This window comes from Haliotis rufescens, unplaced genomic scaffold (genome assembly GCF_023055435.1).
Source record: "Haliotis rufescens isolate VD_foot unplaced genomic scaffold, xgHalRufe1.0.p SCAF_15, whole genome shotgun sequence".
Classification (NCBI taxonomy): domain Eukaryota; kingdom Metazoa; phylum Mollusca; class Gastropoda; order Lepetellida; family Haliotidae; genus Haliotis; species Haliotis rufescens.
In genome coordinates, this window is record NW_025963835.1 from 14822905 (window position 1) to 14894993 (window position 72089).

The 72089-nt window shown below is 43.7% G+C and overlaps 2 protein-coding genes across 2 annotated transcripts; both read right to left on the minus strand.

Annotated features, from left to right (window-relative positions):
• Positions 1–15528: 15528 nt before the first annotated feature.
• Positions 15529–41831, minus strand: LOC124128299 (protein ABHD15-like). The gene is made up of 2 exons (XM_046491686.2): positions 41466–41831; positions 15529–17338 (listed from the first exon to the last, which is right to left on the minus strand). Exon 2 carries the CDS (start codon positions 17268–17270, stop codon positions 16086–16088), a length of 1185 nt encoding a protein of 394 aa, XP_046347642.1. The 5' UTR covers positions 17271–17338; positions 41466–41831; the 3' UTR covers positions 15529–16085.
• A 3747-nt stretch (positions 41832–45578) lies between these two features.
• On the minus strand, positions 45579–55742 carry LOC125380022 (mucin-2-like). Its single transcript, XM_048395994.1, has 2 exons — positions 54917–55742; positions 45579–46042 (listed from the first exon to the last, which is right to left on the minus strand). Exons 1-2 carry the CDS (start codon positions 55740–55742, stop codon positions 45579–45581), a joined length of 1290 nt encoding a protein of 429 aa, XP_048251951.1.
• Between the last annotated feature and the right edge of the window lie 16347 nt (positions 55743–72089).

A 72089-nucleotide genomic window follows, 5' to 3' on the forward strand; every position in this document is an offset into this window, starting at 1 on the left:
TAAGACAGCCAGGGTACGTTGTTACACTAAGACAGCCAGGGTATGTTGCTACACTAAGACAGCCAGGCCATGGTGTTACACTAAGACAGCCAGGGTATGTTGCTACACTAAGACAGCCAGGATATGTTGCTACACTAAGACAGCCAGGGTATGTTGCTACACTAAGACAGCCAGGGTATGTTGCTACACTAAGACAGCCAGGGTATGTTGCTACACTAAGACAGCCAGGGTATGTTGCTACACTAAGACAGCCAGGGTATGTTGCTACACTAAGACAGCCAGGGTATGTTGCTACACTAAGACAGCCAGGGTATGTTGCTACACTAAGACAGCCAGGATATGTTGCTACACTAAAATAGCCAGGGTATGTTGCTACACTAAGACAGCCAGGGTATGTTGCTACACTAAGACAGCCAGGGTATGTTGCTACACTAAGACAGCCAGGGTATGTTGCTACACTAAGACAGCCAGGGTATGTTGCTACACTAAGACAGCCAGGATATGTTGCTACACTAAAATAGCCAGGGTATGTTGCTACACTAAGACAGCCAGGGTATGTTGCTACACTAAGACAGCCAGGGTATGTTGCTACACTAAAACAGCCAGGGTATGTTGTTACACTAAGACAGCCAGGGTATGTTGCTACACTAAGACAGCCAGGGTATGTTGTTACACTAAGACAGCCAGGGTATGTTGCTACACTAAGACGGCCAGGGTATGTTGCTACACTAAGACAGCCAGGGTATGTTGCTACACTAAGACAGCCAGGCCATGTTGCTACTCTAAGACAGCCAGGGTATGTTGTTACACTAAGACAGCCAGGGTATGTTGCTACACTAAGACAGCCAGGCCATGGTGTTACACTAAGACGGCCAGGGTATGTTGCTACACTAAGACAGCCAGGGTATGTTGCTACACTAAGACAGCCAGGCCATGGTGTTACACTAAGACAGCCAGGCCATGGTGTTACACTAAGACAGCCAGGGTATGTTGCTACACTAAGACAGCCAGGGTATGTTGCTACACTAAGACAGCCAGGGTATGTTGCTACACTAAGACAGCCAGGCCATGGTGTTACACTAAGACAGCCAGGGTATGTTGCTACACTAAGACAGCCAGGGTATGTTGTTACACTAAGACAGCCAGGGTATGTTGCTACACTAAGACAGCCAGGGTATGTTGCTACACTAAGACAGCCAGGCCATGGTGTTACACTAAGACAGCCAGGGTATGTTGCTACACTAAGACAGCCAGGGTATGTTGCTACACTAAGACAGCCAGGGTATGTTGTTACACTAAGACAGCCAGGGTATGTTGTTACACTAAGACAGCCAGGGTATGTTGCTACACTAAGACAGCCAGGGTATGTTGCTACACTAAGACAGCCAGGATATGTTGCTACACTAAGACAGCCAGGCCATGGTGTTACACTAAGACAGCCAGGGTATGTTGTTACACTAAGACAGCCAGGGTATGTTGTTACACTAAAATAGCCAGGGTATGTTGTTACACTAAGACAGCCAGGCCATGGTGTTACACTCAGACAGCCAGGGTATGTTGCTACACTAAGACAGCCAGGGTATGTTGCTACACTAAGACAGCCAGGGTATGTTGTTACACTAAGACAGCCAGGCCATGGTGTTACACTAAGACAGCCAGGGTATGTTGCTACACTAAGACAGCCAGGGTATGTTGCTACACTAAGACAGCCAGGCCATGGTGTTACACTAAGACAGCCAGGGTATGTTGCTACACTAAGACAGCCAGGGTATGTTGCTACACTAAGACAGCCAGGGTATGTTGCTACACTAAGACAGCCAGGGTATGTTGCTACACTAAGACAGCCAGGGTATGTTGCTACACTAAGACAGCCAGGGTATGTTGCTACACTAAGACAGCCAGGGTATGTTGCTACACTAAGACAGCCAGGGTATGTTGTTACACTAAGACAGCCAGGGTATGTTGCTACACTAAGACAGCCAGGGTATGTTGCTACACTAAGACAGCCAGGGTATGTTGCTACACTAAGACAGCCAGGGTATGTTGCTACACTAAGACAGCCAGGCCATGGTGTTACACTAAGACAGCCAGGGTATGTTGCTACACTAAGACAGCCAGGGTATGTTGCTACACTAAGACAGCCAGGGTATGTTGCTACACTAAGACAGCCAGGGTATGTTGTTACACTAAGACAGCCAGGGTATGTTGCTACACTAAGACAGCCAGGGTATGTTGCTACACTAAGACAGCCAGGCCATGGTGTTACACTAAGACAGCCAGGGTATGTTGCTACACTAAGACAGCCAGGGTATGTTGCTACACTAAGACAGCCAGGCCATGGTGTTACACTAAGACAGCCAGGGTATGTTGCTACACTAAGACAGCCAGGGTATGTTGCTACACTAAGACAGCCAGGGTATGTTGCTACACTAAAACAGCCAGGCCATGGTGTTACACTAAGACAGCCAGGGTATGTTGCTACACTAAGACAGCCAGGGTATGTTGCTACACTAAGACAGCCAGGGTATGTTGTTACACTAAGACAGCCAGGGTATGTTGCTACACTAAGACAGCCAGGGTATGTTGCTACACTAAGACAGCCAGGCCATGGTGTTACACTAAGACAGCCAGGGTATGTTGCTACACTAAAACAGCCAGGCCATGGTGTTACACTAAGACAGCCAGGGTATGTTGCTACACTAAGACAGCCAGGGTATGTTGCTACACTAAGACAGCCAGGGTATGTTGCTACACTAAGACAGCCAGGGTATGTTGCTACACTAAAACAGCCAGGCCATGGTGTTACACTAAGACAGCCAGGGTATGTTGTTACACTAAGACAGCCAGGCCATGCTGTTACACTAAGACAGCCAGGGTATGTTGCTACACTAAGACAGCCAGGGTATGTTGTTACACTAAGACAGCCAGGGTATGTTGCTACACTAAGACAGCCAGGCCATGGTGTTACACTAAGACAGCCAGGGTATGTTGTTACACTAAGACAGCCAGGGTATGTTGTTACACTCAGACAGCCAGGGTATGTTGCTACACTAAGACAGCCAGGCCATGGTGTTACACTAAGACAGCCAGGGTATGTTGCTACACTAAGACAGCCAGGGTATGTTGCTACACTAAGACAGCCAGGGTATGTTGCTACACTAAGACAGCCAGGGTATGTTGCTACACTAAGACAGCCAGGGTATGTTGTTACACTAAGACAGCCAGGGTATGTTGTTACACTAAGACAGCCAGGGTATGTTGCTACACTAAGACAGCCAGGCCATGGTGTTACACTAAGACAGCCAGGGTATGTTGTTACACTCAGACAGCCAGGGTATGTTGCTACACTAAGACAGCCAGGCCATGGTGTTACACTAAGACAGCCAGGGTATGTTGCTACACTAAGACAGCCAGGGTATGTTGCTACACTAAGACAGCCAGGGTATGTTGCTACACTAAGACAGCCAGGGTATGTTGCTACACTAAGACAGCCAGGGTATGTTGCTACACTAAGACAGCCAGGGTATGTTGTTACACTAAAACAGCCAGGGTATGTTGTTACACTAAGACAGCCAGGGTATGTTGCTACACTAAGACAGCCAGGGTATGTTGCTACACTAAGACAGCCAGGGTATGTTGTTACACTAAAACAGCCAGGCCATGTTGTTACACTAAGACAGCCAGGGTATGTTGCTACACTAAGACAGCCAGGGTATGTTGTTACACTAAGACAGCCAGGGTATGTTGCTACACTAAGACAGCCAGGGTATGTTGTTACACTAAGACAGCCAGGGTATGTTGCTACACTAAAACAGCCAGGCCATGGTGTTACACTAAGACAGCCAGGGTATGTTGCTACACTAAGACAGCCAGGGTATGTTGCTACACTAAGACAGCCAGGGTATGTTGCTACACTAAGACAGCCAGGGTATGTTGCTTCACTAAGACAGCCAGGCCATGTTGTTACACTAAGACAGCCAGGGTATGTTGCTACACTAAGACAGCCAGGCCATGTTGTTACACTAAGACAGCCAGGGTATGTTATTACACTAAAACAGCCAGGCCATGTTGTTACACTAAGACGGCCAGGGTATGTTGCTACACTAAGACAGCCAGGCCATGTTGTTACACTAAGACAGCCAGGGTATGTTGCTACACTAAGACAACCAGGGTATGTAGCTACACTAAGACAGCCAGGGTATGTTGCTACACTAAGACAGCCAGGGTATGTTGCTACACTAAGACAGCCAGGGTATGTTGCTACACTAAGACAACCAGGGTATGTAGCTACACTAAGACAGCCAGGGTATGTTGCTACACTAAGACAGCCAGGGTATGTAGCTACACTAAGACAGCCAGGGTATGTTGCTACACTAAGACAGCCAGGGTATGTTATTACACTAAGACAGCCAGGCCATGGTGTTACACTAAGACGGCCAGGGTATGTTGCTACACTAAGACAGCCAGGCCATGTTGTTACACTAAGACAGCCAGGGTATGTTGCTACACTAAGACAACCAGGGTATGTAGCTACACTAAGACAGCCAGGGTATGTTGCTACACTAAGACAGCCAGGGTATGTTGCTACACTAAGACAGCCAGGGTATGTTGCTACACTAAGACAGCCAGGGTATGTTGCTACACTAAGACAGCCAGGGTATGTTGCTACACTAAAATAGCCAGGGTATGTTGCTACACTAAGACAGCCAGGCCATGGTGCTACACTAAGACAGCCAGGCCATGTTGTTACACTAAGACAGCCAGGGTATGTTGCTACACTAAGACAGCCAGGGTATGTTGCTACACTAAGACAGCCAGGGTATGTTGCTACACTAAGACAGCCAGGGTATGTTGTTACACTAAGACAGCCAGGGTATGTTGTTACACTAAGACAGCCAGGCCATGGTGTTACACTAAGACAGCCAGGGTATGTTGCTACACTAAGACAGCCAGGGTATGTTGCTACACTAAGACAGCCAGGCCATGTTGTTACACTAAGACAGCCAGGGTATGTTGCTACACTAAGACAGCCAGGGTATGTTGCTACACTAAGACAGCCAGGGTATGTTGCTACACTAAGACAGCCAGGCCATGTTGTTACACTAAGACAGCCAGGGTATGTTGCTACACTAAGACAGCCAGGCCATGGTGCTACACTAAGACAGCCAGGCCATGTTGTTACACTAAGACAGCCAGGGTATGTTGTTACACTAAGACAGCCAGGGTATGTTGTTACACTAAGACAGCCAGGGTATGTTGCTACACTAAGACAGCCAGGGTATGTTGCTACACTAAGACAGCCAGGCCATGGTGCTACACTAAGACAGCCAGGGTATGTTGCTACACTAAGACAGCCAGGGTATGTTGCTACACTAAGACAGCCAGGGTATGTTGCTACACTAAAACAGCCAGGCCATGGTGTTACACTAAGACAGCCAGGGTATGTTGCTACACTAAGACAGCCAGGGTATGTTGCTACACTAAGACAGCCAGGCCATGGTGTTACACTAAGACAGCCAGGCCATGTTGTTACACTAAGACAGCCAGGGTATGTTGCTACACTAAGACAGCCAGGGTATGTTGCTACACTAAGACAGCCAGGGTATGTTGCTACACTAAGACAGCCAGGGTATGTTGCTACACTAAGACAGCCAGGGTATGTTGCTACACTAAGACAGCCAGGGTATGTTGCTACACTAAGACAGCCAGGGTATGTTGCTACACTAAAATAGCCAGGGTATGTTGCTACACTAAGACAGCCAGGCCATGGTGTTACACTAAGACAGCCAGGGTATGTTGCTACACTAAGACAGCCAGGCCATGGTGCTACACTAAGACAGCCAGGCCATGTTGTTACACTCAGACAGCCAGGGTATGTTGCTACACTAAGACAGCCAGGCCATGTTGTTACACTAAGACAGCCAGGGTATGTTGCTACACTAAGACAGCCAGGGTATGTTGCTACACTAAGACAGCCAGGGTATGTTGCTACACTAAGACAGCCAGGGTATGTTGCTACACTAAGACAGCCAGGGTATGTTGCTACACTAAGACAGCCAGGCCATGTTGTTACACTAAGACAGCCAGGGTATGTTGCTACACTAAGACAGCCAGGGTATGTTGCTACACTAAGACAGCCAGGCCATGGTGTTACACTAAGACAGCCAGGGTATGTTGCTACACTAAGACAGCCAGGGTATGTTGCTACACTAAGACAGCCAGGGTATGTTGCTACACTAAGACAGCCAGGCCATGTTGTTACACTAAGACAGCCAGGCCTTCTTTGAGTAAGATGCTACACCAAGACAGCAAGGCCTTCTTTGAGTAAGATGCTACACTAAGACAGCCAGGGTTAGTTGCTACACTAAGACAGCCAGGTTATCACTATCGATTGGTTGATGCGTGTCATCGTATCCCAATTGCGTACAACTGGATTCTCAGGTCAAGACTCGATTACACAGAACACCATCATTTTGTTGGAATATTGCTGAGTGTGACGTTCCAACAACATACAACTTACAACATTCCATTTACGTTGATAGCAGATTTCATAACATACCATACAAGTTTGCGCGGTTAAAGCGTTTGGTCATCACGCCGAAAGCACGCTTTCGATTCCTCCCATGGGTACGATTTGTGAGTCCATGTTTAATGTCCCCACCACCGTGGTATAGCTGGAATAGTGCTTGAAGCGCTAAACATTTGTTTAAAACAATACTCACAAAGAATGCAGTGATCGCAGGGTCCATTCGTCACCATTCGCCCCTTTCCGTAGCCTGCAAGAAGACTCGTCCCCCTATCGATGAATGTTCTGTGCGAAAATACGACAAACCAACCAGAAAGCGCGTATGACTTCAAGTTCTTCGACAAAGAATCCATCAGGAATAATTTTTGATTTTACATATGTCTTGCATCTAAAGATATACTCAAGATACAGTTAAACGTGTTCAATCATACTTTATAATACCGCATGTCCCGATGTGCTTTAAATTGCATCTGAAATATTTATAATGAATGGGGAATATACGTGAATCACTACGCAACGAGTTGACAATTCTTTTATCTATGCGCGTTTGCACGTTGCGCGTTGGCCACGACAGGGGCACGAGTCGCTTTTCGGCTTGTCCCGGAATAACACGAGTAGGTCACGAATGTAAAGGGTCCGGTGACTATAAGTGACCGATATGTTGAAGCGCCAGTAAAAGAACAGGATGTCCTCAGCTCAGGCAGGGTGCGGTGCCCACTTCGAGCAAGCAGTCCGGTAATGGCAGAAGGGGGGGAGCTCGAACAATCAGTCCTGGGCTGTAGAACGATGATAACCCCGGAGCCTACTATAATATCACCGATGATAATCTTGGAGCCTACTATAATATCACCGATGATAATCCTGGAGCCTTCTATAATATCACCGATGATAACCTTAGAGCCTACTATAATATCACCGATGATAACCTTGGAGCCTACTATAATATCACCGATGATAAGCTTGGAGCCTACTATAATATCACCGATGATAACCTTGGAGCCTACTATAATATCACCGATGATAACCTTGGAGCCTACTATAATATCACCGATGATAACCTTGGAGCCTACTATAATATCACCGATGATAACCCTGGAGCCTACTATAATATCACCGATGATAACCCTGGAGCCTACTATAATATCACCGATGATAACCTTGGAGCCTACTATAATATCACCGATGATAACCCTGGAACCTACTATAATATCACCGATGATAACCCTGGAGCCTACAATAATATCCCCGATGATAACCTTGGGGCCTACTATAATATCACCGATGATAATCTTAGAGCCTACTAGAATATCACCGATGATAACCTTGGAGCCTACTATAATATCACCTATGGTAACCTTGGAGCCTACTATAATATCACCGATGATAACCTTGGAGCCTACTATAATATCACCGATGATAACCCTGGAGCCTACTATAATATCACCGATGATAACCTTAGAGCCTACTATAATATCACCGATGATAACATTGGAGCCTACTATAATATCACCGATGATAACCTTGGAGCCTACTATAATATCAGCGATGATAACATTGGAGCCTACTATAATATCACCGATGATAACCTTGGAGCCTACTATAATATCACCGATGATAACCTTGGAGCCTACTATAATATCACCGATTATAACATTGGGGCCTACTATAATATCCCCGATGATAACCCTGGAGCCTACTATAATATCACCGATGATAACCTTGGAGCCTACTATAATATCACCGATGATAACCTTGGAGCCTACTAGAATATCACCGATGATAACCTTGGAGCCTACTATAATATCACCGATGATAACCCTGGAGCCTACTATAATATCACCGATGATAACCTTGGAGCCAACTATAATATCACCGATGATAACCTTGGAGCCTACTATAATATCACCGATGATAACCTTGGAGCCTACTATAATATCACCGATGATAACATTGGAGCCTACTATAATATCACCGATGATAACCTTGGAGCCTACTATAATATCACCGATGATAACCTTGGAGCCTACTATAATATCACCGATGATAACCCTGGAGCCTACTATAATATCACCGATGATAACCTTGGAGCCTACTATAATATCACGAATGATAACCTTGGAGCCTACTATAATATCACCGATGATAACCTTGGAGCCTACTATAATATCACCGATGATAACATTGGAGCCTACTATAAGTTTCTTCGAGAAAAATGTTTGAGTTTATTTTGTTTTTTCTTTGGTTGTTAAGGATGTAGCAGCAAAAGTAGTAGCAACAGTAGTAGTTGTAGCAGTAGTAGCTGCAACACAAGTCGTATCAGATGTAGCTGTAGAGGTAGTCCAGATTGCCCAAAGTCTTGTCCTGGGCTCCATTTGAATTTGTAGATATATATGTTTAAATAAGATAACCTTATTTCTGGGAATAAGTGTCAGTCTACAGCATTAGGAGTACATGTATTTGCTGGATCGGAGCATGAAACCATTGACTACGCGCGCGGCCACGTCACTGAGCCTGACCACTCGGTTTGTTTGTTTGTTTGTTTGTTGTTTAACGCCAGACTCAATAGTCCAGCTATATGACGGTGGTCTGTAAATTATCGAGTCTGGACCAGACAATCCAGTGATTGACATCATAGGCACAGATCCACGCAATTGGGATCGATGGCATGCATCAACCAAGTCAGCGAGCCTGACCACCCGATCCCGTTAGTCGCGTCTTACGACACGCATAGTCGCCTTTTACAAGATGCATTGCTGAAGACCTATTCTACCTCGGATCTTCACGGGTCCCGGACCACTCGATCCCATGTAATCGGTTGACAACTGGATGTACTGTGGATCAACTCACACCCAGATCCCACACAGAAGTAGGCATCTAGTATTGTAGTCACAGCATTCACAACATGTAGTCTTCACAGTCATGGCGCATCTTATCCCCTCTAGGACCGCCTCCATGTTCCAGTGGAAGAGCGTCCGCCCGGAGAGCGGAAGGTCAGGGGCCGCGTCATACCAAACGACGTTAAAAGATGGTACTTAATTGTTACCCTGCCTGACGCTCGGCATTAAGGGGCTAAAACAAGGACTGGTCGGCTCGGAGTCAGTATACTGTGTCTGAGTGGGATATTCATGTTAAAATGCGGCATGGTATCCCAGTGGGCTAGCAAAATAATATCGGACTACCACACACACACATGCATGCACGTCGTTATATTAGTGCAATAATCTTGAACGCGACGTTGAACATAATTTCATCTTGGATCTCTATAGTCTATCATGTCCATTAACGACGACATTAACACCTAACTGCCCGCCGCCGCCGCCGCCGCCGCCGCCGCCGCCGCCGCCGATGACCTTGATGTAAGAACCAAGGTGACTCCAGTACTTACATCGCCGTGTCCATTATAACATGGCGGCCAGTAACCCGTGAATATCCAGGGTAGAATAGGTCTTCAGCAACCCATGTTAAAAGGCGACTATGCTTGTCGTAGGAGGCGAATAACGGGATCGGGTGGTCAGGCTCGCTGACTTGGTTGATGCATGTCATCGTATCCCAATTGCGTTGATTGATGCTCATGATGTCAATCACGGGATTGTCTGGTCCAGACTTGATTATTTACATACCGCCGTCATGTAGCTGGAATATTGCTGAGTGCGGCGTTAAGCAACAACAAAAAAACAACAACATAAAAAGGTGGCAGTCAGTAGCGGGCTTGCGCCGGTCAGAAGATGGATATCAAACCCATTTGTATGTTTGCGATGAGACCGTCCTGACCACAGCCAGGCACCAGATAACCCGTATATCACCACCATCAATTACACCCCACTTAACAGTGGTCAGGCAACGACGTTGCAGTGATTATCACCTGGCCCGCCCACCGAACAGGTGTATACTAGCCCCACAAATGATGTATGTAGTCACCCTCGTGGACCCTCTAATCCTGGGCTGATTGCCATAATACGTCAGCCGGTGGAATTACCCCCATTAAACATCCACGTGGAGCATCATGCGGGGCTATTTGATAGCCTAGTTCTGAAACCAGCATCTGCAAAGTCAGCCTCTCGTAGCCAGTTTAATATATACCAATTGCATTATATCTGTATTGACGGACTGAATAATCGATTATCCGTGTACCGTAATATGATAATACACGCTCATCCAGTGTGTTATATGAAATGACTTACCATGTTTTGTATAAATGAGACAATGTATTGAAAAGACATACATGTATTCATTTCATTAAACAGTTTTAATGAGTTTTATACCAAATGGGCAATGTATCATGGTTTATTCGAATAAAAACACATACTAATTACTAAGATGCTGAGACGAGAGTATCTATCTGACGAAGATGTCAGGCCAAGACTATTTATCATAGATGCTAGGACAGGAGTATGTATGATAGATGCTAGGACAGGAGTATGTATGATAGATGCTAGGACAGGAGTATGTGTGATAGATGCTAGGACAAGAGTATGTATGATAGATGCTAGGACAAGAGTATGTATGATAGATGCTAGGACAGGAGTATGTATGATAGATGCTAGGACAAGAGTATGTATGATAGATGCTAGGACAGGAGTATGTATCATAGATGCTAGGACAGGAGTATGTATCATAGATGCTAGGACACTACCATGTATCGAAGATGTTGGGAAACGAGTTATATCGAAGATGCTGAGACAAGAGTATCTATCTAACGAAGATGTTAGGCCAAGACTATTTATCATAGATGCTAGGACAAGAGTATGTATGATAGATGCTAGGACACTATTATGTATCGAAGATGTTTGGAAACGAGTTATATCGAAGATGCTGAGACGAGAGTATCTGTCTAACGAAGATGTTAGGCCAAGACTATTTATCATAGATGCTAGGACAAGAGTATGTATGATAGATGCTAGGACAGGAGTATGTATCATAGACGCTAGGAAAGGGGTATGTATCATAGATGCTAGGACAGGAGTGTCTGTTAAATACGTTAGGACAAGAGTGGGTTCTACCAGTCCCAGTCTTCTATTTAATGCCCTAATGTTCTCCCCCGACTCTGTTCGACTGTGAAGGCGTACGCCATGCGTGGAATGCAGGGTGTTCGCGGGGTTAGGAATCTATACATTGTATGGCGGGCTAAAGGGTATTTACGTAGCACAGGTCGTATTCACAAGGCATGACATGTTTTCTACCGATGTATTGATGGCGCATATTGATATCTCCTAACGATGAATGTCCCGCATACATTATCAGGCGTAAGTATGCCCTCGTGAGCAGCAGCTGGCGCTTTCTATGCAGGGATGGAAAAACGTTCTGTGGCAATGGTATATTGTGACTGGTGCTCCGGTAATTGTTGGTTCTCGTGGTTAAGACTCCAACACGGCTGTATTGTTGGGGAGTCAAACAGCGAACTTTTCACGGCGGTATTGTTGGGGAGTCAAATAGCGAACTTTTCACAGCGGTATTGTTGAGGAGTCAAACAGCGAACTATTCATGGCTGTATTTTTTGGGAGTCAAACAGAACTTTTCACAGCTGTATTGTTGGGGAGGCAAACAGAACTTTTCACGGCTGTATTGTTTGGGAGTCAAACAGAACTTTTCACGGCTGTATTGTTTGGGAGTCAAACAGAAATTTTCACGGCTGTATTGTTTGGGAGTCAAACAACTTTTCACGGCTGTATTGTTTGGGAGTCAAACAGAACTTTTCACGGCTGTATTGTTTGGGAGTCAAACAGAACTTTTCACGGCTGTATTGTTTGGGAGTCAAACAGAACTTTTCACGGCTGTATTGTTTGGGAGTCAAACATAACTTTTCACGGCTGTATTGTTTGGGAGTCAAACAGAACTTCTACGGCTGTATTGTTTGGGAGTCAAACAGAACTTTTCACGGCTGTATAGTTGGGGAGTCAAACAACTTTTCACGGCTGTATTGTTTGGGAGTCAAACAGAACTTTTCACGGCTGTATTGTTTGGGAGTCAAACAGAACTTTTCACGGCTGTATTGTTTGGGAGTCTCTCAGTCCCATAGTCCCAGTCCCAGTCCCGAGTTAGACCAAGGCGAAACCGCATTATCAGCGGTTCATATCAAGCTCCTCACAGCGATAGTACGTTCCCGGAGCTCTCTATGTTACCGAAGGTGTCACGCGCTGGGAAGGAGCTTGTGGTTCATATTGGGAAAGGGAGGTCACTCTAATTTCAAACGGGAGCTATCTCCGTTGTTTTCGTATTTGCGAGTAATGGAGTCACCCACGCTGTACGTTGTTGGTCCAGCTATTAAATGCCCAGCTTATCCCTAAGGTAAAACGTATTCTTAATTAAATGTTTGAATGCATTATATATTTATGTTTCCATCCGTACATCTTCTAAGATTGGTTTAGTGCTGATAACCATTTTCTAAAATGTGGGCCAACATCTTTCCCGTCATCTATGGTGTTCGAAACAAGTGGGCCCACATTTGTATTTCGCCTAGCTTCGTTAGGTTGTTTCGTTAGTTCTGATAATCAATTCCTAAATGTGGGCAGACGTTCTTCCGTCATGTTGATTGCAACAGGAGGGACCACATTTATTAATCGCGAAATTCTACTTAAATATTGATAATCATTTTCTCAAATGTGGGCCAACATTGTTCCCGTCATATATGGCGATCGAAACACGTGGGCTCACATTTGTATATTGCCTAGTGGGTTGACGTTCTTCCGTCATAGTGATTGCAACAGGAGGGACCACATTCAAAAATCGCTAAGCTTCATTAGCTTGGCCTACTTATAACCATTTTCTAAAATGTGGGCCATTTAACATTGTTCCCGTCTTATAGTGATCGAAACAGGTGGGCCCACATTTGTAAATCGCTGGGTTTCATTGGGTTGACGAAGTCATTGAGGCTAGTGGGCTCACATTTGCCATTACTTTGCATGGGTATGTGACATTATATATTATTCACATTTTGTAATATTGATGGGAAAAAATCATTTCGTGTGACGTTAATTCCACGAAAGGCACAAACATCTTTGAAGTTTGAATAACGTCATCATAGCTGACCACACTAGTTTTACAAAAATAGTTTCAAAGCAAGAAACTTAAATCTACTTCAAATTAAATTTACAGAGGCAATACCACTTATTCTACCTTTTCCAGTATAACACATCGATCTAATCATAAGTGTTGGTGGCGATATAAGCCTGAAAATATGTCTACACTTGAATTGACCTCGGACATGATACAAGCCTCAAACGTTTCCGAGATCTTGTTCCATAAAAGGAATAACTCATGAATATTAATAACCCCACGACCTAGTTTGGCGATGTTCGTAGAAGTGAGTTCTGCAGTATTGCCATCGCATTTGTACATTTTAATCCAATTATAAGTCATAATACTTATTTTAAATAGACAAAATAGCAGTTCGTAATGCGGGTTTGTTTACGTAGTACATATTCTCAACAACAAGTGCGTTTAGTTACGAATGTGGGCCCACCTCGAACTTTCGATTAGGCAAACGGAGTTAGCTCCCTTCTCGAACCGATAATGCGGTTCCGCCGACCGAGTTAGACCAAGGTAGACTGAGTTAGACCAAGGTAGACCGAGTTAGATATGTTGTACTCATGATACACGACTCAAAGTCTTCTGTATTATGGCATGATGTTTATTATGCATACATCAGTGAATACGACCAATGAACATGACATGAATCGTCTCGAAATGCAACATATTATAAATATTATACGTACAAACAACAAAATTAGATATTTTGTTGTTCCAACAGAATGTTCAGAATACCCGGCTTGAAGATAATCCACATGGTATTCGCCCTCAACAATATTAGTTTTTGTATCGTATCACTGTTTGATATTTCTTTGAAGTTGACGGATGACAAAGTAGGCACGATTATTACGATAAATTTTAATATAGAAGTTCTCATCCATTAAGTGTGCCCACTTCGTGTCGTCTCAACAATAAATTACCCTTGATATATTAATGTAGACTCCAGTAACGCTAGTACACTACTGTCCTCGACTATTATACTAGAGCGAGGGACAAGAAATAGATTTTATGGGCACTGTGGCTTTCGATCAACTGACAGTTTAAAGTACTGAAAACCCACTAATGTTTATTGCTACTTATATCTGTGAAGAACGCTGAGTAAGTTACCGCCTGACGTACTATAACCCGTTAGCACTTACCCATCTGACGCCAGCTGTAACCTGCTTGCTCTAGTCTCACTATGGCAGCACTGCCCAGCCTCTTCGGGTATATTCGTGAGCATTATTTTATATTTAAAACAGTAGGGTCTATCCAGTCATTAAAGATCGACGTTGGTTTACAAAATATATTGATCCGGTGCACTCACTGGCAGTATTCCCGTGAAGTTCCCGTGTTGGAATTGGTCTTTAGCAATCCATGCTTGTCGTAAAGTAGAGTAAAGAGGCGACTAACGGGATCGGGTGGTCAGACTGGCTGACTTGGTTGATGCATGTCATCGTATCCCAATTGTGTAGATCGATGCCCAGGATGTCAATCGCTGGATTGTCTGGTCCAGACTCGATTAATTAAAGACCGCCGTCATATAGCTGGAATATTGCTGAGTGCGGCGTTAAACAAACAAACAAACAAACAAACAAACAAACAGTATTGCACAACACCAGCGTGGTGAAACCATACGTATGCATTCATGCCATCCTCCATTATCCGGTAGTCTATATCCATTCTATAAAGATAAATACTCTGGACCTTTTAGCCACCACAGTTTCGAATAGCACGACGCTGAAAGTAGAATCAAATTATTCTCACGAGCAACATATTCTGTGCTTGTAATGAGTGAGTGAGTGAGTTGGGTTTAACGCCGCTTTTAACATTATTCCAGTTATATCACGGCGTGTCAGCTTAATGTGGGAGGAAAGCCCGAAGTGATGCAGGTCTAAGACGTTTACCACTTCGGTGAAACCCACGAGCACGGGTATGGTGCTGACAAACCTAGAAACATAATTGGGGCGAACCGAGATTCGAACCCACAATCATAGGTTTCTGGCGTGCCCAAGGGACGCACATCTGCACAGCGAATCGCGGCGCCTTAGACGACTGGGCCACCCGTGCCCCCTCTGTGCTTGTAATTGGTGCAGTGGAGTGAGTGCGTATGGTTTTCCGTCGTCTTTAGCAATGTTTCGGCAATATCACGGCGGGGGACACCAAACGTGTGATTGATGCATTGTACCTATATTGGGGAATTAAACCCCGGTCTTCGGCGTGATAGCTAATGCTTTAACCACTAGGCTACCCGATTCTTATTAAGGAACCGAAACACAGCAACTGTTAAAAATTCAGATAATCTTCCCAAAAACTTGTTGATATTTGTGTGTCTGTTGATTAACGCCGCACTCAGTAATATTCCAGCTAAATGTCGGCGGTCTGTAAATAATCCAGTGATTGACATCATGAGCATCGATCTTCGCCATTGGGATACGACGAGAGTCACCTGAACCCGTTAGTCGCCTCTTCCGACAAGCATGGGTTGCTGAAGAACAGGTCTAACCCGGATCTTCACAGCCGTTGTTGATATTTTACTTCTTGGGAATATAGCTTATATGGTTGAGCGAACGGCACAGCGGCTGTTCATGGCGTAGCCCTTCGTGGTAAACTCAAACACTGCCTCTATGTAATCCAGGCACAAGTTATCTGCCCATGATTTGGGGGGAAATCCTTCTAAAAAGCCACAATGTCCCCCTTTCTCTGTTGCCACTAGTAAAAAGTTGGGATAATATTTGAAGAGATCATAAGGAATATCACTTTTGGCATAGAAAGGATCGTCTAAACTATTGATACATAGCACTGGCACCGATATGTCGTCCACGTCTCGGATTGGGTTGTTCCTCTCCCAGAACTCTTCCATACTATCGTAGCCATATATTCGGCAGTAAACATCCTCCTCGTATTTGTGAAACGTCCACGCCTTCAGAGCCTGTTTCACGTCGACCGTACCCGACAAGGCCCGGGCGTGGCGGCACAGGATGGCCTTGAGGAACAGGAGAAACAGGTAGTCATACACACTTCTCATAGACAAGGAGAAACGTTCACACGCGTCGTAACAGGGGGAGACACATGCGCCGACAGATATGAGAGCCGAGGAACCGAACTCGCCTAAATAGGAAATCAACAGCCCACACCCTGTACCGTAACCTACAGCTGCTAACTTAGACCGCGGGAATTTCAACCTGATGTATTTTACGACTTGCCGTAAATCGGAAGGGTCGCCGGAACTTTGTAGTTTGGCTGTTGTTAGAACACTTCCGCCGTGTCCCCTGCGGTTAAACACCACCGCTTTAAATCCCCGTTGTGTGGCGTCGTAACACAATGACGAAACACCAAGGGCACTTCCTGTTATAGAGGGAATGATAAGCAAAATAGTCCTTTTTCTTTTGATCTTTGGTTGAACACTCACAACCCAATCAAGGGCAACAACTCCCTTGTCTCTCATTTGCAAGTACTCCCTGTCGAAATTCACATCAAACGTAGGGCATATTGCTGCAAGAATCGATTGCACGTGACGATTGCGTATCCAAAACGAGGGCGAAAATACCCGCTCTCGCAGGCGACATTTGCTGAGTAGGTGTCGCGTCAGTGTTGATTCCCTGTAGTGGAGCTTTGGGTGGTAGGCACGTGACCGGAAGAAGCCATGTATACGGACGGCGAGACTGAGCAGTAGGGAGCCAATGACTGCCATCAGAAACGGGACGGCGATGATGGCGTATAAGGATAACATCATCATCAGAGGAAAGGATCGTCTGTCTGGTCCCACGCTGCCATCTTTCTTCCAAAGTCTACATGTCGACCTTTCTGGAAAAACAAAAAAAGAAATAAAGCAGTTATATTGAAATATATTTAAACTCTGACAAGACCCACGTCAAAGCCAGATAACAACCAGTCTCGATTATCCGACGAAACAGATTCAGACGTAAAAGGCAAAATAGGGTGCCGTTCCACAAAGCATTCTTAGTGCTAAGTGAGCGTAACTCTCATACTTTAACATAATCTTTAGAGTGTCAGCCCTACGATCGCTTTGTGGAATGAAGCCCAGGATACCAACAATACAACAGACAATAGATGTCTGAGGACCTGGAGCTCACCTCACAGTACATATTGTTAATTTCATACGTTGATTAATCAAAGGGATTGTTCCCGGCTGTCGTTGAGCAGTTATATGATCTAGAACATGATGTGTATGACGAGCTGCATTGGATCTAGACTTGTTTCCGGACACCTTTGCGCAGCATATCATAAGTTTAACCTCTAAGGGAAAAAATGAGATCTGAAAATAACGGGAACCACGGCCTGTGAGTCAATGGATGGGTGGACACTGGTCATCTACTGGACAGTTCCATGTCTCTTCCTACAACAGTCCAGCAAGAGCACAGTGACGTCAGTGGTCATATATCGGGGACCCATAAGGCATTGCGAGTGCATGGTCGGCTCCACGATATAATATTAGCGATACGTTAAGTATGTATGAACGAATGACAGTAATGGTCGTGTTGTGAAATGGGTCGGTTAACAGTTATCCAAGCCACAAGCATCGAACGTTTCGAGTTTCATAATGAACTACAATGTACAAACAACATTAATGCTTTTCACATTTGTGTTCTCAGGATATTACTATGCAACTTATTTTTGAGAGAGTGAGTGAGTGACTATGGTTTTACACCGCTTTTGGTAATAGTCGAGCAATATCACCGTGGTGGACACCAGAAATGGGCTTCAGACAAAGTACTCATGTGGGGAATCGAACCCGGGTATTCGGCGTGACGAGAGGACGCTTTAACCATTAGGCTACCCCAATGCCCCTTTTATATAACCGTATACAATATATAGCATATGATGGGTGTATCTCTCGGCAGGATAAATCCTACGAATTTTGATCATTGACGGATGATTCTGCCAAAAAAAATAGGCCAGATCTTTTTAGTGTTGACAAACAAACATGACGTCGCACTTGTTTCAAATCGTTCGCAGAAGAATATTGGTAGTCATGCCATGTGTCTGTTATCATTATCCAAATATTAGTCTAAGGTCTAAAAACCAAGGTCAGTTTCAGTTGAAACTGTATTGCCCGTTGTCACTGTATCACAAACTAATCACTGGCCTTGTGACGTAATATATTACTGCGCACATTACAGAAACACTATAAAGATTAGGTACCGTTTTTGAGAGGTGAGAATATTATTTTCGAAGATAGAATTTATGAATGACAGTATTTGATAAAGACATCACGCGGATGTGTTCAGGGTTGGTAAATATCCCGTATTAGTGATAATCGTTGTATTGAGGGAACCTTCACAGCCATCTGAACACACACTCGTGTGATAACCTCCATACCATGTGAGGTGAGGTGAAATGGGGTTTAACATTTTATTGCACTTTTATGCACGTATGTGTGTGTGTGGCTGCTTGTACTAGTCCGGGCTGATGCCTATTTATAGTGCTAGCCCACTGAGATACCATGCCGCAGTTTAACAAGAATACCCCACTCAGACACAGTATACTGACTCCGAGCCAACCAGTCCTTGTTTTAGCTTAATGCCCAGTGCCAGACAGGGTAAGAACAAGTACCATCTTTTAACGTGTTTGGATATGACGCGGCCGGGGATAGAATCACGGACCTTCCGCTCTCCGGGCGGACGCTCTACCACAAGACCACGGAGGCGGTCTCTGTACCAGGTTATATATAAGTGGGACATAAATATTTCAACTCGCACGTCCGATAAATGTGCGCAACACGGAGTTCCCGATGTTAAGTTTTAAACCTTCATCTAACTTGGCTATTTACTAGTCTACGACCCTCAGCACGTTGCATACGCAGCAACCAGACCCGACGGGTAATGGATACGCATCTAATATCCGTCGGTCAGTGCGGATGTATATACTGGGAGGGTCCTTATCCGCTGTATCGGAAATCTCTACTGAGCGTAATGTCATCCATAGCGCATATAAAAAATGAGATTTTTTCCCGCATGTAGTAGATGGTGTATACACGGAGAAGGGGTTCTAGAGGAGAGCTCGTTATCTGGACTGTCAACACACTTACGTTTAAGTGCCTGATTATTGGGTTGGTTCTGACAAGTAAGTTTATGACTTTCTGTTCTTATGACGTCATAACAGATACTTAGTGTCCAGCTGATGTGACAAAGCAGCTGTTGTGCGGAACACAGCTTTATGAAAGACCAGCACGAGATGTTGATTAAATAGATGTCCCAGGGACATATTAAGTCAGAATCGATTTAGCTGTGAGTGTGATTTCCTCAGTGACAAGACATCAAGGTTGTTGACGAGAAAGTTTTTCATCACTGAACATGACAATTACATTAAGGAACAGTGCCGTCGTCGCGATGTGCGAACAGATAGGGTTGGGTAGCCATGCTCAGATCATACACTCCGGTGTTGATTATAGTCTGAAGCAAATCTTTGTTAATCACGAATGAGTATGTTGTCATATACAGTTAATGTGTTACATGATTACTGCAGCATGATATATTCTAAATGTTCAGGATGTAACTGTTTACATTCATCTTGATGTACACAGGGCTAATAAAGAGGAGTCACGTGCTCAGGGACAATGGCCAAATGAGCTTCAGCAATATGTCCACATGACTTTCATCAACATGGCCAGATGAGGTTCATAGGACAATCAGGGCGGCCGGGGAGCCTAGTGGTTAAAGCGTTCGCTCGTCACGCCGAAAACCCGGGTTCGATTTCCGACATGGCTACAATGTGTGAAGCCCATTTCTGGTCTCCCCCGTCGTGATATTGCTGGAATAATACTAAAAGCGATGTAAAACCATACTCACTCACTCATTTGAAAATCTTCAGCAACATAACCAGAAGAGGTTCATAGCACAATGTCAACCATACGAGCAAATGGTGTTAATAGTACAATTTCAGCAACACGACCACATGAGGTCACTAGGACAATGCTAGAAACATGTCGAAATGAGGTTCAACGGACAATATTTAGCAACACGCCCAGGTGGGATTCACAGAACGATGTCAGCAACATGACTAAATGAGGTTCACAGGACAGGAGAACCGCACTAATAGCAGCCCTGGCAGAATCGCCGTCCACGGAGAAACTTAATAACATAACTCACTGGCAGCAGGTGTTCAAAACAGCCTTAAATGCCTCGTGGGTATTCCAGCTCCGTGCATAATTACCCATACGTGTCGCGGAATGGACTTCAAGTGGTTACAGCGTGTGCCTGACTGGATAGGACAGTTGGTCAGACCGACCAGTGGTTGGACACAGTCGGGTACGATGGATCGCATTCGGATAAGACATTAATAACATCCCAACCTTCATTAAGCGCGATGGTCTGTGGACCCATATTCCCAAGGGCATGGTATAAGTTGTATCACGTACTCCCAGTGATATCCGTGCTCAAGGTTGTCAATCGCTTCTTCGGCTGGCCGTGATGTTTCTTTGTTTGCTTATTGTCTGACGCCACATTTAGTAATACTAAATGAAGGCGGTCTGTAAATAATCGAGCCTGGGGCAGACATTTCAGTTACTGATATTGTGAGCAACAATCCACGCCATCAGGGCTCTATGATATACCATCAACCAAGTCACCGAGCCTAACCAACCGATCCATTCAGTCGCCTGTAACGACCAGCATAGGTTGGGGACCAATTCTAACCCGGAATCCCTCCGAATAACCGGCGATGTAGCTGTAATAGTGCTGCCTGCGGCGTAAAACAGTAATATGCATTCAGAGTACATTGGGAAGACCCTCTGCCCACCTGTATTAAACAGTATTTCAGTTTATCAACTTGATGATGGAGGAAGTGATCAAGTCTCAAACGTTTACCACTTTGATGAAACCCATAAGTAGTGGTAGGGTGTTTACAAACAAACACACCAGCCTGGTTCTCTGGGTATGCTGCGCTGGCGCTACACCGTGGGCCTTGGGATTTTTATCGAGGCTGGATAATTTTCAGCTACCGCTACAAACCTAGATATCTTTTGCAATGAAAACTATGAGCCTTGATTTTTTTTTTATACGCAAACACCTTGCAACAATGAAATATTTATGGCAGGCAATTCCTTTTGTTCAACAATTAAATTTTCAAGAGTTTTCGGGGCACTGGATTTTTTCCCCGATAAAATCCCAGCCCCCCCCCCCCCCCCCAATCCCAGCTACAGGCTGACAAACACACCAGGCACATATTGAACTCGGCTCTTTAAAACAACGTCAACTGTCAAGCAGACAGAGTTTGTTTCATACGGCGCAGGGAAATTGAAACAAATATGGTTTATTGGCAATAAAAACGACTGACGTGCAGGATAGACGAGACGCACTGGTGCCCGATAAACACTTCCTTTGTTATCCTAATGAAGATTAACCAACTACCTCAGAGGAATGCTGGTGGAAAAAACAAGACGAGGATGAATTCCGCAACCATAAATGTGTGCTGCAAACTCGAGTACATTAATATACATTACAAGTTTTAGTTCCCAACCAGTCCACTGAGTTCAGCAACAGGCTTAACGCTGACATACACAATACCCTTGACGACTATGAACACCTGTCTGGGAGAACACGATACTCTGCCTTTCTAGCTCGCGAGAGAATGTATCTTTAGGAGAACGTAATGGAAATCCCGGTATAGCGTATTCCGTGTGCTAATGTACAAGACACACTTTCTACTTCATAGATAAGTAATATAAAGTAAGAGTAATTTGAGCCCGTGGAGGCTGTCCCTAGACGATCTGCTTGCTACTGCCCCGGTAAGTGTGGTGCAGCGAAATGGGTAGACTAAAGTTCAGTCTCTGTAAACATTATTTGGATAGAAACAAACAACTCCATTTAAATTGAAAAGGAGCCATATTGGGATGGGAAACCTGTGGACAATCTAGACTTGCTTCATTTAGTCAATAGCATTATAGTAAGGGCTGGGAGGGAGGAAAATAATATGATTCAGGGACTGCGAGACGGACTAGGAAGGGGGTGGGATATGATGGATTCCAGTCCGCCTCGACCCAAATAGTTGTGCGCTGACGCTCTCGTCATGAGTGTGTATCATCGTCATCGCAATTTGGGCTTGAAACAAATACACTGTCGTTGAAAGGTCATGAATGTTCAAACTATAAACATTCCTGAGAGTTATCTTCTTTTTTCACCAACACGGTCATATTACTGCAGAAACCGTAGGCTGCATATTACGTGCGTGTTTGTAACAGCAGCTGGTACGAGGGTTCTAATAAGTACTGTTCCTCGCCATCAGCTCCATGTCGCATCCCTTACTTCTACACAGACTCCCTCAGTGGTCTAGTTGATGGCGCGGCTGTCCAGAGAGCGGACGGTCAGGGGCTGGATCCCCTGGCCGCGTCACACCAAACACTGAGTGTGTTTCAGTTATATCAGGGTTGGTCAGCTTTGGATGTGAAGGAACCATGAATTGACGCGTATCAAGACCTTGACCGCTTGGTCAAAACTGGGACGAACTGGAATTCGATCCGACGACCCGTGAAACACATCTCCATGAACTTATAATTGGAAACAAATGATTATATTTTCTATTTTTTCTCTCACTGTGTGAATGTGTAGTGTTGTCGTGTAGAGCGCCCGGAGGCTGTCATTGTGTTAACACCAAGAAAAGATGGTACTTGTTGTTTCCCTGTCTGGCGCTCGGCATTAAAAGGATAAAACAAAGACTGGTCGGCTCGAAGTTAAACTGCAGCATATGGTATCTCAGCGGACAAGAACTATGACACCGGTATCACTCCGGACTAGTACAAGCACATACACATATGCACACACACGTACGCACGCATGCACACACGCACGCACGTCACAATATAAGTGCAATTATCTTTCACCCCACCTCGTTCCGCAGACATTGGCTTTGTACATGCACTGCAATGACAGGGGCCCTCATCTACATTTAGCCATTATCTTTGTGGAATCTCATTTAATATTTTTTATCTTTTTATTAATTTTATTATTTTAATATCCCAAATGATGCGATAAGTCAACGATGAGGAAGAGACGAGGTGCAGAGTCAAGGCGATGCCTGTCGAAGAAAATAATCCAGTTTTATCCCCCTCCAAACAAAGGTGAATTTCACCCTGTAGTTCAGAGATAATCCCGCTTAATCTATATTGTGACGTTTAAGATTTGGTGTGGTCATCGTTTCTGACATTTGAGGATTAACCTGTCTTCTCCCTTAACAGCAATGCTCTTTCGCTTTCAACTGATGCTTGTCGTAAGAGGCGACTAACTGGGTCGGGTGGTCAGGCTCGCTGACTTGGTTGATGCATGCCATCGTATCCCAATTGCGTGGATCGATGCTCATTATGTCAATCACTGGATTGTGGGAGACAGTTTGCCATGACTTGGATTTCAGTTATGGTGTGGAGAAGACAAATTGCAACCGTCAGAAGAACGAAGAATCGGGCTTAAAATCTTTTCTTTGCTATCAGGAATTCTCAATTGGACAACCCCCCCCCCCCCCCCCCCCCCCCCCCCCGCGAGCACACTACACGCTAAGCGCCATAACACCATGAGCCGAGGACTACAACAAACACGGGTAAACATGAAAAGACGGCTTTGGAAAAATCGCATTTCAGCCTAAATTAGATCCAAGGAAATTCAAATGTCAAATCTTGTTAATCATTTGCGAAACGTGATAAGTTAGAAACTTGAAGAAACATGTGGCGGCAATATAGCCATTAAGAAGCAGGTTTGGCGAACCCATAGAAAACGTCTTTGTTAGGATATAAAAACAGTACGCCTCAAATACGTCATTACTGTGCGCTGTCAGACGGTGGCTTATGACCATGGGCGGATACATTCAATGGACTCAAGGTCCCTTTCTCAGCCACGGCAACACATTCATACAACATGCAACTTAATAAAAAATGCCGTTTCAACAAAACAGAGCATATGCATGAAAACAAACCAAGGCTTGGTACCGCCTGTAAAGAAACAGCCTGACTGGACATATGGCTGCGACGCAGGGCGAGTTGTATTGCTCGGTCAAGGAAACTAAGTGGACATTTTCACGGAATCGACATTAAAGGGCCCGGGGTCAGTATATGTGACGAGTGACTGAACACTCCACAGCAAGAACGAATCCAGCTTTGCCGTAACGGCCCTCATGGGGCCGCCCTCATGGGGCCGCCCTCATGGCTTATTATCCCTGCAGTGTTTTATTGTACGTTAAACAACGACCACGAGTCATTTATTTCTTAAACACGTCACAGCTGTGTAATGACGTGTATACGTCACAGCTGTGTGATGACGTTTATTACCCAGACAGTTACAAATAACCGAGCTAATAAAAGTGGTGACCCTTGAAGACCCGGGGTAGAATAGGTCTTCAGCAACCAATGCTTGCCGTTAAAGGCGACTGTGCTTGTCGCCTCTTACGACAAGCACAGTCGATTTAACGGCAAGTCTAACGGGATCGGGTGGTCAGGCTCCCTGACTTGGTTGACGCATGCCATCCATCCCAATTGCGTGGATCGATGCTTATGATATTAATCACTGGATTGTCTGGTCCAGACTCGATTATTTACAGACCGCCGTCATATAGCTGGAATATTGCTGCGTTAAACATCAAACAAATCAACCAATAATAAAAATCAGTGCACATATCACTTTTCGTCACCCGGACTACATTGTTAACGTCATTGAAATCTTATTGTGACGTAAGGTCGGAATGACGTCAAACTAAAAGACGCCACAGCTGAAGATCGTTGACGTGTGAAGTGTGGGATTGGTGTAATATAGAATTATCAACTCAGTTAGAAAATCTCCAACTAGAAGCTGCCAGAATAGTTACTGGGCTCCCAAAATATACTTCGCACACACATCTGTATTATGAAACAGGATGGGAAACGTTAATAGAACGAAGGAGGAAACGTAAGCTTTGTTGGTTCTACAAAATACAAAGTAATATCGCCCCAACTTATCTTAAAGACATTGTACCAACCACTGTAGGTGCAATTGTATCATATAATTTAAGAAATTCAGACAATAATGAGATTACATATACTAGATTAAAACACTCAACGTGTTCTTTTATTCCATCAACTTTAAGGTTATGGAACAATATTCCTGCAGCAGGTAGAAATTGTACATCTACATCCCAGTTCAAGACATACATACAAAAAGAGCTAGTCATTGCACCTCCACCTTTTTCCTATGGTGTTAGAAAGTTGAATATTTATCATACTCGATTAAGATACATGAAAAGCCAGTTAAATTATGATTTATACAGAATAGAGATAAAATGTGATCCAATATTTCAATGTGGTAATCCATGTGAAAACGCATATCATTATTTATTAAAGTGTCCATTGTACGTCCACCTAAGAAAAACTATGTTAATATTAAACCATGGCTCCTTTGTGTTTGACCGTGGTCTAACTAACTGAATTGTTAGTTAAATACCTGTTCGCAATAATGACGGAACTTCTTTTTTTTGGCTATCATTTGTCTTGATGATAGAACAATTTCATGAAAAATGTTTGTAGCCAGCGGGATTCGAACCCGCGACGTCCGCACGGAAGGTTAACGAATGTAGTCTTCTGCCACGGCGACATTGAAATTAATAACTAAATGTTTAGTTACATCAGTAGCAATTGCTTATCCATTTATGAACTGCGAAATGTGTATTAGGCAATATTTATACAGTATGTTACTCTATGCATTCTTGTATTTGTACAGTACTTGTGATTTTGAAGCTTTTCGTTTAACGAAACGAACAGACAGAAAAGAAATTACTATTATCTTGATCAGGGCTATATTTGCTCATAATACGCCCATCAACATGGGCAAGTAATATTTAGTTGATAAATGTGCTCGAGTTGGTCCAAAACGAATGGTATACTTGCCCCGGGACATGCATTTCATAACCCGCATCGGCAAAGTGCGAGGTGCACGTGCGAAAGGCTCGGGGGACATATTTCACGTGCTTCCCGCAGGGCCGACTAACACAGTGTTCTCACAGTTGAGCATAGAGTTCCTGAATATCTTTCAAAATACCTTTAACAAAACAATGTTTTTTAAGCATTTTAGGTGCTATTAATGTTGGACATGGTTTAAATAAATTAGATCCCTCAAAGCCGGGATCAAACTTTTAAAATTTGACAGTTAGACCCTGCGGGCTGCGCCCCTAGGGATCTAACTGTCAAATTTTAAAAGTTAGATCCCTGCTTCGAGGGATCTAATTTATTCTTAATTCTGGACATTTTACAGAACGCCGTGAACACAAATGTTAAATTAGATTGAAGTTTGATGTTAAACGGAAATGAATGTTTGTCCATTATCGAAAATCAACATATCTTTAAAGCAGTTCAAATGTTTATAAGTCATACAAAGTGATTTGGGTAACACTTTAATGTACATTTACTAGTCTCTCTTTTGTTCATTTCTTTTGTTATATATACACTCATCTTCTTTTCTGTTTTCCCTGTATATGATTTACTGTACAAGCTTTGTAAATACCATGGAGAGGGAGTCCTAAGTTGGATAACTTGTTCCAAATCCATTTCAATCTGAATAAAATATGTTTAAATCAAATCGATCGTTGACGACATTCGACAATTGTGGTTTTCTTAGTCAGCGGTCGTGATCATTATTCAAAAGGGGATCTCAAAACAATTAAGAAATATTGGTCAATAAAGGAATTATTACACTCGCATGTGCGTCACGCTGATTTTACGAGAACCATGTAAAAATTCACGTATCACCCTTGCTCTCGCTCCGGAAATACAAGAATTCGGACTTTTCGTACGGTTGCGGTTTCGTACGGTGACGGCGGTTTCGTAATGACGTATCCGCCAGTTGAGTAATGACGTACAGTTCATAGAGTGGCCGAACAGCTGTTGCAGGCGCCAGCCAACAATATATGAACTACTGTGCTTGTCTGCTCTGTAAATCAAGGTATGACACTAAGCCTCAAACATAAAACACCCCAGTAACAGTTACACATACCGATTCCAATCACACATTCACGACGGGCGCGTGTCCTTGCAACATATGGCAACCGTAGAACGATAACTATCATGGATGCAAACACTTATATTGTCATGATGGTGCCGTCACTCTTGTCACAGGTGTCCTGCAGGAACAGCATGCAAGAACGTGACAACGATTTCTGTTACACATTACATAGCACATGTTGCATTGTTTGAACATGCGATCCTGGTGCTGTGAAATCAGCGGCAACTGTCTACACAGGAAGAAACTACCGATGTAGATAGGATCTGCTTTCAACATGTGTTGTTCAATATCCCCAGTCTGACACATGTGACACTGACGCACTTGTTAAGGCCGCGTGTCTATTTCACGGTAGACAGACCGACTGAAATGTACATTTCACAGCTGATTCATAATAACTTAACAGCTTACAACCGTACATTGAATACACAACCGTACCTATGATGAATGTTAGCGTAAGGATGATGTGCGGTTACTAGTTAGAGTACTGAGTTCGTACACAAATAGTCCTGTGCTGAGGAATTTACATTTTTTATATTATTTTTTACTATATGCCTTGGCAAGTCTAGATCAAACTAAACCAAATCTAAAGGTGACTATGCTTGTCGTAAGAGGCAACTAACGGGATCGGGTGGTCAGACTCGCTGACTTAGTTGTATCCCAATTGCATGGACCGATGCTCATAATGTCAATCACTGGATTGTCTAGCCCAGACTCGATTATTTACAGATCGACGTCATATAGTTGAGTATTGATGACTGCCGCATTAAACAACAAACAAACAAACAAACAAACAAACAAAGGTTTTCTGGATTCCACACGAACACCACAAAGAAATTTTAAAGAACAAAATTAAAATATTTCAAAGAAATGTTTTTATAGACTTAGTGTTAGTCTATTATACAAGTATTGATCACATATAGGCATTAAACCAGCTAGGATTTGGCTAACTTTCTGTCCATGTAATTTGTTTTACACAATAGTTTTGTCTCCTTACTCTTTTTCTAATGTTGATTTAACAGAGGGTATTTCACATTAGATGCTGATTTCAGATAGGTTGACATGTCTTTTTTATAATCCAGAGAGATATTCCGGAGTTGTGGTACAGGAGCCACGGCATACAGGGTTCATTGTTTGCCATCTGTAAACACCATTACATCTACAGTGTCAGAGCATGTGACGCACACGGTACGCAGAGATATAGGAGGTATGACTGACTACGTAAGTATTGAATTTAGCTGGACTGGCTGATCTTCAGGCTGATAGACGAGCATCGCCTTGTGACGCAACAAGACATGACTCATTTGCTGCGTTTATCAGGCGAACATATAATTGGCTTTAGGTCAGTTTTTAACAAGAGATGTCTGGAAGGTTTGATTTGTGGTGCAGTTATTATTCGTAAACTGATGGAAATTGTTTTTGTATTTCACGTTTGAGACATGCTGACTGGTCACGTTCGTATAAATATCGAACAGGCAATACTTGAAAGCACCAGTAGTGTTAAGCGATGTTGATGCCAGACACCCAAAGGTGCACTGTCCGACACGCTCATCAGCTATAGACTACTTACACCACACTCCAGTCAAGACTCAATCTTACACCACGTGTTTTAGGATCATTAGGTTAGAGAAATCAATTCAGACTACAGCTGATTGCTTTTGTCCGGCTAGGTTTACGTAACAAATACACAAGATAATCTTACTCTCTGCAAAACACACAATGCCTTGCAGAAGGGGAAATATTATTGAAATTGAAAATCATCAAGCCTAGTGACGTTTTATCGCATCTTTCACATTTTCATTGATCAAGTTTGTTATATCCTGTTTGCCCAGCTGAAGCATACGCGTATGCGCCCTTACTAAAAAAAATACGGTAAAAGACATACGCCTCCTTACGTTTTTGTTTGTTGTTGGTCTACAAAAGGGACTGCGTCATGAAACTATTGCTAGTGTTTGTCACTCGTGGTTTTCGCAGTACTCACTTTCCCGCAAAACCTTCCAGACTCACAGTATTCAAAGTGATATCGATACCGACCATCGCACTTAAACCTCCCCCAGCCTCGAGACAAAATAGAGCCAAAAGACTCAGTAGCTCACCTGACGTTTTCTGGAATATTATATTAAATCAGAAAGGTCTTTCAAAGGCAAAAAAGCAAAAAGAAAACACAGAACAGAAGTACTCTTGGTACCTTCATTAATTACATAACGGTACATACTGGCCTATAACTACAGAACGGTACGTTAAAGCCTTTAATTACATAACGGTACGTACTTGCCTTTAATTACATAACGGTACGTACTTGCCTTTAATTACATAACGGTCCGTACTGGCCTTTAATTACATAACGGTACGTACTTGCCTTTCATTACATAACGGTACGTACTTGCCTTTCATTACATAACGGTACGTACTTGCCTTTAATTACATAACGGTACGTACTTGCCTTTAATTACATAACGGTACGTACTTGCCTTTAATTACATAACGGTACGTACTTGCCTTTAATTACATAACGGTACGTACTGGCCTTTAATTACATAACGGTACGTACTTGCCTTTAATTACATAACGGTACGTACTGGCCTTTAATTACATAACGGTACGTACTTGCCTTTCATTACATAACGGTACGTACTGGCCTTTAATTACATAACGGTACATACATAACTGGCCTCGACAATCAGGGCTACCGTGGACATATTTGCAACCACAGACGAACATAAAGGCCAGGGTTAAAGTTGTGACAATTTACAACACACACGGCAATATATAGTGTGTTATCGTTGAGTCATAAAACATAACTGTTTATCAAACTTAATAAGGACACATGAAAAATGGCAGAGCAATTGGAACAGTCCTTTCCAAAATGGCTGCCCTGGTAGGCAATTCATAATCGGATCGGTTTTCTTTGAGCAGTTTTTTAGAGTCATCATTACTAGGATGATGTAGTTTCATCTTCATATGTTTTTTAGTTTGAGTGAAGATATCGAAAATGCAATAACGCCAGGAAAATGGAAACAGGAGGAGGTGAAGGTCAATCAAACCGGTCTGAAACCCGCCATCGATTAGTACTTTTGGTTTCGAAAAAGAAATCTACCAATTCAATAACCTCGCACCTCTGGTTTTAGAAGATACAATTTCCTGCCGTTGTTGCGTTTTCCTGAGGGGCATCGCTAAAAACTCACACTCACAACACAAGTAACCATAGCAACCAAACAGAAGAGTGGTATCACTGATGTGACTGATGACATGACGATCAATTTAAGCAATATCTGTCAATGACATTGTCCAGAAAAGAATCACATTCTATATGATGACATCAGTCTCTTGTCCCGTGATCTATTTCGACTGACGGATCACACAGGCTATTGAATGTGGCAGGTATATGGATTTGAAGGATTAATCCTTGCACGGACTTAACGAAGGATGACAGGACATGGGAGGAAGGGAGGCGTGTGAGTAAGCTGGGTTTAACGCAGCTTCTCAGTTACAGTAGGAAAGCCCCAGGTGATTCGGGTATTCGACGTTTACCAGTTTGTTAAAACCCACGAGCACGGAAGCATAACCATGGCCAAGTGTGATTCGAACTCAGATTCATAGGTTTCTGGTACACCTAAGGGAGGCAACTCTGAACAGCGAACTGCAGTACCTTAGACGAATGGGCCATCCGAGCACGGGCATTATGGCCAAAGTTAGATTCGAACCCAGATTCATAGGTTTGTGGTTCACCTAAGGGAGGCAACTCTGAACAGCGAACTGCAGTACCTGAGACGACTGGGCCATCCGAGCACAGGAATCATGGCCAAAGTTAGATTCGAACCCAGATTCATAGGTTTCTGGAACACCTAAGGGAGGAAACTCTGCAGTACCAAGACGGCTGGGCCATTCGTGCGAGAAAACGACGTCGTGTAATGACGATATATCAGCTGTCATCCACCGAGCAGGGACGCAATCCTAAACGATGATGTAGCCAGGACTTCATAGGAAATACAATCAAGATACTTGACAGTTAAGATCTCTTCCATGTCCTAGAGGTGAGGTGAGGTGAAATGGGGTTTAACGTGGCGTCCAAGATTATTGCACTTATATAGCGACGTGCGTGCACGTGAATGTGAATGTGTGTGTGCACGTGGATGTGAATGTGTGTGTGGGTGGCTGCTTGTACTAGTCCGGACTGATGCCGATTTATAGTGCTATAGATCTTCACGGGTTACTGGCCGCCATGTTATAATGGACACGGCGATGTAAGTACTGGAGTCACCTTGGTTCTTACATCAAGGTCATCGGCGGCGGCGGCGGCGGCGGCGGAGGGCAGTTAGGTGTTAATGTCGTCATTAATGGACATGAAAGACTATAGAGATCCAAGGTGAAATAGTGTTCAACGTCGCGTTTAAGATTATTGCACTTATATAACGACGTGCATGCATGTGTGTGTGTGGTAGTCTTAGTGTGTATTTTGCTGGCCCACTGAGATACCATGCCGCAGTTTAACATGAATACCCCACTCAGACACAGTATACTGACTCCGAGCCGACCAGTCCTTGTTTTAGCCCCTTAATGCCGAGCGCCAGACAGGGTAACAACAAGTGCCATCTTAAACGTCCCCAGCAACACTCACAAAGGGACAATACCAAGGTTGGTTTAGATACACAGAATCAGTGCTACTAAATATCCCTTGGTATCTAGTGAGACAACAACAAAGCCATAGCTTAAGTATTCATATGTATCACAGGTCCTAACCGTTAAATTCTCCTTTTCGGTTGTCACACCAGTTTAGACTTTCCCCCCAGTGGTATCGATGGCAAAGCCCCCTTGATCGTAGTTGAGGTCTCCTGACGCTTTCAATATCTTCTTTACATGGTGTTTAGTATGTGCGACACCCTTTCTGTAACTTTGTCCGTGCGTCTTGAAGACCCTACATTGTCCACATGCGTGTGTTGCCCTGGGTGACCAAGTGGCTTGACTTTCTAGCTTGACTCAGTCCATGCAGAGGTCTGTGCTATATTACAATATGAACGTGGCCAGGATACAATAACACGAATTTAGCACCAAGTCGGACCAACGGATAGAATATGACCAGCAATAGACTGACATGTTCTTTGTGAAATATGTTTCTGGCGCGCCCAAGGGACGCAACTCTGCACTGAGAATCGCGGCGCCTTATATGACTGGGCCATCCGTGCGCCCTCGGATAAATGAAAACTTGCTGTAAACTTAGATAAGACAAATATTGTAATTTTTAGAAAAGGAGGACCTACTGCGCTGAGAGAAAAGTGGACACATGAAGGTGAATATATGAATACTGGGAATATGAATACCTTGGGATATTATTCACAAGTACATAAAGCTTTCTTACAATTGCAGTCTGTTGTGTTTAAACTTAGTTTTGTTACACCTCACATTTTCTTTAAACTGTTTGATTGTCAAATACAGCCGATCTTATTGTATGGCGGAGAATATTGGGCTGTCGAGAGTTTTATTCAATCGAAAAGGTTCACCTGTTCGCCTGTAAAAGATTTCTGAATGTGGGCATTTCCACTCCCAGTAATATGATTAATGGTGAATGTGGGAGGTTCCCACTTTATATAACATCTTATACTCGAAACCCACGAGCACGGGTATGGTGGTGACAAACCTAGAAACATAATCGGGGCGAACCGGGATTCGAACCCACAATCATAGGTTTCTGGCGTGCCCAAGGGACGCAACTCTGCACAGCGAATCGCGGCGCCTTAGACGACTGGGCCACCCGTGCCCCCTCAGGAAGTTCAAGATACGACACATATCGTAATGAAACAGTCCGTTTTAAGGGACTGTTTATGCCTAGAATTGTTACGGGGATTTAACTCGGGGATCTCCACGCCTTCAAAAACAGACAGAGAGGTTCTCAGGCGAAATGCAGGAATGTTTATTATATATGACGTCAAAAGGCAACAACATACATTCAACAGTATCTCAGTATTCTATTTCATAGTTAAGACATCATGATGAGCAATTAACTAGTAAAGCATTAAGATATGAAATCAATAGTTAAGAAATGATAATGAGTTACATAAAAGTGGACTCATTAAGACACCATGTTATAAACGCCATGGTCTCTCACAACATTGTGCGCAGTGAATGTCAATCATGTTCATAGCGTACATCATTCATAAATTCAGTTAAAATATGGACATAAGGATGATCTTATAATACTCTTCTTGTACAATGAGTTCATCATTATAGTATAGTAAAATACTTTCACTTAATAATTCATTCCGGATATTCTTAAACTTAATTACCTCAGAATTGAATTTAATTGATAAATAAGTAAAGTACATTACTGGTACCTTGTTGAAAATATAACAATGATTATAAGTTGTTGTAACCAGGGTAACTGCGGTACAGATACCTGGGGCTTAAGCCGGGCGTCACGGTACGAGCACCACGTGAACAATGGCTGACGGCCGAACGTGCGTCGAACCGTAGCCTTTACTATATCGAGGTAACTGCCGATACTTACTTCACGATAATGATGATTAATCCTTTTAACACTAATCAAAAACTTCTGACGTTTACCAATTATAAGTAAATAACTTAGAAACAGTTTATAAAAGAAATGCTGGATATTGTATTGTAACTCTTATCTACGAGACTGCCACTGAATTGCCTGTATCTTTATAGACTATTCTACGATATGAAACACAAAATCTGCCGGCGCTTCACGATAGTGCGGATGCACTTATGTGATAAATAGTTAAAAGACATTGCCGAATCTGTGCGTATTTAGCTACGGAAACAGTGTAACTTTTCGTGTATTGTGTTCTAGACATATACGGTCACAGACTGGTTATCTTTAAGTACATACTTTAGCTGCCGATGCTATGCTACTCATTATATTGAAACATGAGATGTTTCCCGTGAAAATACAAACAATGAGACGAACAACATGACCAAAAATATAAATGCAGATAGTAGAACACGTTGACCACCAAGTCACTTGATACAGAAACGTTATACACGTTGAACATAATGTGTAATAAGCATCCACAACTTCCATAACTAAAATGGCTTAATATGTTAGATTGATACTTAAACGACTAGAATACTAACGCTAGTATTTTATCCGGGACGCTCTATTATTCTCTATTATTCAGTATAGTATTAAACTGCATGAAATTAACATATAGCAGCCAAATCGTAGATTTCGAACAATAATTTTTGATTAACTGTAACATAAGTTCATTGTACCAGCAGAGTAACAAAGCTTAGACAGCCCACTTAAATTACCTTTAACATACAAGAAGGATCTAAAATTTGGTATCTACCATCATGAACCATAAAAATGTAGGCAGCGAAAGGATGATTGAACATTTTCTGGAGTTTACGGGCAGTAAAGAAAGAGACTTGAAGCGTGTTCGGACCGAGAGAGACGTTTTGGTTGTACCCGGATTCTCCACCAATTGAAACGAGACTTGAAGCGTGTTCGGGACGAGAGAGACGTTTTGGTTATACCCGGATTCTCCACCAATTGAAACAGTCCGTTTTAAGGGACCGTGTATGCCTAGAATTGTTACGAGGAATTAAGTCCGGGATCTCCACGCCTTCAAAAACAGACAGAGAGGTTCTCAGGCGAGATGCAGGAATTACTCAAAGCCAAGATACCCCTGCATTTATACCCGAGATCTCCAGGCCACGTTTGAAAGCATGTCACTTCCCATCTGTCCAGTTTGGAATTGATAACAATGGTTTCCCACATGGTGGTCAAATTATGCAAGTTTTGATGTGCTGACTTGCTTAGTTAATTGTTTATTGGCTGATCAGCTGTGTCCGAATCTGGTCAGCCGGGTCTAGAATTTCAATAGTGCTAGTTGACTAGCATCTGCCAGCTCGTTTGAATGGTTACGACATCTTGCATCTCCAAGCGTTACGTATTATGATACACGACCTGGAAACTATGTAGCGTTTACTGGCTTGGGAATGTGAAACTTAAAGTAGTAGAATATATATATTTGATTTTGATAAAACTTGAAGAAAAATATAATGATTTTCGCACTGTTATATTAACATTAAGTCTCTCCTTGAACCAGGGTCGTATCTTTCAAATAAAGGATTCAACACCTACACAACACACGCATTAGACTTGGTCTGCGTGATCTGAAAGTGAATAGAGGAAGATATGTAAATATTGAAAAGTCACTAAGAATTTGACCCGTCTGTAACCTTAGTGTTGAAGACAAATATCAATTTATGTTTATTTGCCCTGTATATAACACAATAAGAATGGAATATCTACCCGCCTGGCAATTTTCATGCATATCTACTAACAACTTTATATGTCTGCTGTCAAACAATACCTATAGCGTCCAACTACAAGTATCTTTATCCTTTCATCACGCATTTATGTTATGTCAGTTGTTGTCTTGATACTCCGTATACTACAATATATAACTGTGTATGTAACTCACTTGTAAATGGGCTAATGGTCTTTCATACAATCAATAACTTACGAATTGAATTGAATTATATGTATATTGGAGCAATATATAGTGGCACAATACATTTGTTTATGTGTAAATTCCTCTTTATGCATGTTTGATATGTTGTATAGAGGTGAGATGAAAATAAAATAGGAGTCTCTAACAGCTGTGCCAGGCGTCGTGTTTAAAAAAAACCCAGAGCACTTTGTAATTTATGAATGATATTAGACCGTGACTCAGAGTCGCACTGTATCATATTATATATTACTCACATGATAGACTCAATCCATTTCATCTCGGTAATTAGATTTTCAATGCAAGCTGTCCTGGATAATATCTCACTGATAGTACAACGTCATTGTATTCGTCCCCGTGGATTGTCCATTCAATCGGACGCAAGGAACTGGTATATTTCATCTGAGACAACGGAGTGCTTCACTTTACTAGGCCAGAACAGAGAGGATCACTTCACGGACTTGTCTATTCCCCTACTGCTGTAATCTGCAGTTGTCGAGGAGTCGACCAACGTTTTTGTCATAAGCTACGGAAGGGCCTGAAGCATCAAACGTTTATTACATCTCCAAGTAGAATTAATATGTTAACCAAGAAATCTGTTCGTAAAAGAATTTAGTGTGACACCAAAAAATGGTATAAATCAACAATTGTAATACAAAATGATTTAGGTTTATAAATCAATACAATTTACTGCGCAACAATTACAATGACGTACACAATAGAGTTGTAGTACAATATTCAATGGCTGTATAAAATGTGAGCGCAGTGGAAATGACAATGCCAAGAATAATAATCACCTCGACGCAAGCTTTCGAGATAGGCCACTGAACACCAGGGTGAAAAGTGATCTTCACACGGAAGCTGGTCTTGATGTAATGTCAGATGAAATGTGAGATGAGACAGGGACGCGCCCGCTCCACCTATATAGTCTAACAAGCTTCCAGTACTTTCTACACGGTGCTAGACCAGTCAGTGTCACTTGAACATCACAGAATATTCTAGAATATTACAATAACGCTTGACAACCATCCATGCTATTCCGGAAATTTACAGATAATTCGAGCATCTAAATATAATAACTTTCTCACAACTGCTTACATTAAATAATACTACATTCCTGACAACAAATCATTGTCTAAATACAATGCTATGACCTTTTACTGAATCTCAACAGAAACAATGTTATACAGTTACAATCATTGTTTAACAATAAATATGTTTAACTGCCATATAACACTGTATTTCACTCTGTGATCATATGACGACCTATTTGGTGAATATATATAATATTAACCTATTTTTGACAAGGGAATATTGGTCTTATCTATCTCACACACACCTATCTCATCTGGAATGTTTAGGATATCAAATTACATTGATCTGTCAATCGATGCCAGCGGTTGATCTAGTTATGCTGACGTCCGTGTCACAGAGACGTCACTAATAACACATCACCCACAGAGACACTGACACAGCCACAGATACACACAGACACACACACACGCACGCACGCACAAACATATACACACACACTGACAAAGCCACAGATACACACACACACACTCACACACACACGTCGCTATATAAGAACACATCGCCTATTTCTTCTGATCCAAAATGTTTACTCAATGTATTTTTAAGCCGTTACCATGTCACAGAAACAAGACGCCGGAGACTCATAGTGTTGCTTGGGGGAACATCTCGTGACAGTCAAACCATTAGCTATCCGTTGTGTGTTACATCATGTAAGAGCTGTACAGGACACCGATCTATCTAATTATGAAGTAAACGTATACAGGACACCTCCCTATCTGGTTAATAAGTAAAAGGTAACAGGACACCGCCCTATCTGGTTAATAAGTAAAAGGTTACAGGACACCGCCCTATCTGGTTAATAAGTAAAAGGTTACAGGACACCGCCCTATCTAGTTATTAAGTAAAAGGTTACAGGACACCGCTCTATCTAGTTATGAAGTAAAAGGTTATAGGACACCACCCTACCTAGTTATTAGATAAAAGGTTACAGGACACCGCCCTGTCTAGTTATTAGATAAAAGGTACAGCACACCGCCCTATTTAGTAATTATATAAAAGGTTACAGGACACCGCCCTGTCTAATTATTAGATAAAAGGTACAGGACACCGCCCTGTCTAGTTATTAGGTAAAAGGTTACAGGACACTGCCCTGTCTAATTATTAGATAAAAGGTACAGGACACCGCCCTATCTAGTTATTAGATAAAAGTTACAGGACACTACCCTATCTAGTTATTAGATCAAAGGTCACCGGACACCGCCCTATCTAGTTATGAAGTAAAAGGTTACAGGACACTGCCCTATCTAGTTATTAGATCAAAGGTACAGGACACCGCCCTATATAGTTATTAGGTAAAAGGTTACAGGACACCGTCCTATCTAGTTATTAGGTAAAAGGTTACAGGACACTGCCCTATCTAGTTATTAGATCAAAGGTACAGGACACCGCCCTATATAGTTATTAGGTAAAAGGTTACAGGACACCGTCCTATCTAGTTATTAGGTAAAAGGTTACAGGACACTGCCCTATCTAGTTATTAGATAAAAGGTTACAGGACACCGCCCTATCTAGTTATTAGGTAAAAGGTTACAGGACACTGCCTTATCTAGTTATTAGATCAAAGGTACAGGACACCGCCCTATCTAGTTATGAAGTAAAAGGTTACAGGACACTGCCCTATCTAGTTATTAGATCAAAGGTACAGGACACCGCCCTATCTAGTTATTAGGTAAAAGGTTACAGGACACTGCCCTATCTAGTTATAAGATCAAAGGTACAGGACACCGCCCTATCTAGTAATTAGGTAAAAGGTTACAGGACACCGCCCTATCTAGTTATTAGATCAAAGGTACAGGACACCGCCCTATCTAGTTATTAGGTAAAAGGTTACAGGACACTGCCCTATCTAGTTAATAAGTAAAAGGTTACAGGACACCGCCCTATCTAGTTATTAGATAAAAGGTACAGGACACCGCCCTGTCTAGTTATTAGGTAAAAGGTTACAGGACACCGCCCTGTCTAGTTATTAGATAAAAGATACAGGACACCGCCCTATCTAGTTATTAGGTAAAAGGTACAGGACACCGCCCTATCTAGTTATTAGATCAATGGTACAGGACACCGCCCTATCTAGTTATTAGATAAAAGGTCACAGGACACCGCCCTATCTAGTTAATAAGTAAAATGTTACAGGACACCGCCCTATCTAGTTATTAGATAAAAGGTTACAGGACATTGCCCTATCTAGTTAATAAGTAAAAGCTTACAGGACACCGCCTATCTAGTTATTAGATAAAAGGTTACAGGACACCGCCCTGTCTAGTTATTAGATAAAAGGTTACAGGACACTACCCTATCTAGTTATTAGATAAAAGGTTACAGGACACGTTACGTTATATTCAGTTATATTAGAGCTATACAGGAGACCGTTATATTCAGTTATATTAGAGCTATACAGGAGACTGTTATATTCAGTTATATTAGAGCTATACAGGAGACTGTTAAATTCAGTTATATAAGGGCTATACAGGAGACCGTTTTATTTAGTTATATTAGAGCTATACAGGAGACCGTTATATTCAGTTATATTAGAGCTATACAGGAGACTGATATATTCAGTTATATTAGAGCTATACAGGAGACCGTTATATTCAGTTATATTAGAGCTGTACAGGAGACTGTTATATTCAGTTATATTAGAGTTATACAGGAGACTGTTATATTCAGTTATATTAGAGCTATACAGGAGACTGTTAAATTCAGTTATATTAGAGCTATACATGAGACCGTTATATTCAGTTATATTAGAGCTATACAGGAGACCGTTATATTCAGTTATATTAGAGCTATACAAGAGACAGTTATATTCAGTTATATTAGAGCTATACAGGAGACTGTTACATTCAGTTATATTAGAGCTATACAGGAGACCGTTATATTCAGTTATATTAGAGCTATACAGGAGACCGTTATATTCAGTTATATTAAAGCTATACAGGAGACTGTTATATTCAGTTATATTAGAGCTATACAGGAGACCGTTATATTCAGTTATATTAGAGCTATACAGGAGACCGTTATATTCAGTAATATTAGAGCTATACAGGAGACTGTTATATTCAGTTATATTAGAGCTATACAGGAGACCGTTATATTCAGTAATATTAGAGCTATACAGGAGACTGTTATATTCAGTTATATCAGAGCTATACAGGAGACCGTTATATTCAGTAATATTAGAGCTATACAGGAGACCGTTATATTCAGTTATATCAGAGCTATACAGGAGACCTATTAGAGCTGTACAGAAGCCGGTCATATCGAGATGTATCTCACGAACCCAGATCAATTGATTGTTCGTAGCGCACTAGCCGTACCTGCATGCGACGGTTGAGTTTTCAACTAAATACATTAACGTAACACTAGACTGAAGGTAAGCTGCTGCAGTGATCACCGAGCAGCTTCACGCCATCATCACCATATTGTCACACGTACCACGCTTCTCTGACACCTGGACCAAATATACTACCAGAATATCCCACTCCACCCCACCCTCAACAAAATACCACCGTGTATTCGTCACGCTCCCTACCCCTGTGACATGGGCAGCACGCGAAAGTGAAGCATGACCCCCCCCCCCCTCCCCCCACCCCCACCCCCACCCCCCTCTCAGCTCCGGTTTCATTGCTGTTGGGAACGACTCGATCAACTCGACCCGCAAAAGCCCCATCTCTTCTCGGTAATCGTATCCGTCAAGTCGTGTAATCACGGCGTGCATATAAGCCACAAACAAACAAACTACTACACATTTCCTTCACGCCAAACCCCCAAAACTGGATTCATGTCTTCCGTTACCATCATTCCCGCATCTCCGTATGTCAGTATATAGCGAGTGTACTTAAACGTCACATCACAAAGCACTGCAGCAACCATGTATACGCGGATCCGAAGGTACCACCGTCGGCGATGTATATGCTACCCGACTGTCGTTACCGTCAACACACAGTCCTGACCACCTGCATCCACTACCCTATAGACAGGGGTATGTGGGGGAAGGAGGGGTGGGGGGAGAAGGGGTGGGGGAGGAGGGGTGTGCGGTGTCGGTTATTCTCTCAACGTAAACACGATTAAAATAAGGGTTTGCACCTAAACATCGAGTTGAGAGAGGAATCTGACCCGGTTATACATTTAACAACGTACGTATACTCACTCTCTCTCTCTCTCTAGAGATGAGACATATACACACGCAGAGGTTTATTCAATACAATAATCTTGTGACAGTAAGATGTGCGCCAACTGTTACTCTGCACCATTTCCCCTCGTGGCGAAGCTGTTAAAGCACGTGTTTATTCATGGACACGTTTGGCAGAAAGTACGCTCTAATTACACCTCCCCCTGAATGTCAATATACAACAAATACAACTCACACCCATCTAAAACAAGATATATACTTACACGCTAGTGTCCCACTCCCAATATCCTACAGCGTCCCATCACTGAGTGAACTCACTGTTGCCCATAACGTCCAAGTATTGACATTCCGAAGTTAGCGAGTCGGTCTCTTCCAGCTGACTGTTCGACGTCCTCGCGTGGCGGCGACCAGCCCACCACAGCGCTCACTCCGTACACAGTCGGTCGGCGGAGGTCCGCGGCGCGTGTGGTGTGTGAGCAGGGAAGGAATCGAATTTCAATCGGAATAACCTATACTCCACACAATAGATCGATGTTTTGACATCAGTCTGAAGGAATCGCGCGTTTTTGCCTTAATACTTCCTGGTTGAATCCGATTGATGCTCAGCAGTAGATTTGTATCTTGTAACCGAGACGTGAGTCTAAAGCTCAACAATTCGTGCGTGTCTTTAATATATATATAGCTAACGAGAATATATATATACATATTCTCCCTGGTGAATGATGTAATGTTTCCCGCTGCATATTTCGTGTTTTCCCTATAAAGTAGTCACACGAACAGGTAAACAGGTTGTTGTGTTGTTTGAAGGTAGATGTTGTTGCGTACGTACAAAGTGCAATTTATCCTGAGGAAGAGGTGGGTTCAAGAAAGTATTAAACACTTAAACACACTCACTCGGAAATATACAAGCCTACGGCCTCATCTCCCCCCGACCCCCTCGACCCCCCCCCCCCCCCCCCCCCCCCCTCGATGGACCCCCCCACCCCCACCCAACCCCCACCCCACACACATCTCGGATAGCCCCTGTATACACCTTTCTGAAGCACAATGCCTGATTATTTCTCACATAGTGTACCGCGGTCATTCCCATTGTGGCTGCTAATGACGACGACGGGCACACAAAGGCGTTGCGGGAGCGACATACAGTTACGGTAACGTGAACAATGCGTCATGTTCTATCATCACGGTTGGAGTCGTCAAGGTTCTGTGTTCTAGTCTTAAGTGTGTTGTGTTGTTATGGGTTGATAAGCAAAGTGCTTCCTCAAAAGTATCCGACTCTAAACAGAAGCATAGCGATAAATAATTCACTTAGTGCAGGGAGATAATCGATGGGTATATAAGGGCGCGTAGGATCACCAACTCGGGGAAGAAAATAGCAATCATATCAATACAAAAACAGAAATTATGTGAATATCAAACTCACAATAGATATGTGTACCCTACTCACTCACAGGAGTCCCAAAGAGGGACAGGTCAGCCGAAATTGCTTAGGCAGAAGGCGATCTCTTAAACACTTAATGTAACAACAACAACAACAACAACAACAACAACAACAACAACTCGGGACGGGGAACCGAGAAACAACTCGAAAACGCTTGTGAACGAAATTATAAACTGATATCTCGTGAACGTGCATGTTGTGAACTGATAACTTGTGAACGTGTATATTTTGAACTGATATCCCGTGAACGTATATTGACAACTAGTATCTCCTGTGGGTACATATTGACAATTTATATCTTCTGTGAGTATATATTGTAAACTGATAGTTTGTGTAGGTATATAATCTGAACTTATATTTTGTGTAGGAATATATTGAGAACGGATATGTACGTATACATTGGGAAGTGATATTTTGTATTGGTATATATTTCGAACTGATATCTCGTAAACGTATATACTGACAACTTATATTTTGTGTTGGTATATATTGTGAACTGATATTCTGTGTACGTATATATTGGGAAGTGATATTTTGTGTAGGTATATATTGTAAAGTGATATCTCGTGAAATTTCCTTAATCGTAAACTGTTATATTTATAACGTATATATTTGAAGCTATATCTATTATGAAGGCATCTCGTGAACGTATGTATTTCATTTGGTGTCTTCTGAAAACTGAAACCTCGTGGACCTAAAGACTGTGAGTGAGTGAGTATGGTTTTACGCCGCTTTTAGCAATATTCCAGCAATATCACGGCTGGGGACACCAGAAATGGGCTTCACACATTGTGCCCATGTCGGGAATCGAACCCGGGGTCTTCGGCGTTGCGAGCGAACGCTTTAACAACAAGGCTACCCAACTGCCCTCCTATAGATATAGACTGTGACTGACACATCGTGTGCACGAATATGTTGGAAAATGATATCATCGTGAATTCGTAAACGAATATTGTAAACATCTAACATAAAAAGTAATACTAAAAATAATATTTATTCCATGGTCGACAAACTAACCATGGGGCAGGGCATTGTAGTTTACACATGTACGCAGCGGTCGGCAGGCCGCGGGGAATTATGGGATAAGAAACCCCACTGTAAACAGTTTCATGGAAACATAATAACAATAACGTTAGATTAATATGTCATGTCTTTCTCTTTAACCTTTTCGCATATGAGATAAAGAGACTAGCTGTCGCTGTAAACCCCAGACTAGCGGTTTACGTAAAGAATTCTCCTCTGTGACGTGGATGTAGTCGTGGCACGTTTTGTCTTGAAGTCCACTCCTACGACGACCAGGCATGATGTAATATTTAGTCTTCACAAACATCCAGAGAGGTGTCGTGGGTAGTCTGGGGGGTCATTGAGACAAAGGTGGGGTAGTCTGGTGTGTCATTGAGACAGAGGGAGGAGGGTCAGTCTAGTGGTCATTGAGACAGAGGGAGGTGGGGAAGTCTTGTGTGTCATTGTGACAGAGGGAGGTGGGGAAGTCTTGTGTGTCATTGAGACAGAGGGAGGTGGGGAAGTCTTGTGTGTCATTGAGACAGAGGGAGGTGGGGAAGTCTTGTGTGTCATTGAGACAGAGGGAGGTGGGTCAGTCTAGTGGTCATTGAGACAGAGGGAGGTGGGGAAGTCTTGTGTGTCATTGAGACAGAGGGAGGTGGGGAAGTCTTGTGTGTCATTGAGACAGAGGGAGGTGGGGAAGTCTTGTGTGTCATTGAGACAGAGGGAGGTGGGTCAGTCTAGTGGTCATTGAGACAGAGGGAGGTGGGGAAGTCTTGTGTGTCATTGAGACAGAGGGAGGTGGGGAAGTCTTGTGTGTCATTGAAACAGAGGGAGGTGGGGAAGTCTTGTGTGTCATTGAGACAGAGGGAGGTGAGGAAGTCTTGTGTGTCATTGAGACAGAGGGAGGTGGGGAAGTCTAGTGTGTCATTGAGACAGAGGGAGGTGGGTCAGTCTAGTGGTCATTGAGACAGAGGAAGATGGGTCAGTCTAGTGGTCATTGAGACAGAGGGAGGTGGGGAAGTCTTGTGTGTCATTGAGACAGAGGGAGGTGGGTCAGTCTAGTGGACATTGAGACAGAGGGACGGGGGGGAAGTCTTGTGTGTCATTGAGATAGAGGGAGGTGGGGAAGTCTGGTGTGTCATTGAGACAGAGGGAGGTGGGACAGTCTGGTGTGTCAATGAGACAGAGGGAGGTGGGGAAGTCTAGTGCTCATTGAGACAGAGGGAGGTGGGTCAGTCTAGTGGTCATAGAGACAGAGGGAGGTGGGGAAGTCTAGTGGGTCATTGAGACAGAGGGAGGTGGGGAAATCTGGTGTGTCATCGAGACAGAGGGAGGTGGGGAAGTCTGGTGTGTCATTGAGACAGAGGGAGGTGGGGAAGTCTTGTGGGTCATTGAGACAGAGGAGGTCGGAGAGACTCGTGGGTTATTCACAGAGTGGGGTGGGGTAGTCTAGTGGTCATTGAGACAGAGGGAGGTGGGGAAGTCTTGTGTGTCATTGAGACAGAGGGAGGTGGGGGGAAGTCTGGTGTGTCATTGAGACAGAGGGAGGTGGGGAAGTCTGGTGTGTCATTGAGACAGAGGGAGGTGGGGAAGTCTGGTGTGTCATTGAGACAGAGGGAGGTGGGGAAGTCTGGTGTGTCATTGAGACAGAGGGAGGTGGGGAAGTCTTGTGGGTCATTGAGACAGTGGGAGGTGGGGGGAAGTCTTGTGGGTCATTGAGACAGAGGGAGGTGGGTGGAAGTCTGGTGTGTCATTGAGACAGAGGGAGGTGGGGAAGTCTGGTGTGTCATTGAGACAGAGGGAGGTGGGGAAGTCTTGTGTGTCATTGAGACAGAGGGAGGTGGGGAAGTCTTGTGTGTCATTGAGACAGAGGGAGGTGGGGAAGTCTGGTGTGTCATTGAGACAGAGGGAGGTGGGGAAGTCTTGTGGGTCATTGAGACAGTGGGAGGTGGGGGGAAGTCTTGTGTGTCATTGAGACAGAGGGAGGTGGGGGGAAGTCTGGTGTGTCATTGAGACAGAGGGAGGTGGGGAAGTCTGGTGTGTCATTGAGACAGAGGGAGGTGGGGAAGTCTTGTGTGTCATTGAGACAGAGGGAGGTGGGGAAGTCTTGTGTGTCATTGAGACAGAGGGAGGTGGGGAAGTCTTGTGTGTCATTGAGACAGAGGGAGGTGGGGAAGTCTTGTGTGTCATTGAGACAGAGGGAGGTGGGGAAGTCTTGTGTGTCATTGAGAGAGAGGGAGGTGGGGAAGTCTAGTGTGTCATTGAGACAGTGGGAGGTGGGGAAGTCTAGTGGGTCATTGAGACAGAGGGAGGTGGGGAAGTCTAGTGTGTCATTGAGACAGAGGGAGGTGGGGAAGTCTAGTGTGTCATTGAGACAGAGGGAGGTGGGGAAGTCTAGTGTGGCATTGAGACAGAGAAAGGTGGGTAAGTCTAGTGTGTCATTGAGACAGAGGGAGGTGGGTCAGTCTAGTGTGTCATTGAGACAGAGGGAGGTGGGTCAGTCTAGTGGTCATTGAGACAGAGGGAGGTGGGTCAGTCTAGTGTGTCATTGAGACAGAGGGAGGTGGGGAAGTCTTGTGGGTCATTGAGACAGAGGTAGGTGGGGCAGTCTAGTGGTCATTGAGACAGAGGGAGGTGGGGCAGTCTAGTGGTCATTGAGACAGAGGGAGGTGGGGAAGTCTTGTGTGTCATTGAGACAGAGGGAGGTGGGGAAGTCTTGTGTGTCATTGAGACAGAGGGAGGTGGGACAGTCTAGTGGTCATTGAGACAGAGGGAGGTGGGGCAGTCTAGTGGTCATTGAGACAGAGGGAGGTGGGGCAGTCTAGTGGTCATTGAGACAGAGGGAGGTGTGGAAGTCTTGTGTGTCATTGAGACAGAGGGGGGTGGGGAAGTCTTGTGTGTCATTGAGACAGAGGGAGGTGGGACAGTCTAGTGGTCATTGAGACAGAGGGAGGTGGGGCAGTCTAGTGGTCATTGAGACAGAGGGAGGTGGGGAAGTCGTGTGTGTCATTGAGACAGAGGGAGGTGGGACAGTCTAGTGTGTCATTGAAAAAGAGGGAGGTGGGACAGTCTAGTGTGTCATTGAGACAGAGGGAGGTGGGACAGTCTAGTAGTCATTGAGACAGAGGGAGGTGGGTCAGTCTAGTGGGTCATTGAGACAGAGGGAGATGGGGAAGTCTAGTGTGTCATTGAGACAGAGGGAGGTGGGTCAGTCTAGTGGTCATTGAGACAGAGGGAGGTGGGTCAGTTTAGTGGTGATTGAGACAGAGGGAGGTGGGGCAGTCTAGTGGTCGTTGAGACAGAGGGAGGTGGGGAAGTCTAGTGTGTCATTGAGACAGAGGGAGGTGGGTCAGTCTAGTGGTCATTGAGACAGAGGGAGGTGGGGAAGTCTAGTGGGTCATTGAGACAGAGGGAGGTGGGGAATTCTAGTGGTCATTGAGACAGAGGGAGGTGTGGAAGTCTGGTGTGTCAATGAGACAGAGGGAGGTGGGGAAGTCTTGTGTGTCATTGAGACAGAGGGAGGTGGGTCAGTCTAGTGGTCATTGAGACAGAGGGAGGTGGGGAAGTCGTGTGTGTCATTGAGACAGAGGGAGGTGGGGAAGTCTAGTGGTCATTGAGACAGAGGGAGGTGGGTCAGTCTAGTGGTCATTGAGACAGAGGGAGGTGGGGGGAAGTCTAGTGGGTCATTGAGACAGAGGGAGGTGGGACAGTCTAGTAGTCATTGAGACAGAGGGAGGTGGGGCAGTCTAGTGGTCATTGAGACAGAGGGAGGTGGGGCAGTCTAGTGGTCATTGAGACAGAGGGAGGTGGGGAAGTCTTGTGGGTCATTGAGACAGAGGGAGGTGGGTCAGTCTAGTGGTCATTGAGACAGAGGAGGTGGGAGAGACTCGAGGGTTATTCACAGAGTGGGGTGGGACAGTCTAGTGTGTCATTGAGACAGAGGGAGGTGGGGAAGTCTTGTGTGTCATTGAGACAGAGGGAGGTGGGGAAGTCTTGTGTGTCATTGAGACAGTGGGAGGTGGGGAAGTCTTGTGTGTCATTGAGACAGTGGGAGGTGGGGAAGTCTAGTGGGTCATTATATAGGTCCGTGGTCATTCACAGAGTGGGAGGGGGGGATTAAACGATAGTGCCTAAAGCTAAATCCATGAATGTAAGCTGGGTTGAAAGAGTGCCCAATCGCAGACCGTCGTGTAGCAGTCTACATGGATGCCTCCACACATAGCCGATGGAATGTGATCGTTACAAAGGACGTGTTCCGATCAGAAGATAAACCCGTCTCTCCTCCCCGCTAACACGCGATATCCGCCCCGCGGGTAATGCTGAACAAACGTACATTCATAACAATTATAACGAAGCCACTTTCCACAACATCATCTCCAAAAGACGCTCGATATGTTTCTCTCCATGTTGCCAGCATATAGGGCAACAACTCCAGAGTGAGTGAGTTTGGACTTCACGCCGGGTTTAGCAATATTCCAGCAATATCACGGCCAGGAAACCAGAAATGGGCTTCACACATTGTACCCAGGTGGGGAATCAAACCTAGCCAACACTGTGACAGTAGTATTGCGACACTAGAAACCCGACTGTTAGGCTTGATAAGTTCATTAATCAATGTAAAAGAAATGAATAAAGTATTGTTGACAATCTCAAAGGCGCCCTTAAACCAAAGGAAAGTGGGCGTAATCCTTGGTAACCATGTATTATATGTAAATTGGCAAATTATGTATTATTAATAACTAATTGCAACTATCGATTGTTCCGAAAATATCATACAATCGACGAAACTGTTGCCATTTTTAAACTCCTATCGATATAATTTTGTAGTAAATCGTACGGCAAACAATTGCGAAAGTTCGATTTAGCATCACCTCTTTACTATCGTTTAACATTCATATCGGTTTTACAACAGCTTATATACATACGGCAACCAAACACACACCGTGAATAGCAACAAAAATGCCTAACATCTCCGTGTTGCTCTGTAGCATTTCCTAGGCTATTAATTTCGCCATCCGTCGTCGTCGTCGTTGTTGTGATGATGATGTAGCATTTCCTAGGCTATTAATTTCGCCATCCTCCGTCGTCGTTGTTGTTGTGATGATGATGTAGCATTTCCTAGGCTATTAATTTCGCCATCCGTCGTCGTCGTCGTTGTTGTGATGGTGATGATGATGATGATGATGATGATGATGATGATGATGATGATGATGACATTTTCAACAAAATATAGTCAAACATTCAAGGAACCTCAGCCGACTCTGTGTGTGCAGAAGACGTGCCTGACGTATTACCACAAAGGCGTTAAGACTTTCAGTAAAACGTAACATTTCACGTCGGTTCAATTACGCTTGACCTGCATCTGAGAAGCTCATGGGCTTACCAGTTACAGCAGATCAATATATACACAATCTACATGTCTATTTCATATAATATACCTCTGTCGCAACACAAACTGTATTACCAGGCAAGTAGATCAAAGCCAAGTCTATTATGTAACGCTATCACTTGAACGTATCCCACTTGGACTGGCGTGTATTGCGCTGCCCCGCCATCAATCAGGTGTGTGGTAGGACTTTGAAATAAGTGTAATTTGGGAGTGATGTAACCCACGCGGAAAGACAACCGGCTACAGATGGGACTGCTGCTATCACTCAGGGGCTATTACTCCCTCTCGAACACTGAGTATGAGATGGTGTGGTTGGCGCGTTCTTTTGTGTCGTGGAATTGTCGGAAAAAATAGCCGTCATTTCGGCTATGAGAAGTTCTAATGCGTAGGAGAAGACCTTCAGTGGACTCATTAGCGTTGGATTGTGTCTTTGTGTGAGATGCACGTTTAAAATCGACGCTTACTTACACCCTTTTTGATGTTAATAAGCGAAGAGATGCTTCAACTGTAGACCAATAGCGCAATATTCTTTTTTGGCAAAGGTGAACGTCAGTCGAGCAGGCGGTTGACCTCTTTGTCGGATCATACGGGTGAGTGGGGGGTGAGAGGGTGAGTTGTGAGTGAGTGCGTTGGAAAGTGAGTGAGTGGGTTGGTAGCTGTGGGGTTTGTGTAAGTGAGTGAGTGGGTTGGTTGGTGGGTGAGTGGGAGAGTGAGTGAGTGGGTGGGTGGATGAGTTGGTGAGTGGGTGAGTGAGTGAGTGGGTGGATGGGTGTTGGGTGTGTGTGTGGGTGAGGGGGTTGGTAGGGGTGTGTTTGGGAAGGTGGGTAAGTGGGTGGGTGGATGAGTTGGCGAGTGGGTGAGTGAGTAAGTGGGTGGGTGGGTGGGTTGGTTGGTGGGTGGGTGAGTGAGTGAGTGAGTGAGTGAGTGAGTGAGTGAGTGAGTGAGTGAGTGAGTGGGTGGATGGATGAGTTGGTGAGCGGGTGAGTGGAGTGGGTCGATGGGTGTTTGGTGTGTGCGTGGGTGAGTGGGTTGGTAGGGGTGTATGTGGGTAGGTGGGTGGGTAAGTGGGTGGGTGGATCAATGGGTGAGTGGGTGAGTGAGTGAGTGGGTTCGTAGGGGTGTGTGTGGGTAGGTGGGTGGGTAAGTGGGTGGGTGGATTAGTGGGTGAGTGAGTGAGTATATAGGTGAGTGGGTGGGTGGGTGGGTGGGTGGGTGAGTGGTGTTGCACAATAGTTTCTGATTTTGAGTATTCTTATATCAATAACATGTATGAATGTTTAGTCTGAATATGTTTAAACTGTATGTGTGTTTAGTCTGTATTAATGTTAGTCTATCCATTAGGTCAGTAAATATTAGTCAGTATCTGTATTTAGTCTATATGAGTAACACCATCACACTTGAAAACCTCTGGAGCGAGGGGGCAGTGCTGTGATTTAATGGTTCTTTCGTCAATCCCACATGGATACAATGTCCATTCTTGGGGTGTCTAACGGGATCGGGTGGTCAGGCTCGCTGACCTGGTTGATGCATGCCATCGTATCCCAGTTGCTTAGATCGATGTTAATGACATCAACCACTGAATTGTCTGGTCCAAACTCGATTATTTACAATGTAGGTGGAATATTGTGCGGCGTTAAACAACAAACAAACAAACAACTTTTTCCTTCGCGATATTTCTGGATTATTGATAGCATCGTAATTCCCACTCACTCACCTTGTCTAGCCTAAAGGTGCTCACAAGGGAGACATTTGCAAGCTGTTGTCTCAAGCTGTCAGCGAAACAAATGTGAAACTCCCAAGTTTGCCCCTAAGGCATATGTGCAGTTCAACTATTGAATAATGACATGCACATACCACACATAGAGCCTGTCCCCTGCGGCGTAATGAAACGTTCAGGGAGGCATTCGATTTACATATATATTGATGGAACATGGGCATACTGATATGCGGAACATGATAGGCGTGGTTTCAACACAGTGAATGCCTAATAACCTCTATTACAGCAATAGGGCACTAATCGTGAAAATGTACGATATAATTAGGATATGTATGTGCTTACTCAGAGACCTGTGAAGATCCGGGTTAGAATAGGCCTTCAGGAAATCATGCTTGTCGTAAGAGGCGACTAACGGGATCGGGTGGTCAGGCTCGCTGCCTTGGTTAATGCATGTCATCGCATCCCAATTGCGTGGATCGATGTTCATTATCAATCACTGGACTGGATCACTGGATTGTCTGGTCCAGACTCGGTTATTTACAGACCGCCGTCATACAGCTGGAATATTGCTGAATGCGGCGTTAAACAACAAAGAAACAAACCAACAAAGCTTACTCAGAAACAGTAAGCTTAACCTATGTACTTGATGATCAAAATGTGCTGTTTAAGTTGTCATACTATTGATATTGATGTGCTCAGTCAGAGAGAATAAGTCGAATCCATGTGTTCAATGATTAAGATGCGCTGTTTAAGTTGTCGTACTATAGATATTGATGTCCTTACTCAGAGAGAATAAGTCGAATCCATGTGTTTAATGATTAAGATGTGCTGTTTAAGTTGTCATACTATTGATATTGATGTGCTCACTCAGAGAGAAAAAGTCGAATCCATGTGTTTAATGATGAAAATGAGCTGTTTAAGTTGTCGTACTATTGATATTGATGTGCTCACTCAGAGAGAAAAAGTCGAATCCATGTGTTTAATGATTAAAATGGGCTGTTTAAGTTGTCATCAGTGTACCTCAATAAATTGCTCGTATTATCTCCATACAACTTGGTTCTTAACCCAAGAGTGAACCCATTCAATTAAGATGGTGAGGTGAAATGGGGTTAAACTCATATAGCGACGTGCATATATGTGTGTGTGTGTGTGTGTTTGTGTGGCTGCTTGTACTAGGCCGGACTGATGCCGATTTATAGTGCTAGCTCACTGAGATACCATGCCGCAGTTTAACATAAATTCCCCACTCAGACACAGTATACTGACTCCGAGCCGACCGGTCCTTGTTTTAGCACCTTAATGCCGAGCGCCAGACAGGGTAACAACAAGTACCATCTTTTAACGTCTTAGCTGGGCCTTTCGCTCTCCGGACGGACGCTCTACCACTCGACCACGGGGGCGACCCATTCAGTTCAGAAGGTTTCAGGCAAGGGACGAGCTGTGCACTCAACTTTGGATTTTGTTGTTATAAGCTGTATGGGTTATGGGATGTTGGGATATCACCGTGTAGTTACGGTCAGTCTAGTCACGGTCAAGCGTCAGCACCGCTATCCTCTCCCTTAATTGTCCGGCTTCCGTCCCCATTCGGCAAAGTCCGGCGGTCGTCGTTGTTCAGTGTCATTACTTTCAACTTCTTTGATAGGCATCTAGAAGTTGGAGTACTAAGTAAGGATAAGAATTTATGGATGAACAACTTCTTTATTAGAATTAATAATTTATTGATGAACAACTTCTTTATTACAATTAAGAGCGACGTTTCGGTGTAGATTCTAACACTGTTATCAAGCAAGTGATATACAGTAAACTACGGTTATAACGAACTCAAAGGGACTACTTTTTTTAGTTCGTTATAACCGTAGTTCGTTATAAGCATATATACAGCATAACTACAGCAAATAGTCGGGACTAAAAAGTTAGTTCGTTATATCCGTCAGTTCGTTATAAGCGTGTTCGTTATAACCGTAGTTTACTGTATACTTGTCAGCCACACTCTGTACATCACTTGCTTGATAACGGTGTTAGAACCTACACCGAAACGTCGCTCTTAATTGCAATAAAGAAGTTGTTCATCCATACATTCTTATCCTTACTTTTCGCTCGTCACGCCGAAGACCCGGGTTCGATTCCCGACATGGGTACAATGAGTGAAGCCCGTTTCTGGTGTCCCCCGCCGTGATATTGCTGGAATATTGCTAAAAGCGGCGTAAAACCATACTCACTCACTCACTCACTCATTATCCTTACTTAGTCTTTACGTTCATTGCTTGAGAATTAGTGACCCGTAAATTTTATTCTCTAGCTGTATTTTAGGAAGTCTAGTATTTCTTTGTTTAAGCTATTGAGATTTAAGTCTATCAGACTGGATTGCTATTCAGGGTTTTTCGCCTATTTTATTGTCCAAGAGACTTATTTTAGGGATAAGCCCTCTGTTTTTATTTCTCCCTATGTAACATTGCCGAGGTTACTATAAGAGTGCTGAGTTAATTAACTCTCAGGTGCTAATTGGTCGAAGCCGACTTAATCGGCTGTCAGTGCATCTTGTCAATATCTTGGTTCAGCTACTCTCCTTTTATTACCGTTATACGATTGCTCAGCTAATCAGCTTGTACATTTGCTCTGATTTAATTAATCAGTGATCATTGTCAGTGTAATTTTTTTTATATCTTATTATGTCGGCTAATTATACATATAGCTGATGGTAATAAACCTGTGGACCTATAACCATGTGTTCATGACTACTTTATTCTTGCTTAATGATACCTGGTCTCTGGAGAAAAGCTCCATCCATTACAAGGGTTTTTTAGGCGCAACTCTTCCAGCCAGGAATTATGATTTAAAAAAAAATCAGGGGTGACGGGCGGATTTTTTACCACAACCGTAACTACTCATTCTATTCCGCGAATCTGGATTCATACTCCGACCGTTTTAAAGCATTTCTTAGAGAATCATGCCATGTTCATATCGAAAATAAGGCAGACGCTTTTTGACATGTACTTTCAAACATGGAGATCTACTGTAGATGTTTCTAGCAAATGCGAATATTATAGATATTTTAAAATGCAAATATGCGCAGAAAAATATTTAACTGATGTAAATATAAGAAAATGCAGAATATCATTAACACAATTTAGATGCACCTCACATAGGTTAATGGTTGAAGTTGGCAGGCACAACAAAATACCCAAATGTTTAAGATTATGTAAACAATGGTCTTTAAATGTTGTCGAAGATGAATTTCATTTTCTACTTGTATGTTGTAAATATGACAATTTAAGGAAAAAATATATTGAACAGAAATACTATGTACATCCAAATAAATACAAGTTTATCTCTTTAATTTCACAAGTGAGGAAAACGGCTATACAAAATCTCTCTCTCTTTATATATCATGCCATGTTATTAAGAAATGAATCCTTGTAACATTCCTAACCGCTTCCACATTGTCATGTATTCTGTATGGGCCTGTGGCCTTACAGTTATATATGAATAAACTGATTGATTGATAAAACATACAATTTATTCATTAGGATCATCTATAGATTATCAGTTATAGTAACTGCACATGTATCACGACTCTATACGTTATTCCTTTTATGATATTCTTGCAGCAAATAAATTGCAGGAAAATTGGCACCTTTTGCACCTGTATGTTAGCTTGTGATGATGATTCACTCTGATTCACTCTTCTCGTTTAGAAAGCTGTATATGCGCTTGACTGGGCGGACCGTTAGTTGCCCGAGGGTAGCTGTTGTTGTGATGGAAAGATGCATTAAATTGTTTTTTTTAGTTTTTTTAGACTCCCGTGTTATGTCATTAACGTCTTATTCCCTATTCCAAACCTCGTTTGACAGCTTCAACGACCTTCTCCAGCTAATGCAGGCCTCCGACACGGACACTGAAATGAAGCTCACTCTGTTTATATAATACCACGGGGAAACTGCAGCTTTACTTTTCTAGTACATCCGTGAAGATCCGGGTTAGGATAGGTCTTCAGCACCCATGCTTGCTGTAAAAGGCGACATTGCGACAGTCAAAAGGGGCGACTAACAGGATCGGGTGGGCATGATCGCCGACTTGGTTGAAGCATGTCATCGTATCCCAATTACGATGCTCATGATGTCAATCACTGGATTGTCTGGTCCAGACTCAATTATGTACAGACCGCCGTGGCCCAGCGGCCCTGTGCTGTCGGATGTTGTGGTGGCCGTGTGTTGTCGGATGTTGTGGTGGCCGTGTGCTGTCGGATGTTTTGGTGGCCCTGTGCTGTCGGATGTTGTGGTAGCCCTGTGCTGTCGGATGTTGTGGTGGCCGTGTGGTGTCGGATGTTGTGGTGGCCGTGTGCTGTCGGATGTTGTGGTGGCCGTGTGCTGTCGGATGTTGTGGTGGCCGTGTGGTGTCGGATGTTGTGGTGGCCGTGTGGTGTCGGATGTTGTGGTGGCCGTGTGGTGTAGGATGTTGTGGTGGCCGTGTGCTGTCGGATGTTGTGGTGGCCGTGTGCTGTCGGATGTTGTGGTGGCCCTGTGCTGTCGGATGTTGTGGTGGCCCTGTGCTGTAGGATGTTGTGGTGGCCGTGTGGTGTCGGATGTTGTGGTGGCCATGTGCTGTCGGATGTTGTGGTGGCCCTGTGCTGTAGGATGTTGTGGTGGCCATGTGGTGGAGGATGTTGTGGTGACACTGTGCTGTAGGAAGTTGTGGTAGCCATGTGGTGGAGGATGTTGTGGTGACACTGTGCTGTAGGATGTTGTGGTGGCCTTTTGGTGTCGTATGTTGTGATCTCCCTGTGCTGTAGGATGTTGTGGTGGCCCTGTGGTGGAGGATGTTGTGGTCACCATGTGCTGTAGGATGTTGTGGTGGCCCTGTGGTGTAGGATGTTGTGGTGGCCCTGTGCTGTAGGGTATTGTGGTGGTCATGTTGTGTAGGATGTTGTGGTGGCCCTGTGCTGTAGGATGTTGTGGTGGCACTGTGTTGTCGGATGTTGTGGTCACCATGTGCTGTAGGATGTTGTGGTGGCCCTGTGCTGTAGGATGTTGTGGTGGCCTTGTGGTGTAGGATGTTGTGGTGGCCCTGTGCTGTAGGGTATTGTGGTGGTCATGTTGTGTAGGATGTTGTGGTGGCCCTGTGCTGTAGGATGTTGTGGTGGCACTGTGGTGTAGGATGTTGTGGTGGCCATGTTGTGTAGGATGTTGTGGTGGCCCTGTGCTGTAGGATGTTGTGGTGGCACTGTTGTGTAGATTGTTGCGATCGCCTCTCAGTGTAGGATGTGCACCGTTTTCCGAAAATGTTAATCAATTTAACAGTTCAAGACAAAGACAGTTACGGAAAGACAATATCTCAGTTTCACACTTGCGTCTTTCTACAATGTCAAGATTCAGGCTTGAAATGAATGCCGAATCGTGGAGCGTTATCCCACTTTAAGCTGACACGTCATGGTACAACTGAAACACTCCCGTCAAAAATGTCACCCACTAACAGAATGACTCCATACCACCATACCTGGTCTAAGGATATTGTTATGCTTGTGCAGTCGTGCTTACATGACGCGCCTTATCATTGAATTGAACACCCTTGGACGGATAAACCGAGATCGTATGTAAACCAATATATACAAAAGGTATCAACATGTACATACATTATACATGATTACCATAGTGAAAGCGAGTCGGAGAGAAGCCCTATGAGACTACCTTGTAAATCGGGCATTTGTATGTCATATAAATTAACTAACATATTTTGTATGTTTGTTTGTTGCTATGCGACGGCGTCCTATATAAATAATCGACTCTGGGCCAGGCGATCCAGTGTGTGTGTGTGTGTGTGTGTGTGTGTGTGTTTGTGTGTGTGTGTGTGTGTGGTTGCTCATTTTCCCGAGGCAAGAGAGTTAACTGACTTTAAAAGTCCAGTTTCCACTATTGCCGAACTAGGCTGGAATTACTGGGCTCGATCGTTGCGCCACCAGTGGCTATAACGATTAATGTCCATTCTAAGCCTCTCCTATGGACCTAATCAGATTCCACCTCTCGTATCACTTGCATTAGCTTCAAACAAAATAGAGGCGCCCAGTCAAGACGATCTGATCGATAATCAAGATCTATATTGTGATAAAACGAGTCTTACATCGCGAAGTGCATCAAATCATGTGACCCCCTTGATTAAAAACATGAAAAGATTTAGAAAATACCTGTTGACAACGAGTTGGCGGTGCACATGCTTTGCAAATCCTGCAATCGACCGAAAACTGAATGACACTTTACGAACCGGATTTCGATTTCGTTGCGCGATTTTGTTTGGACTATGCATAGACTCGTTAGTCCAGCCAAAATGTAACTCCATAATACCAGCCTCGTTCGGCAAGGGTGGAAACTGGACTTTTATAGTCAGTTAACTCTCTTGCCTCGGGAAGATGGTGGTTGCTTGTACAAGTCCGGATTAATGCCGAATTTTTAGAGCTATCCTTTTAAGATACAGTATACTGACCCAGAGCCCCTTTATGCAGGGCGTCAGGCAGGGTAACAACAAGTACCACCATTTAACGTCTTTTAGTATGACGCTGCCGGGGATCGAACCCCAACCTCCCACTCTCCGGGCGGACACTCGACCACTAGACCACTGATGCAGTCCACGGGGTAGGTAATAAACAGCCTTGCTTGATAGAACCTACATCGAAACGTCGCTCCTCATTTTAATAAAGAAGTTGTTCATCCATATATCTTATCCTTAGTACTCCAACTTCTAAATGCCTCAAAGAAGTTATCGAAATTGAGAAGTTTTTTAAAATGAAAAAAAACAAACACACACACTCGGTAACCAATTGATTTGGATCAGTGGTCAGTCACCAGTCAGGTCCCGGCGGTGCAGATGCCGACAGGGACTGTCCCACGAGTTTGGACACTGGAAACGGAGGCGTGCCTCGGAGAAAGACCCGCCATTGTCACCATATGTTCCATGCTACTGCTGACGTTAAGCTAGCGTTCTCATTACAACCCTAAACTCCCACTACTACAGTTGTAGGTAAACTGCTTACAATAGCATATATATATATACACACACACACGTGTGCCAGCCACATGTTTCTCTGTGAGCATATGGAGACGCCGGCACGACTTTTATCTGCGTCTCATTGTTCCAGCGTCGCCCTTGCAGCGTGGGCCTGCATCAGGTGTCGGCCACATGGCATGGGTTCGTGGACACACAGATAAGCCTCGAGTTGACACCATCTATACTACTTTGCAGATCAATGAAAAAAAGCCATCAAAATCTACTTTGTATGTCATGAGTTTCAGGCGATAACAGTCACCAAATAAGAAAAAAATGTCAAAACGACAGATATGTTGGATAGATTTTCGGTTAAAGAATAAAGAAATCATTCGACAGTTTTTAACACATTAATCCCATTGACAAAACTATATGCCGGCTATGGGAGTGGGAAGATTTGAGGGAAGTGTCCACATCTATCAAATCATCAAATCATCCACATGTCTACAGCGGCCTCTTGACTACCTGTCATATACAAAAAGGTGAGGTGAAATGAGATTTAACGTCGCGGTCGACCCGTGAAGATCCGGGGTAGAATAGGTCTTCAGCAACCCATGCTTGTCATTAGAGGCGACTATGCTTGTCGTAAGAGGCGACTAACAGGATCGGGTGGTCAGGATCGCGGACTTGGTTCATGCATGTCATCGTAACCTAATTGCATAGATCGATCCTCATGATATCAGTCACTCGATTGTCTGGTCCTGACTCGATTATTTACAGACCGCCGCCATATAGCTGAAATATTGATGAGTACATGGACGTGCATGGGCGTGTGTGTGGCTGATTGTACTCGTCAAGAAGTCCGGTTTAATAGTCCCAGCCCACTGAGATGCCATGCTGGAGTTTAACATGGATACCACACTCGGACAAAGTACTCCCAGCCCACCAGTCCTTGTTCCATATCCTTTATGCCGAGTAACAGGCAGGGTAACAACAAGTATAATGTTGTACCGTTTTTTATGACATGGCCGGGGGATCGAACCCCCAGCCTTCAGGTCTCCAGGCAGACGCTCTATCCACTAGACCTCGGAGAGGGACATAAACGAAGAAAAATCAATAGCTTATAATTCCAAACATATAATTCTGGTAAGTCTTTCAGCTCTATGATTGTTGAGTAGTTTGCTAAAACTTATGTACTTTTATCAGAAAACCAAAGTCTTTGACGAGCATAATACACATTTCTCCTTCCTTATATATATGATTTTTAAAATGAGTAAATACACAAGGGTAAAAAAATTCACTTTATTTTAGAATGTTATTCTTAAATAATTGATGTTTGATGATTTCTTTCAATGAAGAATGTTTATCAATTGTGTAAGAATACACTCCTTGAGTGAACCGTCCCATGACTCATGTAGTGACAAATGATTTGCAGCCATGTTCTCCAACAGAATCCCCCACACCCATGGAACTCCTAATGAACGGCCATTCGCTGTACAGAGTTGCGTCCCTTGGGCAGAAACCTATGATTGTGGATTCGAATCTCGGTTCGCCCCGATTATGTTTCTAGGTTTGTCAGCACCATACCCGTACTCGTGGGTTTCATCGAAGTGGTAAACGTCTGAGACCTGCATCACTTCGGGCTTTCCTCCCACATTAAGCTGACACGCCGTGATATAACTGGAATACTGTTAAATGCGGCGTTAAATCCAACTCACTCACTCACTTACTGAACGTATAAGGAACGTTTGTCAATAGTTTATTGATATTCTCATCGATGTGTGTGTGTGTGTGTGGGGGGGGGGGGGGGGGGGGGGGGCTTACCCAGTTCCTGAAATGTGAACACATCTGCATTTTCATTGGATCATTGGATCATTTCTAAGGGATTGGTTTATCGCATTTAAAATACTATCCATTAACTGATTAAGACAAAATATATCAGTTATATCCCGTATCCAAACAATTCAGGAAACTGTCACACAATCAGTCCACGACCAGGTACCCACAAGCTTCCTCAACTGACACGCGATGTCGCCAGTCCCAAACCAAACATGTAAGACACGAAGTGAGTTTCCTGAGTCTCAAAACATCCAGGTTTAACGTCATCAAGGCATTATATCATACAGAGTGTCAGTACTCTTGTGGCTTGAGGCTGTTGTGAAGCCAACATTATGAATACTCTCAGTTATGAGGATGGGCTTTTACATCCAGATAGGATAATGGCATCCTACAAACTCAATTGTGTGTGCATTTTCTTGCGCAAACAAATTAATCAAGACTGGCAATGTGAATCCCCTCCAGAGGCCATGTTGTATAGAGTCAGTTCCGTTTCATGTCCAGTCCCAGTTTTACCAGTACAGAAAGGCACAGGTGCATAACTCCTAAACAGAACCTTCGTAGAAATAAACATGTATTTCCTTTCTGTTTTATTTATTTTAATTGAAACAAGCCTTCCGACTGATAGTCACATGACTGCTAGTTAAAGGGAATAGAGTTGGCAACAATCATGTCCAGACCTGAAGCTACGTTGCACATGTACTTCTCTTATTTATTCATGTTACCCCAATGAGGAGGAAACTATATTTTCTTGGACCTGAATATTAGTTTTGCTTGCCACACGCACACATTCCACCACAACAAAACTGAGGGTGCAGTTGAACCCGTTCGTCATCAGTTGGGATTGGAAGCAGATAAACTCTGGGTTATTGTGCCACAATTCTACATACAATTCATAAGAAACAGGAAAGACAATTAATGACATGTTCAAGTACTTCCTTATTTACAAAGCAAGAACTGATTCGATCTTATGTCTGTCACGCAGCCTAAGTCAATTGTATTTCCTTTTTCAATTTCGAACTAAACGACGACAAATAAGAATTCGCCTCACTTTGCTCTTCATCGATTCTCGGTGTTGACACCAGCACAATGACAGCTCTCGGGCACTCTACGGGCCGCTGTGCGACTACAACGAAACACAGTCAGAGTTAGATAAAACATAAAAAATATAATTATTTGTTTTCAATTATCTGTTTAAATATACACTCTTAAAAAAAAGAAACGCACCGGTAGTATGGAGTTTATTGAACCTAACTACACCAAAAATCCGGTATATAAATTGGGGGTGCGCATTATACTCGGGTGCGCACTATACTCAAGAAAATACGGTATATGTCATTGGAAAATGTTGGTGGCCTGATATTCGACAAACGGTGCGTCGAAACGCAGCGGCACTGTCTTCACACTTGTTAAAAAATGTCATGAAGGAAAATAGTAAAGCCAATTTCACGTGCAAGGTATGGCATTCGTAACTCGCGGTGGTGGCTACAAAAAGGCAAGCATAAGCCAATGATTTGTCATTCAATTGTCAACATTTTTCAAGTTCGAAAAATGCCGAGACTCAGCTCTGCCCATCGGAAAATCGCAATAGGACGTGTCCAAAGAGCGTAATCGCAGTCTTCTGTTGTACGCAAGTTCAACGTCCACCAAAGCACAATTTGGGGACCGATACACACAGTTCAATTCCACTGCAGACCGTCCGAGAAACGGCTGGCCAAGAGTTGCCACCCCTGCACAGGATCGCTACATTCGACTGTTCCATCTACGTCATCGCAATGCCACAGCTACGGAGACTGCATCCCTGGTTTGAGGAGGATATCGGACTGTCAGGAACCATCTTCGCGAGGCTGGAATCCGACCCAAAAGACCAGTTATCGTTCCTGTTTTGCAACAGATCCATCGACAGCGACACTTGCGTTGGTGCCATACCTTACAGCCTTGGAATTTGAGAAACTGGAGACGAATGTGGTTTAGCGATGAATCACGATTTCTTCTTCACCGGCGAGATGGTGGCGGTAGTGACATGGAGTGGGGGGCCATATCCTACACCAGGAGATTTGACTTGGTTGTGGTTCAGGAAAAATTGACAGCAAATCGCAACATGAATCAAATTCTTCAACCTCACCTTCTTCCAATCATTGACCGCCAGAGGGAGCTGTTTCAACAGGACAACGCTCCACTTCACACAGCCCATGTCACGGTAGACAACCTTCATAATGCCAACATCAACGTCTTGCCCTGGCTGTCGAGATCTCCAGATCTCAACCCAATCGAACACCTCTGGGATGAACTCGATCGACGTGTACGTCAACGACAGAACACGCCGCAGACACTCCCACGAATGGCCAACGCGTTACAAGGAGCATGGCACAGAATTCCGCAGGACAGAATTCGTACACTTATCCAGTCAGAGGAGATGCATAGCCGTGATTGCTGCCCGGGGCGGTCACAAGAGATAATGAGTTCAGCGCAACCTTGTGGCCTTATGTGACATGACAATGAACAGTTTTCAATGCCTTTGTACAACAACATGTGACTATCGAGCTACAAAATGTCATATTTGTATCTATGATATAAACTAAATATATCGATTTTATTAGGTACAATAAATTTACGAAAAATCTACCAGTGCATTTCGTTTTTCTGAAGAGTGTCGTTTCACTGATCCTCGGTTTGAATCCCAAATCGTCCCAGTTTTGACCATCTGTAAACGTCTTGACACATATCAATCCATGGTTCTCTCACATACCAAGTTTGATGCTCCTTGATATAACTGAAACGAACCTAGTGTTGGTATGACGCGGCCAGGGGATCCAACCACAGACCATTCGCCCTCTGGGCACACGCTTTAGACCACTTGACAACGGAGGCGGTCATGAAAAAGAAAATGTAAATGGTTACAAGGTGAAAGATAATTCTGGTAAACCTTTCAGCTCTGTGGTTGTTGAGTATAAACTTTTAATATATTCTTCACAGAAAGTAGGGGAAACTCGGAAATAACTGAATGTTGATGCACACGTCTCCCTATCATGTCCCAGACGGATTTAATTGGGGAAAGTTCTGGGCTCATTGCTGGCCATGGCGCATCCTATGGATGTTGTGCTGCTGGAGATGAGCTTTCACATGGACAGTGATCACGGGCGTTGTCGTCCTGAAAGACAAAACGTCGACCCAAACCTCTTGCAAACGTGACAAAATAGGTGTCAGTATGTTACTGTAACCCTTCCTGGAACAATATGAGTGAGTGAGTGAGTATGGTTTTACGCCGCTTTTAGCAATATTCCAGCAATATCACGGCGGGGGACACCAGAAATGGGCTTCACACATTGTACCCATGTCGGGAAACTAACCCGGGTCTTCGGCGTGACGAGCGAATGCTTTAACCACTAGGCTACCCGACCGCCCCTGGAACAATATGAAGTGGGGTTTGGTCAGTCATAGTGATGCCACCCCACACAATAGACGATCCAGCGCCAAATCAGGTCATGAGGTCTCAGGTTGACAGTGGCTTGATGTTCATGTCGACGTTGCCAGACACGACCACGCCTATTAAGGAAAGCATCTGAGAGTCATCTGAAAACATGACAAGAGACCAGCGAATATTAGTCCAGTTTCGGCATTGCGTACACATCACTGACGTCTGTCGGCAATATGACAATTTGTAATGGGTGGCACAACAGGTGGTCGTCGAGCATGGAGATGAGCTTCATGGAGACTATTTCTGACGTCTATTCTACGCCTGACCCGTAGCCTGATGAAAGTTTGCAGCAATTTGATTCGCCGTTTGAGCTTGATATCGTAGAGTCTGATTTCGGATCAGATCCTTTATCTGATAAAGAAAAAATATCTCAGTTATGTCCCGTACACAGACAATTCAGGAACCCACCAACCCAGGACCGGGACAAAAATGCTTTCTTAACTTTGTCAAGCCTTCTGGCAGATAGTCACGTGACTGCCAGTTGCAATCCGTTGAGATGGCCCAAACCATGTCCAGGCCTATAGCTACGTAACACATCTACCTTCTGATCTCTCATTATTTACGTTATCCCAGGGGCGGTTGGGTGGCATAGTGGTTTTAGCGTTCGCTCGTCACGCCGAAGGGCTGGGTTCGATTACCCACATGGGTACAATGTGTGGAGCCAATTTCTGGTGTCCCCCGCTGTGATAAAGATGGAATATTGTTTAAAACACCCCTCTCCATTCACTATTTATTTTCTTAAGCCTGGGTATTATTTTTGCTTATGTCCAGCCACACAACTCTTTTCTTCATGGTTACACAACATCTTTACACCGATACAGTTAAACCCGTCCGTCATCTCTAGTAACTGGAAGCAGATTAAATCAAATCTATTTTGCCACAATTCCACAGACGACGTTATCACAAACACCGTGGACAATCAATGAATTTATCAGGTGCTTGCTTTATCAAAATAGCAAGAATCAAGTAGATGTTATGTCCGGCACGCAGCCACTTTCAATTGTATTTACCCTTTCAATTTAGAACTAAATGACGACAAATCACTTTGCTCTTCATCGATTCTTGCTGTCGACATTAGCACAATGACATCCTCCGGGCACTCTTCACGCCACTGTGCCACAACACTACACATTCATACAGAGTTAGAGAAAAATATAGAAAATACAATTATTTGTTTTTAATCATTTGTTCAATCAGATGTGTTTCACTGGTCATGTGTTGGAGGTGAGGTGAGATGAAATTGGGTTTAACGTCGCGTCCAAGATTATTGCACTTATATAGCGACGTGTGTGTGTGTGTGTGTGTGTCTGCGGCTGCTTGTACTAGGCCGGACTGATGCCGATTTATAGTGCTAGCTCACTGAGATACCATGCCGCAGTTTAACATGAATACCCCACTCTGACACAGTATACTGACTCTGAGCCGACCAGTCCTTGTTTTAGCCCCTTAATGCCGAGCGCCAGACAGGGTAACAACAAGTGCCATCTTTTGACGTCTTTTGGTATGACGCGGCCGGGAATCGAACCCCGGACCTTCAGCTCTCCGGGCGAACGCTCTACCACTAGACCACGGAGGCGGTCTCATGTCTTGATTCGCGCCAATTCATGATTCCCTCAAACACAAAGTTGCCGTAACTGAAACACTCTCGGTGACTCACTCACACTCATGTTGGTCCAATTTATCGGAACTGTATTTAACAGGGAAAGTCTTTCCCCTGCAGGGGGCCATTTTGGGCACTGGCATTGGACATACCTGTTTTACTTTGTTATGTCTAAGTTATATCGGACAGCCTCAGCGGTCTAGTGGTGACCAAAATACCAAAATACGTTGAAAGATGGTACTTGTTGTAACCCTGTCTGGCGCTCGGCATTGAGGGGCAAAACAAGGACTGGTCGGCTTGTAGTCAGTATAGTGTGTCTGAGTGGGGTATTCATATAATACTGCGGCATGGTATCTCAGTGAGCTAGCACTATAAATTGGCATCAGTCCGGACTAGTACAAGCACACCACACACACACATACACACACACACACACAGACACACACACACACACACACACACACACACACACACACACACTTTATAAGTGCGATAATTTTGGACGCGACGTTAAACCAAATTTCATCTCATCTCACATCTAAATTATATCATATTATAAATGATTGCTACCATATCTTGTTGTCTGAACTGTAACCAAAATATATCACATCGGTCTGAAAATGAAAACCTGCTGAAGGTTAAACAATGTCGTCTGAAGTCGTTTGGACGGAGAACATTCCAGTACTTTAATTGTATTTTCACCGCAGAATCAACTAGTACAGTACCCGGGCGTGTATACTTCCCTTTATCCTTCACGAAGACTGAAATTGCATAATTATATCCAACAATCTATATGTATAGCACTTGGAACTTTGAAACAGTAAACTTTGCTATGATGCGATGTAGAATCATGAATATTAACTTTACGAATCGGATCTGGCGCATTATGAATACTGTAATTATGATGATGATTATTATTATGTACAGATTAAGATACATAAATGCAGCAGTCAAACCTCCCATTATAATTGGTAAATATAGGCGATTGAGGGATGAACGAGGGTGGTGGGATCTATTGTCTGACATGATTGTTCGTGTGAAGGTGTCAGTACGCTGAATTTCTTGTTGCGTCAAATCAACAACACCAAATGAATACGAAAGGACGGGTACAGAATAAGTATGTGCGGCTTTGACGTTATAAGCGAGCGTTCAGCTCTGAACTCTGCCCAAAGTGTTTGCTTGAAATGGGAATTCTGGAGTTTGTCCCTAATCTGCATCCTTAAGTACGTATAGGCCTGACCTTCCACGAGATGGTCAATGACTCCTCCTCCATGTAAACTGACTTATACTCCCTCTTCTACCTTGCCACGTTTCAGATGAAGAAAATTGCATTTGTCGAGTCCAAAGGACATTCCGATATCATTAAAAAAGGACTCGACAAGGAGAATGTTTTTAGTGTGGATCCTCAATTGGCAATACGTTCAAGTCATCCATGTAAAGGAGGTGAGTAAGGAGTGTTGGGGATCTGTGCTGAGGAGGTATAGGATGATACCCTTCCTCTTTGCTAAGCAAAAAGCTTAAAGGAATTAGAAACAAGCAGAAAAGGAACGGACTAAAAGAATCGCCCTGAAATATTCAATACATTCCAGCGACTTCAAACTCCATTCATGAGATACATAATCATTAGCTTTCCTGCAGTCTCTCCAACACATTGAGAGGTTACAGTGGTAAGTTTTAGCCTCTCCAAGTGTAATTTTCTGAACTAGCAATTGATCCTTACAATCACAACGTTCCTTTCTGGCTCCTTTCTGCTCCAGGTAAATAATGTCATTCGAAGCGCAGTACGATGACACAAGATCTGTAAGACACCCTGTGAATGTGACAAGTAATAAGGCGGAAGTTTTTAGGGTCAATCAAATCACCTTTCTTTGGGAGAAGTATTGTTCGACCTTTGCACAACCATGGTGGAACATCCCCTGTATCCACAAGAGAATTTAAACAGTGAAGTAATGGTGTTTGGACCAATGGGAACAGTTTCCCAAACCGGTTTCGAATACCATCAGGCTCTGGCGCCGTATTAGATTTGGACTTTTTAATAACCTTTTTCAGGTAATCGGGTGTAATAAAACACAACAATGGAAACTTTATTTTGTCATGTACAGTATCATTATACTCCTCTGCCCATTGTTCCTCGAGTTTGCAGTTGCCAGGTATAGACCACAACTGTTTCCAAAACCTTTCACTGGAATCCATGATGGGTCTTTTCTCATCAATGCCATTGGTTGCATCTAATTGCCTGTAAAACTGTTTTTCATTAGATTTGAAGAGTTTCTTTTGTTTAATGAAATTATTTGTCTTGTCCCACTTTCTCTTTCTTTCTGTCCAAACTTTAACTTTGCCTTCAGAGAATCAAGCATTTGATTTAGAATTTTCTCTCTTGTTGTCGTGTATATTGTTTTTAATTTTTTCCAAATTGTCTTATGTCGTTTTGACATTGATAGCTCTGAGGAACGTAATGTCAAGCAAAGTTCTATCCAGGATATTGCTTTCCTTGTTTCATTGAGTTTTATTTCGAACTAGTTTTTCTTTTGACGATTTTGTTTATTATCCTTTTGTGGTTCATTGTCTTTGGAAACTGTATGGTGTTCCTCCAGTGTTCGAGCAGCATCATACACGCAACAGTTAATGTCATGCAACAAACAGTCCGTATTGAGAGTGACAGGAATAATGTCATTTAATTTATCAGGTTGATTCTGTTGAATTGATTGGTTTAATTGTTTACTTGGCCTCAAAAGATTGGATTATAGAATGACATAAATCAAATATACAAGGGATCATCAGAAACATCATAATTTGCTAGAAGAGGGGTCGGAAACGGGAGAAAACTCAAAATCTTCAATGCCAATTTAGGGAGAATAATGCGAACGTTCATTTGCAATTTCGGATCTGCTACTGTTTGAACCGACCCGTGGAGATTCCGGGGTAGAATAGGTCTTCAGCCACCCATGCTTGCCGTAAAAGGTGACTATGCTTGCCGTAAAAGGTGACTATGCTTGTCGTAAAAGGCGACTAACGGGATCGGGTGGTCGGACTCGCTGACTTGGTTGATGCATGTCATCGATCCCAATTGCGTGGATCGATGCTCATGATATTAATCACTGGATTGTCTTGTCCAGACTCGATTATTTACAGACCGCCGTCATGTAGCTGGATTATTGCTGAATGCGGCGCTAAACAACAAACCAACCAACCAACCAACCAACTGTTTGAACTGAGGGTTCTCACGCAAAGGCGCCTGACGAGTGTTGGCAGTTAGCTCACCAGGTTCACGGCGAATATATAATTTTAGTTGCCGGTGCTGGTCACGGATGTTTTGTTAAGTCAGGTAAGCATACATTGGCATGGCCTTGTCCCAATGCTGCTTCAACAATTTGCCATTTACTCGTGGTATTTCTGGCCACAGCTAAAGGTCTTCAATTCAACAAAGCAATTGGTTTAACAAGGAGAAAGGGACTAACTCGAATCTTCACTATTCACCAGTATTCGTGTCCTCAAATTCAGGAGAACCCGGGATGTCTCGGACGCCGGTCTAGAAATGACGTTACTGACGCCACGATGGTCAGTAAACACCAAATATCCCCATAATGTCTTGATGAGGAAATAATCATTCCATGAGCGTTCACTGATCGATCATCTACTTTAGCGATTGTTAGCCATGCGTCCGCCAGCACGGCCACTGGTCAGCACAGCGGACAGACACAGGCCACTATACTGGAACTAATGATAATGGGCCCTTGATTCTCAGATTAAATGTTTCTGGTCACTTCATGCTGATTGTGACTCCTACTTTTGATTGATAACGATATCAAGCGAATCGCCTATTAAATACAGAGTAGCTGGTTAATATGGTATTTAACAATAGACGCCCGACCTTGAAAGAACGTATAATAACAGACGATCGACCAAAACATTTGGGAGACCTACCTCTGTCCGTGGGTATTGGATAATCTAAAATTTACAAACTTGAAATTGTTTTAGCAACAAAATTAGCTTCTTAACGACCTGTCGCCGTTGCCGACTGTCACTGAAACAGTTTATTTCGAACTGTAAAAAGTGATCGTTATATCCACCAGTCAGTGAAGGCAATGCTAATCCTACTGTTCATCGGGGCTGTTTTTGAGTATTCCAATTACCGTTTACAGTCTTACATCATGATTCCCAGCGGAGTCCCGAAGCTGTAGGCGTTCCCCAATTTTTTCTTGTAGTTAAAATAAACTACAATAGTATTAACTTACTCGTGAGGTCAATGTTAATCGCCTGTCTGACGCACATAGACGTTGTTCGTGTGGCAGTTTTATCTTTGAAATGGAAGGAACGGGGATTGTAGTGTCTCCTCGCGGGGTCCCCGTAGAGTACTCAATGGAGGCGAATACGCCACAAGAGAAATGTTAGATGGCTTTGTGATGCGATGTGTAGTAATAATATCCAGTTTTTTTCGGTGGTTTTGGTCAATATGACTTAGGCTTCCTCGTGGGGTCCCCTGGCGACAGGGAGCTGGTTCCGCGAGTAAAACTAGATACATTGACAGATATACCGGCAGTCTGGTAATACGTTATATACAGAAATACCAAGCTCATAGCGTGTAGTGAGGGTTTGTTCAGTTAGTTGAGTTTTACGCCGCTGTGAACCGTATTTCCGTTATGTCACGGCGTGTCAGTTTGATGTGGGAGGAAAGCCAGTGGCGATGTATATCCTGTATTGATCTGTATTGATTCCCCAACGTTGCTTGCAGTTAAAACAACATACAATAGTAATTACTTACTCGGCGGGTTACTGTTAATCGCAGCATCCACACGGATAGGGCATGTCACGCCCACATACAGCACTAGTGCTGAATATCTCGTCACGTCCACTGACACCACCAGCGTCACGCCCACAGACAGCACTAGTGAAGAATGTCAGATCACGTCCACAGACGCCACCAGCGTCACGCCCAAAGACAGCACTAGTGAAGAATGTCAGATCACGTCCACTGACACCACCAGCGTCACGCCCAAAGACAGCACTAGTGAAGAATGTCAGATCACGTCCACTGACACCACCAGCGTCACGCCCAAAGACAGCACTAGTGAAGAATGTCAGATCACGTCCACTGACACCACCAGCGTCACGCCCACAGACAGCACTAGTGCTGAATATCTCGTCACGTCCACTGACACCACCAGCGTCACGCCCACAGACAGCACTAGTGAAGAATGTCAGATCACGTCCACAGACGCCACCAGCGTCACGCCCAAAGACAGCACTAGTGAAGAATGTCAGATCACGTCCACTGACACCACCAGCGTCACGCCCAAAGACAGCACTAGTGAAGAATGTCAGATCACGTCCACTGACACCACCAGCGTCACGCCCAAAGACAGCACTAGTGAAGAATGTCAGATCACGTCCACTGACACCACCAGCGTCACGCCCACAGACAGCACTAGTGAAGAATGTCAGATCACGTCCACAGACACCACCAGCGTCACGCCCAAAGACAGCACTAGTGAAGAATGTCAGATCACGTCCACTGACACCACCAGCGTCACGCCCAAAGACAGCACTAGTGACGAATGTCAGATCACGTCCACTGACACCACCAGCGTCACGCCCAAAGACGGCACTAGTGACGAATGTCAGATCACGTCCACTGACACCACCAGCGTCACTCCCAAAGACAGCACTAGTGAAGAATGTCAGATCACGTCCACTGACACCACCAGCGTCACGCCCACAGACAGCACTAGTGAAGAATGTCAGATCACGTCCACTGACACCACCAGCGTCACGCCCAAAGACAGCACTAGTGAAGAATGTCAGATCACGTCCACTGACACCACCAGCGTCACGCGCAAAGACAGCACTAGTGACGAATGTCAGATCACGTCCACTGACACCACCAGCGTCACGCCCAAAGACAGCACTAGTGAAGAATGTCAGATCACGTCCACTGACACCACCAGCGTCACGCGCAAAGACAGCACTAGTGAAGAATGTCAGATCACGTCCACTGACACCACCAGCGTCACGCACAAAGACAGCACTAGTGAAGAATGTCAGATCACGTCCACAGACGCCACAAATATCACGCCTACAGACAGCACCAGTGAAAAATGTCTTGTCACGCCCACAGACAGCACCAGTGAAAAATGTCTTATCACGCCCACAGACAGCACGAGTGAAGAACGTCAAGTCACTACAGCAGCCAACAGAGCCGAGCATATCACAGAGGTAATACGGTATTATACCAGTAGGATTTGCTGCTTATACTCATGGGCTAGCCTTGTCAACACAGGTAAAGTATCAAGTATCAAGAATATATGGATGACAACTTCTTTATTATGAGGAACACAACGTTTCGAAGTATATGCTTACTCCTTCATCAGGTGAATGGATGATGAAGGAGTAACATATACTCCGAAACGTTGTGTTCCTCATAATATAGAAGTTGGCATCCATATATTCTCTTCCTCGGGTAACCTGTTCGCAAACTATTTATGGGAAACCCCACATCTGGTATGAAGAATCGGGGGGATAAAGTAATGAAATGATTCTAATGCATTAAGCTTTGGACCATTCTTTCTTATAAGCTTCATCCAAGCCATTAAATGGGATTATTGATGGGCCTGGGAATTTTGTTGGAAGCAGGTTCCTCTTTAGGTCTCTGTCTCAAATCTTTTCTCCGATTTGTTTCTTTGTTGTTTAACGCTGCACTCAGCAATATTTCAGCTATATGACGGCGGTCTGTATAATAATCGTGTCTAGACCAGACAATCTGTTGATTGCCACGTCGAGTATCGACCGATGCAATAATTGGATACGATGGCCTTCATCAACCAGTGAGCGGGCCTGACCACCAGATCCCGTTAGTCGCCTCTTGGGACAAGCATGAGTTGCTGAAGACAAATTCTTACCATCCTCACAGGAATCGTTTCTCTGAAAGGAGCCGAATTTCCTTTTTTCACACCACAACACATGTATTTCAGTATAAGCGCATGTAGAGTCAACAATCTTTTGTAGAATCCGAGGCAAATTGTTTTCTTGTATAACCTTTTGTACAACCTTCTAGCGTTTTTAGGTATACACATCTTTTACGTTATATATTTTAACCTAGTTTCTTTGTTTACTTATCATTTAAGTATTTGTTTACTTCATTAATCCTATATGTACCATTTTCAATCTGTTTCAACTCTTTTATATTCATTTTCAACCTAATATATATATATATATATATATATATATATATATATATATATATATATATATATATCTCTCTCTCTCTCTCTCTCTCTCTCTCTCTCTCTCTCTCTCTCTCTCTCTCGAGTTGCAGAGTTGCAGAGTTGCATTCCTTGGGCACGCCAGAAACCTATGATTGTGGGTTCGAATCCCGGTTCACCCCGATTATGTTTCTAGGTTTGTCAGCACCATACCCGTGCTCGTGGGTTTCACCGAATTGGTAAACGTCTG

Excerpts from the sequence above, each read along its gene's own strand:
- LOC124128299 (XM_046491686.2), bottom strand. The coding sequence starts at position 17,270 with ATGATGATGTTATCCTTATACGCCATCATCGCCGTCCCGTTTCTGATG.
- LOC125380022 (XM_048395994.1), bottom strand. The coding sequence starts at position 55,742 with ATGGTGACCACAACATCCGACAACACAGTGCCACCACAACATCCTACA. Across the intron at positions 46,043-54,916 it reads AGGGCCGCTGGGCCACGGCG|ACTTCCCCACCTCCCTCTGT; the intron begins GTCTGTACATAA and ends ATGCCACACTAG.